Genomic DNA, 71,486 nt, shown 5'->3' on the forward strand with positions numbered 1-71,486 from the left:
AGGAAGGGATGCGTCCAGGATGAGTTGCTACAGGGCCAGACATCCTCAGAGAGGAACAGTGCCCTGGGGATGGAGGTGGCCCCTCTCTGCCAACACAAGAGCATGGCTGCAGATCGTTGACAGAGAAGGTCAGTGGATGGGCCCTCTGCTTCTCGAAGGATCTGCTGTTTCAAGCACTGCTTTTCCCTTTCTGCAAGGGGACCCACAACCCTTTCAGACCTGCCCAAGGGACCTCAGCACAGCCTCCCTAGACAAGCACTTTCTGCCTTCTACCTTTCATGGATACAAACTTTTGCTGAGAATTGGGTCTTTAACACCTCTTGATTTGTCCTTGCCTCATTTCCTACCTGTACAAATAAAACCTCACCCTCATCCATTTCAAGCATAACCTACTCAGAGCCCAAATTATCTCTCCCTGTCCATCTACAAGGCCAGAAAGAAAAACAAAATAATAATAATAAGAAGCTTGTTATAGGGCTTTTCTACACTACTGGAAAACAAACCAAAAAAAAAAAAATTAACAAAAGTGACCCCTGGGAGAGGAGAGCTGCACTTAAGATAAGCTTCCCAGGTGTCTGGAGGAGTGCAGGGAATGATGATGAAATAGCTATATCATATATACACACATTTGTTAGAGCACATACTGACACAGCTGGGAGACACTGACAGCTCTGCAGAGTAAGACTAATTTCCAAGCACTGAAAATCATCTCGGTGGAAGGCTTAGGAGTAAAAATTATCCAGCCAATCTGACAGAGTGGTCATAATTTCAGCGTCTAACATCTCAGTAAAGCCTGAGCCACAAATTATCGTTCTGCATCAGCAGAAAGCAGAGATCTTAATGTTTTTTTTGTTGACACGGCAGACTTGATCACTGGCTATAGTGATTTGGAAAATAAGACAGGTGCTTTTTGCACCATGATTACTGCCAATGAAGATACAGTCACAGGGCAAAAAGGGGAAAGATCCTGGCCTGTTCTCCAGTTTGTTGAAGTTTCTTCCAAGCTCTGAACTACCCTTTCTGGGGCTCTACAAGGCAAAAAAAAATTGCAATTCCATGCTCTAAAGTGAAGCTAAACCTTCCAGCAGTGTAAATAAAAGTGAGTGAAATAAAAGCCAGCATTCCTCTTAAACTAAACGCAGAGCAGATCTCAGGTTGGCTCTCAAATTTCATCAGAAGATGGTACCACAAAGACAGTAAAAAACTTTCTACCCAGCTCCTCCCTGCTGGCTGGTTACTTTTATCAATGAACTGCATGAAAAACATGAGCCAGAACCACAGTGACTCCGATCTGATGTTTCTGCTTCACAGCTGGTAATGCAAGTATTTTATAGCATTTACTTAATGAAAGCTATGTGCCGCTAAGCAAAATGGGAGCATTAAGATGCAGTCCACACCCGAGCTCCAGAAGGCAAAATTCAGTTCCCAAATTTTACTGTGCAGACAGGGTGGGTAAGACACACCTCATTTCCCACTGGACGGGCTCCCACTCCTTCCCCCCATAACAGCCCCGTCTGTGCACAGGAGAACTGCAGCGGCACTAGGAGGGCACCCAAAAATGCAGTTATTTTTAAAAATCACGGTCACCCCTCCCTCCTTACGCTGAATTTAATGGCAAAAGCAAGACCGGATTCTCAAGCATCTACTGGGGTGACGTACATTTAAATACTTCACGGAGTATCCCTGCTGATTTAAGACACCTGTCAGTCATATAAGCCACCCGTTACCTGCTTAAGAAAGGCAGATCAGCTGCAGTCACCAGGATCGAGTGAATCAGCTTCACCGGCTCAACTGTGCATCGGAAGAGACAGCTGAGTTATTGCAGAGCACGTGGCCATGCAGGCCTCAAGGGTGGGCTCAAGCCTGCAGCACCACCACAGTATCTATATTTATTTACTTGCTGGGCATTCATTGTAACCTGCTGATCAATAGCTGGTTCCTGGAGAGAAACCCTCTCTCTGCTGAGTGATGCTGCTGCTAGTGCAGAGGTGGTTTTCTGATCCTGTTGACTTGCGTCCTTGCTGCCACAGTAGGCACTACCACATCTCCCAGTTGCACTGGAACTGTTGGTCCTTTTTACTAACACAACTTGCTTGACCCAGGAATAGGAGTTTGGGGAGAAAAAAAAAAAAAAAAATCTCACTCTTCTTCTGTCCTTGGCCACTGGGTCTGTCCCTGTTCCAGCTCCACTTCAACCAACTGTTCCTTCTTCGTGTAATTTGCAGGCAGTTTGTCCAAAGTCATAGCCATTACATTGACTGAGGAGAGGAAAGCACCAGTACCTGAACTCTCCTGAGCCTTAGGATATGTCAGAGGTAGATTCCCCAATATACTCTTGCATTGGAAGCCCTCCCATTCCATGAACAAACATTGTCTCCCCAGCACGAGGCACGCTCCTGCTCCTCACCTTCCCTTTGTGTGACCAGCCTGAGGACCAAGTTCTCACAAAGGCGCTCAGAGGACCCTCATGGTTCAGAGCAGTCCTACGAGACATATTCTTTCCAGAAAAAAGTCATGTCTCTTTCCCAACAAAATCCTCCTTCCCAGCACTACAACACTGCCACCAGCATCTTGACTCTTCACGCTGCCAGAGGCAGACAGCAGCAGCACCTGGTGAAAGTTATTTTGCCACAGGACATCAGCTCTGAGAGAACAACGCAGGGCAGCTGGAGCCACCAAGCAGCGTCCCCCAGGAGTTCACAGCACCAGTGATTTTTCACTTTAGGTCAGAAACAACGACCTCCCTTTCTCCTTCCTCCCCGCTGGCTTCAACACTTTGCAAGGTCATAAACCCAGCCTACACCGAGTAGCAATTGCCAAGACCAGTTCACGGTACTGCTCGGACAACCTTCAAGAGCATCTCAGAGGGATGTAAGCAGAGGTTCTAAGAGCTGAGGCAAACCATCACAAGTAACAGGTCCCTCCATTTGAGCCCAAAGTCCCTCAAAGATACAGCTGTCGCAGGAGGAAGCGGAGGCGGCTGGAATTAAACACAGCTCTGTTTTGCTGTAGCACATCAGCAAACCTCCAGCCCAGGCTGTGAATCAACGACAGTTTATAAGTATTTCATCTCTCCCCTCCTTGCCAGGCCTGCTGCAGGAACTCTTTATCCTCAGACTTTGAAACGAGCTGCTACGTTATTTAATTTCTTACCCCCAACAGGGTGAGGCGCAGTGGCATTTTGCTTTCTTAAGGTTGCTGCGTACACAGTTTTCCCATTAATTTCTATCCTGCTTCGAACAAACAGTGCAGACAGCATGGTCCAGTGGTCGTTCCCACTAATAGCAAGAACAAGCAAAGCAGATGAATTCAGTTTGTAAGAAGCAGTACAAACTCATTAGGCTGGGGAGAAATAGAGGTGGTAATATAAATAAGAGAGTAACCTCATCAAAAGAGCATGTTTAATGCTAACAAGGTAAAAAAAATAAAAATCAGCACTCCACCTGGCATGAATTTCACACACCAATTTCTGCCATCAGATTCTGCACAAAAAAAAAAAAAACCCACAAAACTTGCCAATGTATCTCCAGCAGGTCCCCCCATGCCACGCTCCATGCCTGGATATCACCTCTGGGCTTCCAGCAGTGTAATACACTTCACTCCAGCTTCTGGGAAGGCTGGAGATGAAGCCGAGCACCCGAACAGACTCCCACAGATAAGCTGCAAGGGACAAGAACAGCCAGCAGCCAGCAGGGAACCACTTATCACAAAAAAAGAAAAAAAGAAACCAAAAAAAAACCCAAACAAAAACCAAAAACCACATTCCTCGGCGCTCTCAGCCCTGCTCTGACAAAAAAATAAAATAAAATACTACGAAACATCTCCCAAGGGCAGCGCTGGGAAGTAAAATTCACAACTGTACTGCAGAGCAAGGCTCCCAGAGTTGGCCACTGTGCCCTCTACCAGCCTCATCACGTGCCGTGGCCCAAAAGCTACCTGTCTCTTGTCTTCAAGGAAATCATTGGCTTAGCACATTCTTTTTCTCCACCCACTGTCCTGGTTCTGGCGGGGACAGGGTTAATTCTCCTAATTAAGACACAGATATTCCATGCCACTTCAGCCATGCCCAGGGGGTAGCGGGGAGCCGGCAGGGGCAGGGGGGGCAGGAATTCCGAGCTTGGGAGCAGGCTGGGGGAATCCCAGCTGCAGTCGGTTAGTTACTCCTGTGCGTTACAGCCACTGTCTCCTTCTAAAGCAACCACACCTGTTAAATATCTCACTAACCTCTAGCAGCTGTTTTCAACTCATTTGGGTTTGAAGCCTGCCATTTCCAACTTTTCACAGAATCATAGAATTGTCTAGGTTGGAAGGGACCTTTCAGATCATCTAGTCCAACCATCAACCTAACTCTGATAAAACCCATCACTAAACCATGTCTCTAAGCACTAGGTCAACCCGGCTTTTAAATACCTCCAGGGATGGTGCCTCAACCACTTCCCTGGGCATTCCAAGGGTTAAGAACCCTTTCCGTGTTCTCCTAATATCCAATCTGAACCTCCCCTGCTGCAACTTGAGGCCATTTCCTCTTGTCCCGCCTGGGACTTGGGAGAAGAGACTGACCCCCCCCCAGCTACACCCTCCTTTCAGGGAGTTGGAGAGAGCGAGAAGGTCTCCCCTCGGCCTCCTTTTCTCCAGGCTGAACACCCCCAGCTCCCTCAGCCTCTCCTCACAAGACTTGTTCTCCAGACCCCTCCACAGCTCCATTGCCCTTCTCTGGACCCGCTCCAGCAGAGAACAGGAACAGGTTTCCCAGAGAAGATGTGGATGCCCCATCCCTGGAGGTGTTCAAGGCCAGGCTGGATGGGGCTTTGAGCAACCTGGTCTAGTGGGAGGTGTCCCTGCCCAGGGCAGGGGGGTTGGAACTCGATGATCTTTAAGGTCCCTTCCAACCCAAACCATTCTATGATTCTGTGATTTCTTGTTCGATCAGAATAAGCACTTGTACGCCCAAAAGCTTGTCTACCTTCTCTAATCCTACCTTCTAATCCTGCCCAATAAAAGGTCTGTGCAGACAGACCTTGCCTTTATATCCAAATCCAGAGCCCCTCTCCTGCCCTACCGCAGGGCAGTTTACTGCAAGACTGGAAACTGGGAAGCTGGAAATAAAACCCAAGGACTTCCAGGATTTTCAAACAGCGTTGGTAACCAAAAAAAACCTCTAGAAGTCTGGCTGGGGAGACATTCTCACTGCACGTGTCTACGGGAGAGCATGCCCCAGGAGGGACACTGATGCTTTGGTGCACCAAAGGGTCTGGAGGTGCTTCTCACGAGAAACAATTTGGCCACGAAGATTCAGTGGCTGAGCGCAGCCACTCCTTAGCAGAACTGATGGAGTCAGCCATCACTCCTGGGTTTGGGGCTCAGATGGGTTTCTGAGAGCCTCAACCCTGTGGCCTCCAGCCAAGGGCTGCGGTTTCAGGGAGCTCTCCCGTTTCTCAGCATTTCCCTGACCCCTAGTGACAAGACACGGCTGTACAGCAGCCGCTTAACATGCAGCACCCAACCCTCCCTGCATAAACAAGGAGCAAAACTCGCTCTTTAAGATGGGAAAAAGGCTCCCAGATTTGTCAAGATACTCACCCTCCACAACCCTTGCAGATTTGCCAGAAAATCCAACCCGTTTAGCAAAGAAACTCAAATTTGGACTGAAAGTCAGGAAACAAGCTGAATACAAGAAGTTTCCCTTGCACCGGGCTCCAGCTGTGCCCAGGGAAGCCGTGTTATGTGATTAATCCATCACCAGACTGGACAAAGCAAGGGGTAGGGAAAAGGCAGGTCTGATGTATTACCTTCCCGCAGGGCAAATGCATCCTGTTGTAGGGAACAGAGCGACCTTGGCAGGGTAGGAAACTGCATGATCTCACCGCCGTCCACCACGGACCATGGAGCAAGCTCCTGAGGACCTGGAGGACAAGACTTGTGACACAGCAGTACATTAGCTGCCAGGGCCCGTGGCCCTTGTTTTTGTCATGCCACTTGGTTACAAGGACAAACACAGAGTCAAAGCAGGATTATTTTGGCCCAGCTCTTGAGTTTTCAAATCTAAATCACACCAGGCTTCTCCGTGCACTGGCTGGTAATGGGCTGTCTCTTCCAGCACCAGTTTGACACAGGAGGAGGCATCCGTGGCAATGTGCACACAGGTACTTTGGATTCAGGTTTGCATCACAGAGTCACGGAATTGTCAGAGTTGGAAGGGACCTCTAGAGATCATCCAGTCCAACTCCCCTGCCAAAGCAGGGTTGCCCAGAGCACATCACTCAGGACTGCATCAAGGCGGGTCTTGAAAATCTCCAGGGAAGGGGACTCCACCACCTCCCTGGGCAGCCTGTTCCAGGGCTCTGGCACCCTCACCGGAAAGAAGTTTCTCCTCATATTTAAATGGAACTTCCCATGTTCCAGCTTGTGCCCATTGCCCCTTGTCCTATCGCTGGAAACCACTGAAAAGAGTCCGGCTCCATCTTCCTTCAACCCATCCTTTAGATACTTGTAAGCGTTGATAAGGTCTCCCCTCAGCCTTCTCTTCTCCAGAGCAAAGAGCGAGCACGGGGCATTTTAAGATACCCTGTGACGTGTGAGAACTTTTCAGGTACTTTGTCCCACAGGTACTTTGCAGGACAGTCTGATACAGGAATTCAGGAGTGGGAAGTGCACGATGCAACACAGGGAGCTTAGAAGAGCCTTTTTAGCATCTCATGAGTTTTTCTGATCAAGCCTACCATCCTAGGATACAAAGTTTTTATAGCTTTGGCAACAAAGACACATTTTTCAAGAAGAGAAGAGAGCCCACCACAATGCAGTATTTCTTCACTCCCAGATGCTATAATATTCCACCATCTTGCACACAATTGTCTCCCACTTGGGTATTCATGGTTTCTACACCTGAGAAGTGGTTGTGCCACTTCTACTGCCATTTTTTTTTTTTTCAAGGCTAGAGCCTTCTCCAGGGGTACCTGTGCACTGCCTGACATCAAGGCCCTCTACCTAAAACATGGTGCGAGCAGACCAGAGAAGCCACAATTTGCACCAGCCTCCAATTTGTTTTGCTCATTGTGCTGAGGCTAATTCCCAGCCCTCGCTGACTTTGATAAAACGACGCTACGAGAGGAAGTCTCACACAGGAATAATTAACGATTCATCTCTATTTATTGGGCCCTTTTGTCAACTTAAACTTGTCTCAACTGCCATAAATCCCCTCCGGTGCTGAACAAACTCTTTAATTAAATCTATTGTGCCACAAGAGCAATGCTTCAGATATCAGCGGAGTTGTCGATGATGAAAGACTTTGGCCCACCCTGGCTTAAAGCACCCTTTCGGGGGCTGAGCTTCACCAGGGGATTGCGAGGCTGTCCCGAGCTACTTGTTCAAATTCCATTAGCATTTGCCATTAGCAAACTCTGAAAATGTATTCCCAGTGAATTCCTGAGGCGCTGCAGCTGGTTAATTGTTTCCCCGCTGACTAAGCAGTTGTTCCCCCTTGCCCACAACACATGAGTTTCAGTCTCGTCACAGAAGCATAAATAAAAAGCCATAAATACATAGACAATTCATTACCCACCAGGCAAAAATCTGTTCCCCCATCTCGTGGCTTGCTAACAGTCCTCCTGCCCTGGGTCTCCCCATTTAGGGAAAAGAGGTGAAGCATAGCACATCCTTCTCCCTCCCAACCAATGGGAAGAAGGATCAGCAGATGGTGCCGGACCTGAAGAAGAGCCAAGCGCATCGGTTAAAGGTGAAGCAAACTAAGAGCACACCTAGAATTTTCTAAAGGCCTTCTCTAAGGAGCAGGGACTTCCTGACACAGGATCTAGTTCCCACCCTGTCTCCAGCTGCAGCCAGAAGTGGACCTGGGAAACGCAAGAACAGAGCAAGCACAAACGAAGCTTCTCCCTGTTTCTGCCTTCACCTACTTTCAGCCCCTCCTCGCTCGATGTGTGATTTCTGTTCAGTGCAAGACCCTCACTGGGTCCTTCCTGGCCGTGATAGATAAACCTCTCCCATCCAGCGCTGGAGAACACCCACTCTTCTTCCAGAATACAATATAAAACCAACAGCCAGCCCTGTAAGACTCCTTCTGCCAGCGTCCCCAGCAAACACCCCAACCGCTGAGTCAGGAGTTCTGCTAACAGCCCCTCCAATGCAAACTTGGGTTGCAGCAAACAAGGTGGTAAAAGCCACCACTTGCTTTGCTGGTTAATCCCGTCTGCCTCATGAGAGGGCCCAAGATGCAAAGGCAGAGTGAATTTACCGTGATTTGAGCCAGGCTAATGCTAACCCCGTGGGTCAGAGGTTCCCCAGGGAGGCCTGGAAAAGCACACCTGCAGGGAGATGACCCTGAGCACATTTTTAATACTGTGAAATGAGGTGCCAGCACGGACTACGGGGAAGGAAAAAAAAAAAAGGGGGAAAGGAAGAACAAGAGGGAAAGAAAAAAAAAAAAAATCAAACCGCATGAAGAGAAAAAACCCAGCAAAACAAACAAGCCAAAAAAACAACCCAAATAACACTTGTTGCTGTGTTGGAGAGTCCTGTGCTCCTGCAGAGAGCCTCCCTCCCCTGCAAGCAGCAAGGATCATGCCCTCCACATCTCTTATGTGACTGCAAGCACTCTCAGAGAAGGAAGCCAGGATCCCTTTTCCCTCAAAGGGACCGTGAAAATATTTCAGGGAAGGGGAAATGGGAAAGGGTGGGAATTCAAAAAGGCAAATCTTGAGACAGGAGACAGCACGGGGCTCTCAACCAAAGCAGCTTTCAGGGTCTGATTTTGTTAAAGAGGTATTGACAAAATACAAGTAATAGTTGGTGAGTGATACGAGAGCTCCCTCCAGGTACGCAGAAGCCCCTGTGTGTATGTCACAGCAATATAGGCAGGTGGGTTTAGCTGCCATCGACCTAGCCAAAAGAAGCACAGCTCTAAACCAGACAAAAAAGGCAGAAAAAAAAGAGCAAAAATCTGTTCCCAGTAAACAGGCACACCCCTCGCACGGGGCTGCAAACTGCTCTGAGCAAACACCTTGCCCAACATCACTCAATTAATCATTAAACGCAAATCTAAAGGGTCACAGCTCAAAAAGATGTACTGAAGTCGTGCAGAGGGGCAGTTTTATGCACCTAGGGGTTCGGGAGTTGGGAGTCAGCCAAAGGTCCCCCCTGGCCACAATTTCACACCGTAGACCGAGGAAAATCACAACTACCCCGTTGTCACTTTTCAGCAAAAGCACATCCCTCTGCAAGAGATCTCTCACACGTAAGGCTGGCACTTATGGCTTGATTTATAACCTAGGAGAGAAAATGCCATTACAAAGGAGCTGGCTAATCAGTAGACACGGTATAATTAATCGGTTTTCTCTTGGCGTTCTCCAGCCACAGAAATTCTCACCTCTAATGAGCTGAGGTGTTTGTCAGTTGCCCTGTACTGGCAGCATGCATATTGGCAAGGTAAATCGGATCAGCTCCCAGCTGCGCTGGAACAAAATCCAACAGAGGGAAAGCGGGGTATCATGAGAGATGGGGTATTTGTGGGTATCGTGAGAGATGGAGTATTTGCTTCCTCCCCCATCTCCAAATCAATAGGGAGGCCCAGAGAGGCACTGTCACCTAGCCAAGGTACATTCAGGTCACCATCATCAGAACAGCCACTGCATTTTCATGAGAAAACTGCAGCTGAGACCACCTGAACATAGTTGTTATCATCTGCAGCACCGGTATCTCCACCTGCAACTTCATGACAATGTTATTGCTTCTTTTACCTCCTGCCTGTGCCACCGTTTACGGAGACGCCTCTGCTGGGCTGTGCTGATGAAAACTGCCAAGTCCTGCAATTCAGGCTTATGCCAAGAAAATGTTCTGCTGGCCTTTCCCAACCTTACAAACAGTCCCACCTCCTGATTTCATTGCTGAAAACCGTACAGCACCCCTCCTCTTCTCATCCGTATCAAAGCTTCCAGCTTCGTACCTGCACACAATTATTTTCTTCTTAGGCGCCGTGTTGCTCCCCAAGTATTTTCTCCCTGGAAAAAACACTCAGGGTCTCCCAGGACACAAAAGATGTTCGGTTTGCCTTTTCATTAACCTGGCAAGCAAATCTATAGAGGGGAAAAACAAAAAAAAAAAGCAAGGAAGAATTTGCTTCCCTCTAACTTGGCTGCTGGAGAAACAAATCATCTCTGTGGCACCCACAAACCCAAACAGTAGAAAACAAAATGTGCACAAGAGTATGTACAAGGGATGGATGTCACACTATATTAAAAAAAAATCCAGGATCTGTTGCTTCAAGGGTAAAGAAAGCCACAAGGGTATAGCGGGGTGCTGAATTTCTGTCTACCACGTACATCAGCATGGTACAAAATCGTTGTCGGCGCTGGAAAATTGCCTATCACGTGAGGGGGGGCTTAACAGACAAGGAGCTGCAGGACATGGGCACAAATACGGCAGAGCCTGGAGAGTGATAACATGCTGGGGAGCAGCACGCGGCACCAGTGCAGACACGGTTCCCTCGGCAACGGGAGAAAACACCTCAAAAAACGCTCAGAAGTGGTGTGATGCACACACTCCCCCCACTACCCCGGCTCTGGGTCCACGTGCTGTGATATAATCCGGGCCGTTCCCAAGACAATGTAGCCCGCGGCTCCTGATGATCACTGCAGAGAGCACAGGGGGCTGGGGAGGCGCACATATGCTCAGGCCAGAAGGACTGTCACATTCATCACACGTGTTGCCAGCGTGTGATGCCAAGCCGGTGATGAGTCTAGAGAACAAGTCATACGAGGAGAGGCTGAGGGAACTGGGCATGTTTAAGTTGGAGAAGAGGAGGCTGAAGTGGGACCTCGTTGCCCTCTACAACTCCCTGAAAGGAGGGTGTAGAGAGGTGGGTGTTGGTCTCTTCTCCCAAGGGAATAATGACAGGAGCAGATGAAATGGTCTGAAGTTGGGGCAGGGGAGGTTTAGATTAGATATTGGGAAGAATGACTTTCCTGAGAGAGTGGTCAGGCACTGGAACAGCCTGCCCAGGGAGGTGGTGGAGTCACCGTCCCTGGAGGTATTTAAGAAACGCGTAGACACGGCACTTCAGGGCATGCTCTAGTGCCCGGGATTGTTGGGTTGTGTCTGTTTGTGGGTGGGGTGGGGTGTGGTTGTGGGTGTTTGTTTTGGGGGTTTTGTTTTGTTTAGTTTTTGTTGTGGTTGGACTGGATGATCTCAAAGGTCCCTTCCAACCATGAAGATTCTGTGATTCTTCCATCCCAGTTTTTGGCCTTTTCCTTGTGCAACAGGTTAAAAAGAAGCGACCCTACGAGAGAGGGGCGGGTGGTTCAGGGGTGGACACATCACCCAGGGGTTCAAAGAGACCCCGTTTCAGCAAACCCCGTGGATGAAGGGGGGGGGGGGGGGGCGAGACCGCTGCCGGGCAGCAGCTCCCCGTGGGTGGACCCGGCCCCCTCGCCACGCCTCCCCCCGCCCCGGACGAGCCACGGCTCCACCGGGCTACGGTACGGTACGGTACGGCGAGCAGCAGCGGGGAGGGAGGCCAGGGAGACCCGGCGGCCATGGTAAGTCGCTGCCGGGGAGATCCGGCCGTCGCTTGCTTGCAGGTTGAGGGTAAAGGACGGGACGGGGACAGGAAGGTTCCGGCGGCAGGTCCGCTCTCCGAGATGAAGCGGGAGGCTAAGGGAGAAAGGAGCAGAGCTCTCTGCTGTGGTTAATAAGTAACCGGCTGCCTTAGCAAAGCCAGGGCTCTCCCAGCTCGGTTCCTCTGGCAGGGGGGAGGGAAAGGGTCCATCAAGCAAGGCTGCGCTGCAAGTGTGATACCCCCCCCCCCCCCCCCGCTCAAATTCGGCACCCCCCCACCCCAACCCGTACTCCCACCTGCAACCCACCCTGGCCAGCTGGAAATCAGCCTTTTCATGGCAGCAAAATCAACCTTTTCACGGCACACCTCGCTCCAGCCCTGCCTGCAGGTCCTGCTCATGCCAGGGCTGGTCCCTTTTACCTTCTTCCCAGGTGATAAGTCACCCCGAAAAAGGGAAGATGTTAGTTTGAGCAGAGAGGGTTGGATTCATCTCCAGAAAGCCCAAAGCTCTCCCAATTTCCCATGCTGGTTTGTTGGTTTTTTTTTTTTCCCCCCACTCGGTTGCACAATGCATATATTTGGGTTCCTGCTGGCAAAACAAAATAAAAAATAAAAATCCCACTGCCTTGGCAGTTGAGAGCCAGCAAAAGAAAACAAAATAATTAAATTTCCCTAATGAGAAGAGTGTGTTTTAAAGGAGTAAGTAGACATGAAAGCATTAACATGCCACACTGACAAAAACAGCAAGCTGGGGTGGAGGAGGAGGGAAGGGGAAGGGAGCGGGGTGGAGGGCACGGAGGGTCCTCTGGACAGGGGGTTTTGCCACCACAAGACACAGCCAGAAGAGCTGGCTTTTGTGTGGTCCCTTGGCCAAACCTCAGTCTGGCCATGCCCCCCCCAGCACAGGGCTCTTGGAGAGGAGCTGGGCCTGGAAAAAGCCCTCAGGGCCTATCTTCCCTGTGTAGTTGTGATGAAGAAAAGGGTTCAGAGAACAATTAAGCCACGTCCCTCCTCTTGCAGCCTGTTTCTTGCTCTGCCTGGGGCAGGCTGGCTCAGCATCCAGCCCCCTGTGTCCATACCCTTCTGCTCCAGCCAAGCAGCAGCTCCGGCTTTCCGCAGCCTTTCCACTCTTTAGCGCAAGCAGGAGCTCTCAGGCCTTGGTCCCAAAACCTGGTGCAGCCCCTAGCCCATCCCTATCAGAGTCCCCCATGGCAGACCCCTCCCCGGGTGCCCCCCTGCCAGCGGCCCCGTGCAGTGCAGAGCCAGCCTCCGTCCCCACGTTATCCAGTTGCTAAGCTACCCACACCCGGCTTATCACGCCATCAGCGTGGAAGGGCAACGGCTGAGGGTTTATTGCGCTGAGCCGTGTTTACTCACTACCTTCCCTCCAAACCCAGCGCTCGGGAAGGAACAGGGGTTGACATCAGCAGGGTGGTGGAGCTGGGGCCATCCAAACTGAAGGGTGGCAGGGGTGGTTTGCACGCTAGCAGCAAGGCCGGAGCATGCACAGGTGAGGAAGGCTTTCCCCAAATATCCTGCAAGAGGGAGAGCATGCTGCTGCGATGGCAGGGGGACAGGAGCCATCCCACACCAGCAAGCCACCCCTGAGCTATGGGGTTCAGCACACACCTTGGCACTCTCCATTTCATGAAGCGGTCTGCAGCTGACAGCCTTCTCTAGGGTCACGGCTACGCAGACGGGCAGGCACCCACACAGCCTGATGGCTTAGCAGGTACTTATTCCCACTAATCTTTGCAATCTTCCTCAAAACATGCAAAACCAAAGAAGAACCCACAAAAACATCAGCTCCATGGCTGGAGTTGATGGTGTTGTACAGCCTGTGACTAGGTAAAGTATAGGAAAGGATGATTTGCCTTAGTTGCTTAGCTGTTTTAAGGTGCTACTTCTGAGCATTGATGGCCAAACAAAGTGTCTCAAGGGGCTGCTGACCAAACACCCACAAGAAACATTGGGCAGTAGTTGTTGGGACTCTCACGTAACTCGCCACACTGCTCTACAGCATGTAAAGGAAACCAAATGGCAAAGAGATGTTGGTCTTTGTCACTGAGAAACAACCAATCCTCACCAACTCGAAAGATCAGATCACCTACTAGGAAGGAATTTTAATTGCCAGGACATAATTTTCAGACAGAGCAATACCCCTCCACACTCACTCCTGCCTTCCCCACTGAGCCAGAAGATACGCTGGCTTGGGTAGCCCCCATCCCCAAGAACTCCATTTTAGTTTCATCTTGGCCCATATTCACTCCCCAAAGCCAAGACAAACTGCTGCTTTCCCCACCCACCCTTGAAAAAACAAACAGCAGCTCTGCCCAAGAGGAGAAGGCAATGCTAAATCACAATCCCTCCCTCTGCCCTTTGTTACTCAGACAAAACCAGCCTCTTTAACTCCATCCTAACATAAGGGAGACTGAAAAGGAAAAGGAGCTGAACTCCGGTTTAGCGTGACTCATCTCTGATTCACACCACTTCTTTCTCCTCTAAAGCAGGCTGCCAGTGCAGATGACCTGCAAATAAAGCCCTCCCGCTTCAGGAAGGTACTTTGCAAACCTCAAAAGCAAGCAATTCTCAGTTCTAGAGAGAGCCATCACAGAGTTTCAGAGGTTTGCTTTTTTTTCCAGAAAATTATACATAATGCATTTGGGAGGTTAACCTCACACAGCCATCGTTTCTTATTACCTCGGGTTATAATGAATACACCATTCAAAGTAGTAAGCATCGCAGGTCAGAGGACAAAAGTGACAAGCTGGACTTCACTTGACCTAGGTACATGCAGGATGTACCCCTGACAGGGAGCAGAGGACAGCATCGGTATGCCTTATCATCAGCAACCCCAATTCAGGTCTGCACATACCCCCTAAGCCTCCCACCCAGTGTAAAGCTGCCTCCATGAACCCGTAACTCCACGACTCATGGCACGGCTTGACTGCTTTGAACACCTACTTCATCCTACCTCTGCCACACTGATCTCCTCTTCCCTTTCCTTTCTGCGGTGCCAGGCAGGAAAAGCCCACAGGCTGAGTGCGGAGGAGAGAGAGCAGCTGCTGCCAAACCTGAGAGCCGTGGGGTGGAACGAGGTGGAAGGCAGAGACGCCATCTTCAAAGAGTTCCACTTCAAGGACTTCAACCGGGTACGAGCATCCGCAGTACAGTTTTACAACCCAGGAGACCTGGTTTGCAAAGCAGGGGGTCCCATCTGAAAGGCTCAGCCAAAGAAACCCCTCCATCTTTCTCCTGAAATGTAATGGCTGAGCAAGATAATCTGCCCAAGACACCAAAGTGCTCAATTCAGCACATGGTTTGTTTGGGAAAAGAGGAAAACCCATGGAAAACCCTAGCAAAGATACAAAACATCCTAGGCCTTACATGTGCTTGGGTTAGAAACACATGGTGTAAAATTAATAGCGATGGAGTGAAAAACAATATATTGCAGGGTTCAGAGCTAACTTTTCTTCTTACTCCACTGGGCAGGCCTTTGGCTTCATGACCAGAGTGGCTTTACAGGCAGAAAAACTGGATCACCACCCTGAATGGTTTAATGTGTACAATAAGGTAAGAAAGAGGGATGGGGGGGGGGCAAGCGGAGCTCCTCAGAGAACACATCCCTTCCATGAGGTATAAAACAGCAGCAGCAAGCGCTGTTCAGATCAGTGGGGCCTCTTTCCTCAGATGGTATTCCCTTGGAATAGCACAGACAGCCTTTTTTTTTTCACCTGTCCAGCTGAGCAGTAGCTGCCTGTAGGCTGGCACCAGGGTTGCTTTTTAAAAATCAGTATCAGAAGTAGCAGCAAGGGTAAAAGCATCAGGAGGAAGAGTTGAAAAGCGGGGACAGCCAGCTGCTGTGACCAAGGCAGGGGTGGCAGCGACAGCTTGTGGCCAGGACAAGCTGTAGGAAGGATTATGCTTAGAAGTATCTAAAGGGTGGGTCAAAGGAGGATGGAGCCAGACTCTTCTCAGTGGTTCCCAGTGACAGGATGAGGGGCAACGGGCACAAGCTGGAACATGGGAAGTTCCATTCAAATATGAGGAGAAACTTCTTTCCGGTGAGGGTGCCAGAGCCCTGGAACAGGCTGCCCAGGGAGGTCGTGGAGTCCCCTTCTCTGGAGATTTTCAAGACCCACCTGGATGCAGTCCTGAGTGATGTGCTCTGGGCAACCCTGCTTTAGCAGGGGAGTTGGACTAGATGATCTCTAGAGGTCCCTTCCAACTCTGACAATTCCATGATTCCATGAAGGAGAAAACCAGGCAAAAACGCCAGACCACCTCCCCCACCTTGGGTAATTTTGCTAACAAGTCTAGGGAAAATAACGGTGCTACCTGCCTCATCAGATGCAAACTGTCTGCAGCGCTGGGGGAAAACCGGTCCTGCTCTTTCTGCCAGCAACACTTGGTTGGTCTGTCTGTCTGGTTTAGGTTCACATCACCTTGAGCACCCATGAGTGTGGAGGCTTATCAGAGCGAGACATCAACTTGGCCAGCTTCATCGAGCAGGTTGCAGCTTCTCTCTCCTGACTAGAGAGACACACATGAAGCCAAAAATCAACTCTGCTGCTGCCACAACCCGTATCTCACCTAGACGGCTGCACCTTTGAGCCTCTTCCCACTTCCAAGCTAGTTCCTGAATCCAGACTGCCTAAACGCCATGCCAAACCCCACCGCCGCAGCCCAGAGATGCATGGAGGCGCTTCTTGGGCACCGTGCATATATCCTGCTCTGATCTTGCTGCTTCCATTCTTAAACCCTTTTGTTAGCTGTGTGTTACCAGCCCGCAAACTGCTGAGCCTCTGGGGCTTTCAGCAGAGATGCCCTTTTACCAGGAGTCATGTTACACAATTGTACCAGTAAATCTTTCCAGAGCCTGACCCCATCCAGGCACTGCGTTACTGCTTCTTACCTACTGGAACGTGTTTTCTACCCAAAACATGGCACGTGAACCCTTTGGTTTCTCTATACCATACCAGCAAACTGTGATGTGCAATTTGGTTATGACTGTAACCTCTTCCTAGCAGTATTATAAGCAGACATGTGATCTCACCCCTATCGTAACTGGCCTTTAGTAGGATACCAACTGAAAATGTTTACAATAAAGATCTTGGTTAACCTGATGTCAGTTTGGAAGGAAGCCTCACTGTCAAAATTACGCCGGCAGGTTTTCCCAACACGGCTACCGGCCTGACTGCTCTCAAGAAGGTGCTTCTGCCATGGAAAAAGCTTCTTGACGAAGCATCGCCGAGAAATGGCACGTGCTTTCGTAGGCCTGCACCTCAAATCGAACGGGGTCTGAAAGAGAATGAGATTATCAGAAAAAAAAAAGCCTGCTTGTGCTAAAATCAGAAGCGTACCATAACCAAGGCACAACCACAGGGGAGGCACAACCGAAAGGCACAAAAGCAGCAATGGGCCAGGGACTGCTTAGGGTGGAATATCTCCCAAAAGAGGTTGTAAGTGGATCTGGTGGGGTAAGATCTTCATTCCCGTAACACAAAGAGCTCTGCATTCAGTGAGTCTGCAGCCAAATTGTTGTGTTTTCAATACAACTGGAGCAATTTGCTGTGAAACCAACAATAGCTGCTTTCAGAAAAACAGTCTGGGATAAACACTACTACAAACACCCAATTCATGTCCCTTTTTTTGTTGTTGTTGTTTTGGTTTTTTTAACCCTTTAAAGTTATAGAAAGTATTAAGAAGAAATCCATAGCTCTTCAATGACTATTTTCAGCATCCTTGAACATCGCACACAAGACACAGGAAACCACCTTTATCTTGACAGGACAAAACAGCAGTCCTCGGGCAGAGTCAGTTAGATTCATACTCCATTCTCCCTGCCACATACTAGGCTGTGCACGAGTAAAGACCAGAAGCAATAGGTCCCCATTCCTTCAAATAAGTATTGAAATAGAAAAAATAAAGAGTTCAATGAGCCTAGATAGCTAAATGCACCATTTTAATACAAACTAGGCCCATTTTCACCATCTCTTCAGCTATTTCAGCCTACAGTTTTGCAGCGTCAAATTACAGCAATACAGAATACTGCCATCGGATGAACTTGTCCAACTTCTTCATTAAAAAGTCAAAAGTGTGTATTTATTGGGCAAGATATTATTGTATTGTACGCAACCCTTTCGCTCCCCCCTCCCCCAAGTCATCAGAAAAGTGCAGGTGAAATCCATGGCATGAAGACACGCATCTCTTCTTGGTCCATCCCATTGGATATTCTTCAGTCTAGTACCTAAGAGCAGGCAAATCCCTTGGGAGTGCTTTGTACAAGCAACAGCTGTAGTGTCTCACTTGGAAAACCTGACAGTCAGAAATCTCACAGGAATTAATAGTCGCGAAGCTCCATCCAGGTCTAAAGTACCATCCAGTTTCAGATCATAATCCAGTCCATAAAATTCTTCTTTTTTTTTTTTTTTGTCTTTTAAAAAATTATACAGCCTGTTAATTGCACTGTTTTCCTAAGACCATTTGGCATGATAAAGGAGATGCAGATTACATGTTAGATAACAAGGATGAATAAAGACTACACACTGGTAAATTACAGTGGCCTATTCCTGACCAGAAGGTTACATTTACAGTATAGAACAAATACACATAAAATAATTAAACCCACAAATATTACTAGTAAGTAAAGCCCAGAATGGAATACATTGACTCACAAATAACATCTTCAAATACATCCAAAAATGTGAAATGGAGCACTGATCCGTTAAGATCCATCTAACTTCCTCGGAGGAGAATGGAACCAGGGAGGAGGAGGGAGTTTTTCTCTCCTTAACCCCAATCCATCCTCTCTTCCTTTTAAAGCAGAAACAAAAAGAATATCTCCCTTTTTTGTTTTTGTTTTTTTTTTAAATCTTGGTTCAAAAGAGAACCGTCACAGTAGCCAGACACTTAAGACTGTCTCCAAAGTACAGCAAAGTCAGAGATGCAGTAATGGTCACATTGGCAAGACGTTAACAGAATAAATAGGTCCAACATAAATGCTGACTGCCAGAGCTGGTAACACCATCAAGAGACTATCGGGCAATATGTTTTCAAAAGGGCTCAGAGACATGCATGAAGTTATCGATTTAAGGGCAGATCGCCAAAATACTTTTGTCTCCTCGCACTGAGAATAAACCTGCTAAAAAGCAAGCATTCTTCCCGCAATCACTGGGCCCGAGGCTGCTGCACTGGTTTGTGCAGTGGCTGGTAATTTCATTGGGTGTAATTATTGTGCAAGTGTGTGCTTCAGCTGTTGTTAAGCCAGTGAGGGTCAGCTTCGGGCTAGCAAGCCCACTACAGCAGAGAGACATGATGCCTTCAGATGCCCTGCACAATACTCTGCAGATGTGGCACAAAGTCTTCACGCAAGTGTTGAACGTGCCCAGGAAAACTCTCGGTAGCATGCAAAAAGCTGAGAGGAAACACGCAGGAAAACCCTGCAGGAGTGACTCCACCACTGCTTAATAACTCAAGAGGTTCTAGCTTGTCCTTAAGGCCACAAGCTGCACTAGGAAAACTCTCTCACCGTAAAAACAGCAGAGAAAAATAGGAAGGGTGAGCCATATGCCTAAGGCTTGAATACTTCCAACTTGCTGCAGCCTATCATCTACCTCTCAGAGATACACCAGCATCTTTGTAATACTGTGAAGGGACTTGGCTCAATACAATTCTATTCTACCTTACAGGCAAGTGTACTTTCTCTGAGGCCAGTCTGCCTTTGAGGTTTTGGGTTTTTTTCAGTATAGTACCGTAAGGAAACGACCGTAGCAAACGCTGCAGTCAACAGCTGAACCCTCAAACCCTCCCTGGCATCCCACAAAAAAAAAAAAAAGCCAGAGAAGCATCAAGGCACAATGGTGAATGCCCTTTCGAGAATGTGCCTTAAAAAGAATCAGTGCAAAGAGCAGAGATTACAACTATTACAAAAGTCACCTTTTTATACTAAAAGATCATGGTAAAAAAAGGTCAGCTTTGGCGCCATCCATTTGCACGTGAAGTCCCTAGCCATGGCACGTGCCAGGGCCTGACTGACTCTACTACAGCATTGTGAGATAGTGCAAAACCTTCAAGTCATGAACAGTGAAATCACTTGTTTTGCACATCCCTCCAGAATTGTGCAAGCTACAATAAGCACTCTAGGTGGTAAATGCACATCTTCTAGAAGAGGCAGGGAAGTAAAACAGTTACTAAGTACCTAAGGTTTTCAGTACCATCCAGTTCCTCTCCTTACACCACCTGCTTGGGTTCTATTTCTGCTGTTATTCAAACAAAGAGATTCCGGAAACAGATTTTGTGTTGGGTTTTCTTCCCCTCAGCAGATACCGACTGCGGTCTCGCTGAGATCTCCAGAGGGGATTTCAAAAAGGAGTACACGACCATCTTTCCTTTGCCAATTTATCAGCTCTGCATTACATAGATACAAGGCTCCCAGCACAGTCTGTTAAATGCAGTAGCTCAGAGGAATACTCAAAAGAAAACAAAATATTCCATTTATTTTCTGCCTTCAACTTCTGGGAAGATTGAAGCTTTGGAACACGAAAATTCAAATCTAACACTTGGCTGGACACCAGCTCAATACCAGGTGTGAGGAGAAGAAACAGCAAGGAATGAAGTGACACACAGAATACCTGAGGAATTTGGAGTTGTGGAATGGACATTCAATTCACCATCAATAGTCATGATGAAAACAGGCAGGGGAAAGGGAAGAAAAGCCCTAAAACTAAAGTTGGGCATGAAAATAATGCAGATTTCAGAACAGACTAAGACGGGGAAGGAAGTTTTCAAGACCAAGCCGCCATCAGACCTGCAATTGTAGGAACAAAGGCTTATTGCAATCTCTTCCCCTAGGAAACCTTCAGAACCACCCCAGTGCTAGTTGGCAAGGCACCGATTGTTGCACTACAGTCAGTGGTGGCCGGGAGAGCCGTTCATGTGCTTTTCACTACAAGGAACATCCGTGCTGTAGAGGCCGTCCAAGTATGCCTGAGAAATCTCTGCTACCAAGCTCCTGTCTGGGACGGACTGGGCCATTCCATAGATGGCTCCCTAAGCAGAGAAGAGGAGGTCGTTACATAGGATCATTAATACCATCAGAGAAACACACTCACCCCAAACACACCCTCACCATAATGCTGGCTTCCTTACCATGCCTGTGGTCTTGGCATTGAGGTCCTTCATGATATCCTCAATGCTGTCTTTGACATCTTTCAGGAACTGTTCAGCAACACCAGGCTTCGTGTGCAACTGCGTAATGCAGAGATGGATGCTGGGCAGGCAGGGGAGAGGGGAGAGATTAATCATCTCAGGTAGGTACAGCTCCACGTTTTCTGAGCAAATCGACAGCAATTTAGTCCTTCCCTAGCCGGTGACAACCATATATCTCCTTAAAATAGCATTTCAGCAGCATAATGGGAGAAGATGATCCACTCCCAATTAAAGTAATCCCTGCAAAATATTGGCTGTATTTTGAGTAGAGAGTACAGCTCTACTTTTGCAAGACGGCAACTCCTCCTTCCTTCCCGACTTCACCACACATGCTTAAAGGCCTGTAATTATCATTTCCTCACCTCATTCCAGGTACCTCTGGTGAGAAGAACGCAGCTACCTGCAAGCACAGTGATCCTTGCCATCATTTTCCTCCCTTTCCTTCTCCAGCTTAGGTAAGCCATCAGCCACCCACAGCACGGAAGTTCGCATCCACCAGAAGGAACAGGGCTACTCGCACCTCTGAGCTATCACTTCAGGCTCACTAGACTTTGCTTCGCAGTAACTGCAAGTCAGTATTTTTTTTTCAGTGCAGCTACATCTGAGAGCATTTGCCCCTTTTACACACAGGAAAACAACAGCTACCCGCTCAAGGAAACTCTCTGACAAAGATTAATTTTCCACCAGGCTGGAAAGTTCACTGAAAACGATCAGCCCCTCACTGCTCTTTCAATTACCTTCATCTTGGGCAGCAAGAAGACACTCTAAATAAATAAATAAATCCACAAACACTTAGTTAACTAACGTGAGATAAAGCCCTGGCTATTTATATTATTCTGCTTGTATTAGGCAGAGGTAAACAGAAAGGGAGTCTCAGATATATCCTCTGCAAGGCTCATTAAAATTACTATTGCCTTATCCTCACTGCGGTAAATGCTATGTATCAGCAATTACAAAAGTAATTCCTTCTCTGCAGAAGAAAAGTCTAAACACAATTTATCAATTTGTGCAGGGTCCTGCACCTGGGTTGGGGCAACCCCCAGTATCAATACAGGCTGGGGGATGCAGGGATTGAAAGCAGCCCTGCCAAGATGGACCTGGGGGTACTGATGGATGAAAAGCTGGACATGAGCTGACAACACGCACTGGCAGCCCAGAAAGCCAACCACATCCTGGGCTGCATCGCCAGCAGCGTGGCCAGCAGGGCAAGGTGGGGGATTCTGCCCCACTACTGCACTCTGGTGAGACCCCAACAAGGAATACTGTGTCCAGCTCTGGAGCCCCCAACATAAGAAGGACGTGGACCTGTTGGAGCGAGTCCAGAGGAGGCCACAAAGATGATCAGAGGGATGGAGCACCTCTGCTGTGAGGACAGGCTGAGAGAGTTGGGATTGTTCAGCCTGGAGAAGAGAAGGCTCTGGGAAGACCTTACTGTAGTCTTTCAATACTTAGAGGGGGCTTATAGGATAGATGGGGACAAACTTTTTAGCAGGGTCTGTTGCGACAGGACAAGGGGTAATGGTTTTAAACTAAAAGGGGGTAGATTTACACTAGATATAGAGAAGAAATTTTTTACCATGAGGATAGTTAAACACTGGCACAGGTTGCCTGGAAAGGTGGTAGATGCCCCACCACTGGAAACATTCAAGGTCAGGTTGGATGGGGATCTGAGCGACCTGATCTAGTTGAAGATGTCCCTGCTCATTGCAGGAGGGTTCAACTAGATGACCTTTAAAGGTCCCTTCCAATCCAAACTATTCAATGATTCTATGATCAGATATGGACAACACCACTCAGCAAACCGAGAGAGCTACGTGTGGCCTGAAGATGATCATCTCACATACCCTGGCTACATACATCAGTCCACCAGTCTCCACAAACTTACCTTGATGGGAACTGTAGGACATTTAAGTTCCATCCTTTTGCAGCTAAGAAATTAGATAATCGGTATATGTCGAAAGTGTCCGAACCAATGGAGAGGACAGACACCTCAGGTTTCCCAAAAATGAAGATGCTGTCAATTTTTCTCAACCTTAAAAAAAAAAAAAAAAAAAGGAGAAAAGAAGTGACTGCTAGGATTACAGGGGCCAGACATTCTGTCCATCTATCTGGAGCCTTAAAGGAAAAGCTACAGAAGGGAACAAACGAGAGCACATCCCTACCACAAATATCATGCAACCAGTCCAGGCTGTTGGGACACCCAAGAGGACTCAGGTCATTATTGGTCCTGAAGTCAAATACACTCGCACAGAAACGGAAGAGAGGGAGGACAGAGAGGCAAGGAAAGACAGAGTAGCAGAGATCACCTTATCAGCTCACACAGCACCACAAGCACCCCAACAAGAGCAAGTATGACCCTTCTTTCATCATCTTCAGTAAGTCCTTCCAGATTCTCCCTCAGCCATGACTGAGGCAGAAAAAACTCTCAAAATAAAGTCAGCTAAACAAAGATGCCTGCACCCCTCCTCTCTCTGCCTCTCATTTATGTAGCACAGGGCAGCAACCTGTGCATAAACAAAGCATTTCCCCCATAACTGCCCAGTGGGTCCCCACCCAGCAGGCAACACACTATAGCTTTCTCCAGTGAGAAAAAAAACAAAGTAGAGAAACAAAAGCGGTTTGGGAGAAGGGAGTCCAGAACAGGGTTAAAAAGCGTAACCAAAACGCTGAGGCACGCACGTACTCTGATTCAAGGAAACGAGCCGTTTTAATGATCCTCTTCGTAGCTTCAACATAGCCCGATTCCCCTATGTGCATCAGAGTTGCCCAGCACGCAGCTATGATTCCACCAGGCCTGGAGCCTGCCACAGAGGGGGAGGCGTATATACCCCCTTGCCAGTCAGGTGCTATAAAGAACTGGTAGCTCCTGTACTTCTTGTCGCTGTACAGCACCACTGAGGAGCCCTTGGGAGCGTAGCCATACTGCAAGGGGACACAGAAAGCATTAAAAAGCAGCAGAAGGGTGCAGGAACACATTCAAGCACTCAGTGCACACAGTCACCAAGATCCCACTTGCCTGTACTTTGGTGCACTGCACAAAGCATCTGAATAGGGCAGCCCTTACCCCGGCACTGTAGCACCACTCTGCATAGCAGAGCAGAAACGTCTGAAGACACGGATGGCATTCGGAATTGCTCCCCAGGAAGGAAAGCACTGAAAGACCTTTCTTCCCTCCTTCTCACCTTGTGGGTATCAGCAGAAATGCTGGTCACACCTTTTACGCGGAAGTCAAATGGACGCTTTAGAGGGAACCCTGCCTTGTCCATGAAAGCAATGAGAAAACCACCCAGGCAGGCGTCAACGTGGAAGGGGATTTTGAACTTCACTGCAAGCTGTGTGTGAACAAGAGATGCTGGTGAGTAACAGACAATCAGGCAAGAAAACGATGTTGTCAGGGCACCCAAACTCCAGTCACCAAACGGTACTCTGCATTTCACAATTCAGTGTTTCCTGAAGCCTTTCAGAGCATCATGCCACTCTCAAGCCGCTGAGGACAGGAGATCCGGAAAGGCTGGCTGCTTGTGGGATGCCTTCTCCTGTCTTCCACATATATGAAGATTGCCAGCAGGAGGAAAAACAACATCGCATTTTGACTGTTTGCTGTATTTGCCAGAGAGATGTGACAACTTGGTCTGAAAGGTGCATCCGCAATAAAGTGTACAGGCGTGACCCAAATGAAAAGAATGTCAGAGGCCCTGGCTGGTTACATACAAAATAAATAACTGGAGCACTAAGATGAAAATCAAGAGGCATGTTTGAAAAATAAGACCCCAGCCCTTTGACTCCTCCCTCCAGGCAGTCCTCTGAGTTCTGCGCCAAGTTTGCTACAATCAGTAGGCCCTAAATTAAAGCCTTTGTACAAGGTGGGCTATTTTGCTGTTATTTCCTCTCGGGTATCAAAGAATGAGCCCGTCTGGTTGGTCTCGCAGTGGCTACAGCCAAGCTCTAAGGCATGTAGACAATACGTATCTTCAGCTACAGCAGAATTTTATGCCGCAGACTTGAGACTTCAGAGACAAAGCATGAGGAAAAGGCTGGCTGCTTTGCCTTGCTACAAGAGCCCGCGTGCACCAGCTCAAGTCTGAAATCCAGCTCCATGACAATGCCCAGAGGTAACCTGTGGCATTTACAGCCCACCTTAAAGCAGCTACAGAGTGCGAAAAACCAGTCCCATATTCCTCCTCACTTCCAAATTGCATCCCACATACCTCGCTATTGGTGAACACCTGCTTCGAGGACAGCAATACCCTCCCACCAGATTCCCTGGTTGGCATCCTGGAACCCCTCTGCTCTTCTTGTACAGGACATGCTGGTTTGATTACTACAGCACCCAGGAGTCCCAGGGGCACCCTACCTCTGCCACCTCTTCAATTGGGTCCATAATGCCATGCGGGAACTGGGGAGCGGAACAGACCAGCATGGCTGTGTTCTTCGAGATAGCTCTCCTCATTGCCTGAAGATTTAAAGAGAGAAGAAGCTCACATTCCATTTATCAAGTGCCACCCTGCCAAAAAAGATAAAAAGTGAAAACATGCAGTGTCTGGTCTTCAAAACCAACACATAGAAGCCTATAGAAAAGCAAAGCAATGAGCTACAAGCACCAGTAGACATGAACTGAGTCATTTAACTCATCCACTTGGAAGTACAAGAACACTTTTGTTGGCCCTCATCTGAAATCTGGGGCTATTTCTGAAATTCATAAATTACTTGATTCTAAATGGAGAACAAGTTGATTCTGAATGGAGAATAAGTCCAGATAATAAGTCTTATGAGGACTGAGGGTGTTCAGCCTGGAGAAAAGGAGGCTGAGGGGAGACCTTCTCGCTCTCTACAACTCCCTGAAAGGAGGGTGTAGCCAGGGGGGTCGGTCTCTTCTCCCAAGTCACAGGCGATGGGACAAGAGGAAATGGCCTCAAGTTGCGCCAGGGGAGGTTCAGATTGGACAGCAGGAAAAAATGTTGACACGGAAAGGGTTCTTAAGCCTTGGAATGGGCTGCCCAGGGAAGGGGTTGAGGCACCATCCCTGGAGGTATTCAAAAGCCGGGTTGACATAGTGCTTAGAGACAAGGTTTAGTGATGGTTTTTTATCAGAGTTAGGTTGACGGTTCGACTAGATGATTTTAAAGGTCCCTCCCAACCTAGACAATTCTAAATGAATCACACAGAGGGATGCTTTACATCCAATTATTTCAAACAAAACCTTATCTGCAATGACTTACTCCTGCCGTTTTGCCTTATTTCCAGGAAGCCTTCATCCCTCCCTATACGTAGATTTCTTGCTCTTTGCTGTACAATGCCAATTTCCCCACAGAAAGAGTGCGGTGCTAAAAGTGATACCTGAACATCCACTTCCATAGCCTTGGTCAGCGGTATGTGAATCAACTTCAGGCCAAAGTAGTGTGCTGCCTTATCAAACGCTGCATGAGCACTCACTGGGACCAGCCTAGAAAAGTAACAGATTCCATACGTCAACCCAGGCAGCACATACGCCTTATCGCAAACAGGAGGGGAAAGAGCAAAAGAAATTCAACTTGTAGGTATTTCCGTGTGACAGACAGGTCACAAACAGGCCTGTTGCCATGTTTCAACTTCCCAAAAATCAAACAGACCGAAAAAATATAAAATTTGAGGAAAATGCTGTTCTGACCTGAAATGATGGACACCTGATCTTGAACAACCTAATAAAGTAACTCTATTCCACTGCATGGTCTTCTGTGAACCACAAAAGTTAATTTCTTGTCATATCAGGAAATATAGTATCATCCATGGCACGGTTAGGGCCACAAAAATGATCAGAGGGCTGGAGCACCTCTCCTATGAAGACAGGCTGAGAGAGCTGGGGTTGTTCAGCCTGGAGAAGAAAAGGCTCCAGGGAAACCTCATTACAGCCCTTCCAGTACCTAAAGGGGCTACAGGAGAGATGGGGAGGGACTCTTCATCAGGGAGCGTAGCGATAGGACATGGGGTAATGGTTTTAAATTGAAAGAGGGGAGATTTAGATTAGATACTAGAAAGAAATTCTTTACTGTGAGGGTGGTGAGACACTGGAACAGGTTGCCCAGAGAAGCTGTGGATGGCCCATCCCTGGAAGTGTCCAAGGCCAAGCTGGATGGGGCTTTGAGCAACCCCTGGTCTAGTGGAGGTGTCCCTGCCCATGGCAGGGGGGTTGGAACTGGATGATCTTTAAGGTCCCTTCCAACTCTAACCGTTCTATGATTCTATGATCTCCAACCAGCAACTCCTCCCTGAGAGGGGCATATGACAATATTAAATGGAAGGAGCAGCATAAATATGCGAAATGAAACTTAATATTTGCTGTCACCCATCTCGAACAGCAGTGGCTGAACAGCCTTAATTAATCTTTTTTTCTGAGGCATTATACCTTTATCAGGGCCTTTAATAGCACGCAAAAAAGTTAAAAAGGAAAGAGAAGAACGGCGGGAATTCAGCAGAAGATGAACACCACAGTGTTTCATCTCTCTTTATGTTTTCCCCCTGTAAGCAGTAACCCAGAGAAACATTTTTGATGCACTGTCTAGAAAAAAAAACGAGCACATTAGAGAGAGCAAATCCTCTATTAGCAGTGCAATGATTAGCACAATTCCTCATTTCAGCTCCAACCAGCCCTGACTTCAGTCCCAGAGTTTTCAGGCTAAACCCTCTTTGATCTGAATAAATCAAACCCCTTAAACACTTCAAAGGGCCTGACAATCTCTGCTCAAGAGAGGCCTAAAGCAGAAATGAGCAGACTCTGCCTAGAGCAGCACGCAGGTATTGCCAAAATACATCTGCACGGCGTAGCTACCACAGCCCCCCAGCAACATTCACGCCTCCCAGGCAGCTTAAAAGCTCCTGTGCTTTTGCACCTCTCCTTTTGACCCAGGTTTCTCCCCTCCAGACACAGACGGACAAGGAGGAGGTAGCAAAGAGCTATGAAATGAAGGAATATTGGGGTCTAGCAGCCACCTCCGCTCAGAGAAACAGAAAGTCCCACAAGCTCCCAAAGCGAAAAACCAAGGAGCAGAGGTATTGCTCACATTTCTGGCTGTTTGATGCCTCTCTCGTAAGCCAGGTCCCGGTACGCCTTGCAGGCCATCAGAATGCTCTCAGTGCCCCCAGATGTCATCTGTTGTGAAAAGAAGCAAAGAAGAAAAACAACTGCTTAGACGGATGTTGCAGGAGACAGAAGCAAAAAAAAAAGGGATGCTGCCACAGCATCTCTGCCCAGAGATGTTTCAGAGGCAAGAGATGCACAGGACCAGCTCAGGTCTTCAAGGGGCAGCAGAAGCCACTGAACAGCTCAAGGTAGCTTTCTGACATTTAGCTTGAAGTACATTTATTTAAATGTTGACTCCTCTATTTAAAGGAGGAGGAGGGAAAGGGAAAACACAAAAAAATAACACAACTCAAAAGCCTGACAAGAGGGGACCATATTGCACTGTCACTAGCTGGCAAACATGACTGCACCTCATGAAACTACTAGTACATACTTAGGTCTTGATTACCCAGGGATTGTTTGTCTGGTTTACAGATTAATTATGCCACGTATACGGAAACAAAGCTGATTCTGTATTAAGTTAACTGAAGTCCAGCAGGATTTACTATGTCTGGAGCAGTGCCACACTGAGGCACAGAGCCAGCTCAGGGTTGGCACTGCTCCTGAACTACAAAACCTTCCCAGAACCTGCAGCACTGCAAAGCACAGAACCCTCTCCAACCTTCTCTTTGCAGAGACCAGCCCAGGTCTGGTCAACAGCAGGCCAGAGCTTGTAAGTCCTCAAAGACCCAAGAAAGGTACGCACACAAGGTGTTCAGTCAAGCTCACTACGGCATACTAGAACTCAAGAGCTGTTGCAAGTAAATAAATGAAACTCTTTACAAGATGAAATTCCTCAAGTGGGAGGACTGTCTCTTGTCTGCCAGCCTTTATGAGTTCTGACACGCAGAGGACACAAAAGCGTGTGGGCACAAACCTTTCAAAGTAAAATTTCAACCTAGTCACATGTGAGGTTACTTTTTTTTTTTCTTTTTTTTTTTAATCACCTGATAAAATATCAGAACTGACTTACTGCTGTGCTGGGTGAGTCGTAACTGGAGGATGGCTGGTACCTGGGATGGGTATACAGAAGTGCAGGTGAAAGAGAGGAATCAAAAGCTACCTAAAGTGCTTATGGAGGGCTGATTTTGAACCCCAGATTTGCTGAACCAACTGTAACTTCCCCTTTTAACCTCTTCCCCCCCCAAAAAAAACCAACATAAAAAGGATGCAATCACATTTGCATGCCTTATGACATCTGCTAGTCTGGGTTTTCCTTTGTTTTTTTCCCAGCTGACATAGCTGCAAAGTCCCAAAACGCAAAGAAGAAGTGTGACTGCGTGACAATGACTAAACATTAAGTACAGAGATAAGGAACAAAGTTCACAGGCACATAAAACAGCCTGTCACATTTGTTCCTAACATGATCCAAGCTAGCAGCAGCTGCCACCACAGGCGGCATGGAAGTGACTGTCACACCACAGACAATTTCTGCTTTTTGGTAGTTTAAAAGCAACAGCTGCTGCAGATAAACTCTAACAGAGCCTCACACTGGATAAAGAAATCATTGCATTTATTGTGAAGCAAATAGACGACAGCAAGAACACCATGTCCTAAGCATTTTATGGGCTGTGTCATTCACTTCTCAACTCTTCTTATGCAAAGATCTGTGAAGTTGTCAGCTATTACCTTTGGGAAAAAAAAAAAAACAACCAGCTGGTATAACAGGGATTGCCTTCCTAGGGCCGGGTGGGAGAAGAGGAATGGGATTATTGCATATTTGTAACACTGCTTGCAACATTGCTTACAATATTGCAACGATTGTGAAAACTTTGCTAGGCATGATTTGGGGATCTTGGGATTCACGTTACTGAACGCCAGACACTTTGTGCCACCGGACCTCCTCCTTGTTGGGCAAGCAGTCCCTACCTCTACTCTCATCTAGATAATCTGCTCTTCAAAGAGATGCCTCTGTACAGTCTTCTTCCCCTTTCAATCTGTCCACCAAAGCACCAGCATCTCGCCCTTAAATATGACAAACTTTTCTTCAAAGTCTGGCTTATGACCTGCCTGGAAATGCTGAGCCACACACAGTTTTTGGGAGGTCAGAGTCAACACTTTTCAGCAGGTGGTCAGATGCAGGTTAAGGAACAGCATCCAGGATGGATCCTCCTCCCAGGCACCAACACTGGCATGCAGATAACCATATAGAAAGCTTGTTCAGGCAGCTGAAATTCCACCCAAAAAGCTGAATTTCAGCCAGATCAGCTTCCTAAGTTGTCCCACAGCCCCACAGAACAGTACCAACATGAGTGCACGCCACAGAGATGCGCCAGACCAGCTTGATCTACAGCAGCACCTTCAGCGTGGCACAGCTACAACGGCAAAAAACCCTTTTTGGTCCACGCCGTTTATACCTGCAGAGGGAGTCTGCTGCTTTACAGGAGAGGCTTTGTCAGCTTAGCTACCAACAGCAAACTCATTCTGCTGTAGCCACGGCTTGAATCACTGTCACAGGATACAACTTCCCCACTGCCCGCGGCAGGCCGGCAGCTGGCCAACATGTAGTGATTCAGCACCCGCCAACGGCTTACACAAATTTATTTTTTTTTTATCCCTAAATGAAAAGTCCACAGGTTCAAGCAATGCCACGGGGGAAAGGGGCTGGAAACAGGCATTGTTTTAAGCAGCTTTCCAACCTTGCGCTATCTTCAAAAAGCCAGGCAAAGCATGTGGGGAAAAGGCAAGCAAACAAGACTTTTTTGTTCTTGATTTATTTATTGTTTTCCAAAAGGGAGGGGAGAGAAGAAAGCACAGCGAAAAAATACCCCTCCTGCTTTCTAAACTCAGTATATCCCTTCTGGTGCTGCCTCCCTCCAAATCCCAGGGGCTCTGAAACCTCAAAATTAAAATCAGCAATAAGAGGTACGGTCCCTATTCTAGGATTTCATTGGCCATGCCACCATCAAACAGAAAAGAACCACTTCGGTTCATGATCTCTAAAGTTTTGCTTGCATTTTCACCTCCGTTCAGACCCAGGAGACAAAGCTGACCAGACATTTCACTGAGCTGAACTGCCCCATGAATAAGAAAGCAAACTACAATTTATTTCTGAGTAAAAATACACCACAATCCACTGCATGGTCGTAACGTAGTGGCAGGCTCACATAAAACCCCTGTAAACCTGCAGGTTGTAAATTCCACTAGTTGTCTCTCTCAAGGTGACCTGCTCATCGCTACAGATAAAACCTGAAAGATCTGTAGAGTTTAAGCCCCACCAAGACACATCACTCACATTTCACTGTTCAAGTCCTACTTCAAACGTGAGGCTAGCTCTACAAGAAAGTTTGGAAGCCCCAGAATATGGAAGGAAGAGACAAGCCAGCTTCTACAGGAGGCTTAGTTTTGCATCTGCTGATTTTGCTTCTCTCTCCTGTCCTCAGATGCAATGTAAGTGCAAAGAAAAATTCATAAAGAGATTGACATCAAATACACATGTGCAACCCCCCTCCATGCAATTTTCCCCTGCACTTCAAAGCTGCCCTTTCTGTTTAAAGTTCAAAAAACTACTAGAAAAAAAAATAATCATTGAAGCTTGCATGAAAGTGGTGATTTCTCCCCAAATCAGAAGGGAAATACATAGTGCCAGCACTGCAAAACAAAGCACCTTGTGAACAGGAGCATACGCACACATCAGACAAGAACAAACTCCCCCCATTCCTCCTCTCTGTGCTGAGCTTAATTAGTCCTTCCAAGTCATTGCAAGAATGAGATTAGAATCTCCCGGGAGCCAAAAATCACCAATTCCTGTCTCTCTGCTCTTGCACAACATGATTAAAAGTAAGAACAAAAGTAGTAATTAGTGAGAAATAGGAAGCATCCATCCGCTGCTGAAAATGATTACTTTTAAAAACTGCTTAAAAACCTGGAACATCTCTTGGAGCAATTTAAGGCAAAAGGCACACCCCCCAGCACAAGGGCATTGGTGGTGGTTTTATGCCCGTGTTTAAACTAAGCAGAATTACAGCCCCCACGTCTCAGATAAAGGCAACTCCTGTAAATAATGCAAGCTGCTCATCTGATTTAAAATTCAGAAATCTGAAAAGACATGTTTCATTTTAGTATTTATTAAACACATTGAAAGCCTTCAAAGAGGAAGCGGGGAGCTGCTCTCCAGATATCCCTTTTAGGAAGATGTCCACATGTAAAAATTCAGTGAAATGGCACAAGGCAGGACTGCACGGGGATCCCCAAGATGCTGAAAGCCCCGGGAACAGCAGAAATGTGTCGCTGCGCTGCTTCCCCCAGACCGAGCAGCAGAGGGTCTGCCCCATAAAGCACTGTTCCACACCATGTCACGGAAATCAGAGCACAAAGGAAATTAAATTGCCTCGCTGAGAAGCACAGACAGAAACTTCTGGGTTTTTTTTTTTTTCCCCACGTAACTTAGCCACAGATACACTCTTCAGAAACACCAACAAGCTGCTTCTGCCTTCAGGGACCATTCACCAAGCACCAACAAAAATTAAGCAGCCCCAGCTGCTTAAATCAGGTTAATAAATCCAGTGGACAGAGAGCTGGCACTAAGACACACTACTCAGAAAGGGCAGGGATAAAATTCAGGAAAAAAAAGCATTTGTTTTTTAGTTTTCAACACCGCAAAAGTTGAGTCGAGTAAATCAGTAGCCTTCTCGGTAGAAAAAGCCAGCAGCACCTTCTGAACAGATCAATTTAAAGATAAAGATAACTCAGGGCATCGCACCCTCCCTAACTGCAGCAGCCTGAGCAACCAGCTACAGCAGGGCCTTCCAGAGACAAAAAAGCACAGCATCAGTTTGAAAAAACGCTCTTTTTACATGGCTTTGTGACTGTCCAAGCCTCCAGAAATAATTCTGAAATGTTAATTCTGTTCTGAGGAGAAGAAAACAAGAGAAGTCTTTGAGCCCGACTACTTAAAGAGCATGTGTTCTCCATATATCCACCCACATCACTCCATCAATGATTAGCAACTCTGGACATTCTTCACAGTCAGGGAGGACAACGTGGGAGGGAAGACAAAAAGTCCACTCAAGAGACTCGTTTGGACAAGATAATTACAGGGATGCAATTAATCTTCTGTTTCCGGCCAATCAACTTGTCAACCCTCCCTCTCATCCTGCAAATTTGACTGTTCAACCAGCTAGAAAGTAACTCCTCGGCAGGTTGTGCGCTTCCCCATTTGCTTTGCTTCTGCTTGAATCCCAGAGGCAGCTTTGCAGCACAATCCTTGGAAGGGAGGGGAAGAACGGAGCAGAGGGAAAAGTAGGATTCCCCAGAGAGCATATGTGGAAGTCTCGCGTTGGCCGTGATTACTGTCTGATTGTTTTGGAGCAGTTTTTTCACCTGTTCTGAACCTCTCTTCTCTTAGGCAATTCTACTTTTAAATTTCAGTGAAAGACCACGCAGGGCCAAGGCTGACGCTTTTACAACACACATTTTACTTAACAAAAACTGAACTCACGCATTGCAGGCTTCAGCAAGCAAAATTCTCCAAGCATACGATAAGTGTCGCAGAGCTATCTGACTGTTGTATCAATTGACATCTCAACTGTTGACAAAGATGTGTTTCAACAGCTTTAAATCCAACCTCTTGCCCACTCCAGGGATAATCTCAGCAGCTTTCTCAGCACCACAAACCCGGCAGGAGATGAAGTGAGGTTAAATGCTTTTTATAAGCAAAGAGGCATGTTCCTTCTCTAAATTTCAAAGTGGCACAAGGAAAACAGATCCAAAAAAAGAGAAGTCAGGTCACAGGGTCCAACCTCCTGCTACCAAAAGCAATCACATTTTATACTCCCAGGCATTGCACAGCCAAGTTTTGTCTTCAACGCAGTCAGAGTTTGATCCCAACTACACCTACTATAAGGCTAATCCAATATTTACCTCCTTAACGCAACCAACCATCAGACTAAGCCCATTGAAGGCCAGTTCACCTCATAAACTCTTGTGTCAACACTGCCTTGCCGCGTTGATCTTCAGCTGTTGCTGGCCTTCTCCCTCCCCAGCATATTTACAGAGAGCAATCACCCCAAGCCCAATCTCCAAAAAACTTCATCTGGATTCTTCTCACAAATGGAACTACTTCTTCGCAAGTTATTAAGCAGTCTGTTTGTATCACAGCTGTGCCTGACCACCATGCTAGGTCCCGTGCACCGCTTAAACAGAGAGAGAATTTGTCCTGAGGAATTCAAGATCCTTGCCAAAAAGGTAAAGCAAGAGGGAAGAGCGTAAAAAAACCATGGATCATTTTTATAACAATAATTCACCATGCAAGTTCACAACTTTTGCTCTTTGACCAACTTTGAAATCATCAATATACAGACACACAGCTGACTCTTGCTAGGAACTCTATCAGGATTTAAAACTGGTTTCCACCCTAGCACACTGGAAGGCCATGTAAGTCTGGAAAGACAGCTTTCCAGCCAGACAGATGACAGCACGTGCTATGCCTGCTTGATCACCAATACTTCAAGATGCTTGTTGGTGACCAGCCAGGCAGCCTTGTCCTTAATCTTAGCATTCTGGCAAACTCACAGATTCCCAATTCAGAGATTAAAAGTGAGGCGAGCTACTCAAAGCGACACTGCTGTTCACCACCCCCCACTGACAACCAGCCAGGCTGCATTACACTGGTTCTCTTTTCCAACTGCCATTTAAGAGTGTGAAAAAAAGCTGAAGTAAATGATCTTATCTAAAGAACTACATCCCTAAATTAAACTGTCTCTCATAAAGCTCCACCAAGAAAAGCAACTAGCAACTGTCTTCTGTACAGCTAGATTGGCATGCCATATACCAGGATGAGCTCAACTTCAGCCTCAGCTGGATAGCAGAAGGTGCGTTTACACTTAAATCAAAGTCAGAAATATCAAAAATGTTGATGAGACACTTGAAGACAGGCTACTTACAGCACCACAAGAGTTGGGGCCCCCGTTGAAGAGAGTACAGGCCATCCTCACTACTTCCGCTTCCATCTTTCTCAAACCAGGGAATATATCCGGATGGAGAGGATTACTCCAGGCAAACTCTTCATACACCTTCAGAAAACAAAGACAGAAAGTTAGTTGGCCTTGCAGATGAAGCACTGAATTATCAGTGCAGATTTGAGAACTCACCATACACACTGTATAAGCAAACTAGCTGCATTTAGCCACAGACAATACTGCAGATCTCCTTGGACTTAACTCCTGCTGCCAGTAAATATCACAAGCTAGGAAGCTACAGCTGAGGTGGGGGGGGGGGGGGAATCACTTGTTTTTCTAGGGCATTCCGGCCTCTGGAGTGATTCTATAACATCACAATATTTCTTTTTGCAAAGACAGGTCGAATCATTTAGCTATTTTTAAGGCAGAGCACGATTTGCACCCTATGATTGCTTTACACAAAGCAGGCCAAAAAACTTACTTTGCAGAACTAGTTTTCAAGTTTACGATTAAAGGAGAATTCTGAAGCAGCTAGAAAAGCACGACTGCCCACCCACACTGCAACAAAAGTGGCCGTGGAAACCAGTATTTCATGCTTGTTCTGCAACTGCAGGCTCACAGGATAAGGCTGGAACAGGCCAGTTCCGACCTCCTGCAGTCGAGATCAAAAGGCAACTGCAGGGATGTTAAAAGAAACACAGCAGAAAAATCAGTGAATAATCAGCACAAACAGAGGGAATGTTTCCACAATGCTCAATCCAGGCTGAGGCCCCTCCAGAAAGGCTGCTCTGAGCTTTATGCTTCCCCAGAAGTGGCAAAGAAAATGTCAACGAGCGGAAATAAAAAAAATACCAATAGCAACCACCAAACAGAGCTTATTACAGCTGTTATAAAAGCTGTTCCCAGAAGCAAGAAGGCTAGACTTCCCTTTCTAGCAAAAAAACCCTCTTGAAGTAGACATATTTGAAAACAAACCTTTGGGCTGTTTAGGTTATTTTCCAGCCTTCTCAAAGGGAAAAGTTCCTGAGTAGGTAAACAGTCCTAACAAAGACACCACTGAAGCATGCCAATGCTCCATTGTTATAAGATTTGAACCACCAAAAAACATTTTACAAACTTTTTTGCTTAAACCAAGAGGAATTCTATTTTGCTCAGTGAAGCTGTTCCAGTCCAAAGTCCCACAGCTTCCCAGTAACAAGACAGCCAAGGATGCTTTCACTCCAGCCTGCAGCAAAGGCACATCTGTCCAGGGGGCTTGCTGAAGATGATCTATGGCAATTTTATGTCTCCTACCACTGCCTCAATTAGAAGGTCAGTATAAGTTTCCAGTTCACTTGTAACCAGTTTCTTACTTTCTTAATCAAAACAACATTTCACTTGATTTGATCCTAGTTATCTCTACATGGTGTTTTCACAGGGACAGTCACCTGGCCAGCTTTACACTGCCAATACACTGCGTATTATTTATACGCTTTGCTAATAAACCGTCTTCCACCTACATTTACCCTAGGCTCTGCCTTCACAGTCAGGTAGTCTTAGTTTCAGATCTTCCCTATTGATTTTGAAAGATGCTGGAACAGTGTGGAGGGGGTTCTGGTCACCCTGAAGATGCCAAGGGTATCTGCAAAGATGCAAAGTTAGACAGCTTGCACTTTACCTTCACTAGCAGACGGGTGAGTTTCTCTTCACCACTGTACACAGTCCCAGAGACTTTCCCATCCTGCCAACGTACATCTCCTGAAAGAGAAGGAAAAGCACACAGCTTGCAAACACAGGCATTCTCAGAAAGAACATAGAAGTGCACAGAGAAGTCCTCCCACCAGTTCTGCAGATGAGGATTCAGCTCTTGAGATTGCACCGAGGAGGAACAAGTACGATTTTTGTGCCACAGAGATAGCTGCATGCAACGCTAAGCCTCTAGCATCACGTACTCCATGAACTTAGCAAACTGCAAGTAAATGATGACTAAAGAGTCAGCAGATAAACAATTCTAGCTGTAGCAAGCAATTATATTAATATATAATCCACTTAATCCCCACTCACGTCTCCCCAAACTGCTGTCCAATCAACTGAACTCTAAAGTGGCTAAAATTAAAGCCACTTTCAAAGAGCATCCCATCCCCACTGTAAACTGAGAAGAGATGGAAAGGCAAAACTTGTATTGCTAAAACCTACAGTGCTGGGTGCCTCAATTAAATTTCACCTAAAAGGATATGCTGCCAAACCTTTAACAAACAAGAGCAGGTGGATGGAACGGCATGAGCAGCAGACCCTCTTGAAAAGTGTTTCAACCCAGCACACAACAGGATGATACTTAAACAAGTAACTTTCTGCCTCCAAATACCCCAGCAGTGTGTTGCCACTTGTTTGATTATTTGCTCCCTCTCCTAACTGTTAGCATCCTTCATAAAACTCAACAGCATCAATTTCACAAGCACGTAAGCTGAACGCGGTCACAATCCAACCCTCATTTCCAAGCCATTTTCAAAGGGGAGTGCATGTATATGGGAAGGAGGGGGCCATAGGAAGGAAAAAGGGAAAGAAGAACCTGGTGGAAGAAGGAAATAATCATTTGAGGGAAAACACTGAGAGAAGCTACATAAGCAAAACATAAAAGCAGGAAAGAAGGAATTTGTTATAGAATACTCAACTGCAAAACTGTTTCTGAATTGCACCGATCTACCAGAAAATTCAATGCATTTCTCAAATTTGGAATAGGCGCAGGGCAGTCATATCTTCTCCTCCAGACAGCAAGTCACCCCAATTTGCTCATTACAAGTAATAGGTAGATGAACCAGGGTGGAGATATTTACATGAGTGAGGCAACTCAAATTAACTTTCAGACACTGCTTCTGCGGACTCAGGCCAGAAGAACTTCATGACTTTGCCTTCCTTAATTGGTATTTTGAGAGACTGAGAGACAGGCTTGGAAATTCCCTAAAAATCCTGCTTAGAAGTTGTTTTTTTTTTTTGGGGGGGGGGGTTTATGAGTATTCACTGGGGCTTCACAGAAAACACATTTCCAGTAAAAGTGGAACATCAAGGCAACTGCTCAGGAACGTAATCAAAAATGCATTCAAATAATTTCCTCCATATTTCTCTTATCCTCAGCTCTCCCATCATCAGTCTAGAACTCTTGGGGAAGGAAAAGAATTTCATTGTTAATACCCAAATACAGTATTAGAAGTCATGAATACCGACCTTAGTCACTTCCACAAGGAAAACAGACAGAAATTTGCAAGCAAAGAACATCAGGGAAGAAATACTTAAGATGAAACCATGAGCAGGAGTCATCAGATGTCATTTAAGAGAGTAAGTTTAATGTTAGGTCTATGAAACAGACCCATCTCTGCTGCAGTACGGACTCACATTCGTACCTTTTGAGCTGTACTCTTTCATCTTCTCTAGTACTTCAGGCTGGCTCATGCCTTGTTCCGGCAGCGCTTTGATATAATCCTTTTCATCTTTCAGGAAGGATAAACTGGAAGTGACATCATTCAAGGCTTCATCAATCTTCTTTTGAATCTAAAAAGAAAGGAAAACCCTATCAACAATGGCGTTGCCCATATTATAAATGAGTGTTGAGTGCGTGCAAGATTGAACTCACTACCAACATCCGTACTATTGAGCAGGATAGATAGGAACTGTTTCAGTTCTATGACGAAAAAGCATGGCAGAGTTGACAGCCCCACAGTTCAACTCTTCCTTCCTACCAACCTCTCCTTCCAAAAAACAAGCTGTCTGGAACGGTGAATCAGCGCACAACTAGACTCTAAACCACACCGGGAATTGCGTATGAGAATGCCAGCTGGCATAGCCCAGAACTGTGCCAAGTAACTGCTATGGGTGATTGCAGAGTGGCACTTGGACCACTGCTTGGCTGCATTTTGTTTAACAGCACAGACACCACCACCACCTTCAGACAGAGTATGTCCTTTACTAGGTAGCGATGAGCAGTGGAAGCTTTGAGCCCCTTCTTTAACGTTTGAGAAAACAAAGCTCAAGGCAAAAATGCTACCTTCTTATCCAGCAAACCTTTTTAAGTCATAGATTTTAATTTGTGGAAATCTTTAGATGCATTCTAACTTGTACCTTGTCTCCTCTGCCATCATACACATAGTCTAGAAAGTCACAAAAATAGAGAGAAACAATAAAGAAATCGCCACTAGAGGCACAGTTAGGAGATTTCTTTCCTCCCACCCACACCTTAACATTGAGGAGGCCCAGACTTCTTCTCACAACACATTCCAAAGTACAGGCTCTTCTTCCAAGCAACACAGGTGTTGTGATATCATCAGCTTTAAAGAGTTTTGGACATTGGAATGCCTCAAAGTCAAGGCCTCCTGTAAGCAACTGATAGGTTATCAGGTATCAGCCTACCAAAGAGCAGCAACAGTACACAGATAGGACACACCAGGAGTCCTCTGGCACAGGAGTGCCAGCCCCAAGAAGGTAAGCCTGGACAAAATTGGAATTCCATACAAGGGGCCCAGGAGGTGTCCTTTTCTAACAGGCAGATAAAAAATATAAACAGAAGAGACCAAGTCATTAATGCATCTCACCAAAGGCTACTCAAGTTAAAAGGTGAAAGTTGGGGCACTTAACGTGATATGAGGCGGGGATGCTAGTCCCTTCCAGAGGGCTGAGGGAGAAGCTTGAGAACTACTTCCACATCCATGGCAAAATGAGAAAGTTCCTATTTGATACTTTCATTTGATAAAATTGCCTGTAACAGAACTGACCCCCCAAATAAATATGTAAATCCGTCAACACATCAAGCAGAAAGAAGGGCAATCATCAAGTGGGATACCATCATTTACTATGTAAAATAAACCAAACTGTGCATTTCTCGATCATTAATTCATTAACGTGCTGAAACATGCTGACATTCATAATTTCAAGTTTTTATGCAAAGAAAAAAACCATCTCTCAAACACTAAAGCTTTAATGATTACACAAACTTCTGACATCTTTGTGCTATAATGCTAACTATTGCTAATAGGTATCTGAGCTCTAAACTAATCACAGTGAGTCATCTGACTAAAGAAATATCTGTGTTGCACAACAAACACCTGGCTGTCTCACAAAACAGGTTCAATCCTGTCCCCTTCTTCCATAAATAAAAATATTTTCTTAAAAATCTAACTACAGGGAAGTGTTATTGAAGGATTCTGTAACTAGTGGAGAATTCTGTAACTGCACTTACTGATTCTTGGTTAAAAAAACAAAAAAAGGTGGCACCCCTGCGTTATGAGAGTGATACCATGACAAAAAGAGTAGGTAGAAATTATAACTTGCATTAAACCAGGTGGCAGCAGAAGACTTTCCAGACCTATATTCTCAGATCATTATGATCACAGTAACACGACAGAAGAGATGCACAGACCTGTAAGGTCTCAGAGAGCATCATGCCGGCTGAAACAAGGACCTAGGATAATATTAAGCAAAGTTGTCCAAATACTTACTATAGCCCCAACAAACGGCATTTTTCTCAGTAGTTTAAAGAACTGTTTTTTAGTTCGGGACGTTAAACCTGAAAGACAAAAGTCAGAAATTAACCTAATATGATTCAAGAAACAAAAAAAAAAAAAAAAAAAAAAAAAAAAAAGGACTCTGAGCTCAATGCTTCCGATACAGCCTACGGTACAGGCTCGTATTAGACAGATTAGCATATCAAAGAGCAAAGTTCAGAAATGGAGCAGGCTACAGAAACACCAAGAGCTTGCAGAACAGTAGCCAGCTATGGCAATCAATAATTTGACTCATTTTTTTACTTACACAGGAATTTGCACCCACACGTGGAATTTTCCAGAGAAGAAAGGGACTCTAAGATTTGCCAAAGGCAAGGTCTCCAGCAAAAAAGGGAAAGCACTTCTTGAAATTATTTTCTGCATCTTCAAACCAGAATATTACTGTAACATCAAAAAACTCAGCAACATGAAACAGGCTCCCAGACCAAAGGAGGAAATGGCAGTTCAGCCGTAACGTGACAAGGATTCACCCAGTGGCTGGCCATCCAATATAGGAAAAACATGATGCAATGGGAGGCAACTGAGGAGAAGGGGAAGGACAGAAGGAAGAGCAGGAATTCCACCACAGTCCAAATACTGAAATGAGAGAAGCCACTGATGACAAACACCGGAAAACTCCCAGGGTAGCTCTAAAGGCAGGAATGAAAGCAGGATGACAAAGATGCTTTATAGCCACCAAAAATGCCTTTTGAGTCCTACAGGCATTTCAGTTGAGCACCAGCAGTTACAGGACACTTACACCAAGAAATAACTAAACAAACTTTAAAAATCAACCATTGCAGGACTTTGCCATTTTATCTACATTTTCCCTGCCACTTCATATATATTTCAAAAAGCTACAGAAGGAAAATAACTGCAGTTTGGCACATTCTGTAGCAAGCGCTCATTAACAGTCTGACAATAACATTTCTATTGCACATTTCGGTGCGCACGCTGTCTCATTAATAACTTCCATCCACAGTGAGAAAAGACTGCAAACTCCTGAAAAATTCAGACAATCCAGTCAGATCTTTAAAAAGTTACTCAATACTTTAAAAAAAGAAAAAAAAATACTGTGCAACAGTACAAATACTAGCCAAGAAGCTAACGTAACCCTGTACTGAGCAAAAGATTCATACCATTTTGTTCCTTCCACAGATGTTCCCATTATTCAGCTACACCCGTCTTTAAAAAGAAAAAAGGCTGGTTGAGGAACAGAGAGGCACAGAAGTAAACATGAAGTTAAAAACTTGGCCATTTTTAACAAACTGTGTACCCTAAGGCCTGTGGGAACTACAAAGCACTGTGTTCTCCTCTGAGAGCAAGGTAGTTATCTCTGGCCATCACACAGGCAGAGAAAACTGCAGGTTCATCAAAAGAGATCTCACCAAAGAGCTGTCAATATATGAAAGTGCTCAAAACAGGAAGATACTCTGGAAAAAAAAAAAATGAAAAAAAAAATAAATCCGCACAACAATACCACAAGCAATTACCATGAACATCCTGAGGATGAACCATGCCTCCAACACCAAATCAAAACTACGTCTCCTCCCCCACCAGGAACGGAAACAATCAAGAGCACGAGTTACCCAGACACTTTTCTCCAATGACTAAGTTCACAAGAACCCAGCTCTCGAATAAATTTCCCCAGGTTTTCCCAGAGAGTGTTGCGACAAGTAAATGGTTTAGCCAAAAGCAAACAGGAGACAAGAAGAAGGGAAGATGCAGGCGCATTCCAGGCTGGCCTACCACACCTTCTGAAGGAATGGAGGCGTTTCATTGATCAGACAGGCCTTGACCTTAATTTGGAAGAGGGTTTTGTTAATACTAGTCGACTGCAGAAGGCCTTTTTTAACCAGATTTTGGCCTTGCTTCATCCTCTTTCCCTCCACTACTTAGGAACAACTCTTTCCCCCTCTCCCTTCCCCCCAAACATAAGAAACCCCCCCATTTCAAATACTTACTCTCAGACTGGAAAAGGAAGCCATGCAGCCATACACTTATAAGTGTAGAAGAAAACGTCAACCCAACAAGTTGCCAGGGTTCAAGTCCATCACACTGGGCATTCACAAAGCCGGTTACTTTCTCCCAATACAGCTGGAGGATTTCCTTGTAGGGCATAATGGCATCCTGGCACAAAAGAAAATGACACTGATATTGAGAGAAGTTCAAATGTGCACACAAATAGAGCATCAAAATGTCTATGGGTGTTGTCTACAAAAAAGGTGCTTTTCAGTAAGACGACCCCATGCTCTCCTTAATTCCTGTAATCAGAACAGATAGGAGATAGTTGTCATTCATTTCTAGTCAAGAGCTACTGACAAAAATATACACATCTTGAGAGATTTCAAATATTCAGAGAGAAGGGCCAAGGGCAGGCAAGTAAGATGTGCAAGCTTCACAGTCCCGAGACTCATCACCAGATCTTACCATGGCCCAGGAGAACCAATTGTGTTGATCTCAATATTTTATCCAAGGAATTACTGGGTCGCGGAGTGAACACTGAACTACTACCCTTCAGAAGAGACACCATTCATCAGGTACCACCAAAACAGGTCTATTAAGTACCCAGGGCTGGATTTTTAAAGAAGATGTAAGCACTCAGCAGCTCCTTAAGTTTAAGATGTAATTAGTACTTTCCATACAAAGGGAGGACAGAAGAGACAAACACTGCTGCTGCCAAAAGCAACCCAGAAAACTGTGATGCAACAACAATTACAATGTCAAACTAGCAATTACTGTCAGGACAGAGCCCAAGTACCTAATCAATATTTTCAAAGCACACTCTCTTGAAGAGTCTCAGAAGAACAGGGCGGGGAAAAAAGGACGTATACAAGGGAAAAAAAGCCATTTTCTCCCCAAAACAGGGGTCTTCAGTACATTAATGTTGGAAAAAAGTTTCTAGAGATAAGAAGAATCCAGGTAACCACACCTTGTTTGGAGCTATGACCAAAAGTAAGTATTTGGGGGGATTGTTGCACATTAAAAAAAAAAAGTAAAGTAAAATACACAAGCTTTTGTCCGTAAAGCTTCTTCAGCTGCCTCCAGAACACTCTTCCCAGCCCTTCTCCCCCTTTAACCTACCTTCAAGCCTAGTTTTCCCCAGTTTTGCTGCAGAGTTTTCAGGGGGCATGTTCAGCACTACAAAGCTTCACCCTCCAAACAACAGAGAAAGTAGCTGTGGCTTTTCAAAAGATTGGTTAATCAACCTTGGAAGGAATACATCCTTGATACCTATGCTGTCATACTCTTGGTGGGTTTAGAGCAGCTTGCAAAGATGGATATAAATAAATCGCTAAATTAAAAGCTGCTAAAACTTCCCTTCTCAGAACCCTTTACACTTCTGGGTCAAGTCAACAAAAGAAGCAGCATTTAATTTTGTTTAGGTCACATTTAGGGCTAACGTGACATTTCAATACAACTGGAGAGGCTACAAACAGCCTAAAAAAAGCCAAGCTCTTCCAAATAATCAATGGAAAAAGGCAAGAGCCCCTACCAAAAAAAAAAAAAAAAACACTAATGAATATTCACTACTTTGGAAAAGCAGTAAAATGCATACAATGCAAGAAAGTTTAAAAATATTTAAGCAACCCAAACATAAAGTTAAAAAATTCCAGTAAAACAACAATGTCAACCCATCAGAGAGTTCTAGTATCACCCACATACCAGCACAGGCTGAAGGACACAGACTGAAGTGGGCAAAACCAGGTCTCCTCATAAGGAGCAGCACTCAGCTATGAGAAGTCAAATTAGCACCCATCCGATTGGCAAAGGGCAATTTAAAAATACACCAGCTACTTCAGCCTTGAAAACAAGACAGCCACATAAACCATTGCAATTAAGTAATGTCCTAGCTAACGCCCAGTCCCCCATTCCAGTCACCACAAAGCTGATTTAACCCTAGAATTTAAGGGAAGAGCTACATTTTTCGGCTAACCGGAGGTGGTACTTAAGTTTCATCGAGTTTGCACAATCTTCTATGAAAAATCCCTGGAAAGGCGTGTTTACCCAACAATAGCAACTTCGGTTCATTGCCTAGGAGCTAATGCTGAGATATCATCCAGTTTTGAAACTCCTGCACTTAAAGGATGGAAACGGAGCCACTAACGTGCCGGTGTCTCAAGAGCTATTCTCAACTGATGGCAAGAAAATGCCACAGTATCAAATATAAAGTGGGTTGTGCTTTTTTTGCTGAAGATGGAGGATAAAAATATCATAGAGTTGGAAGGGACATTAAAGACCATCTAGTTCCAACCCCCCTGCCATGAGCAGGGACACCTCCCACCAGACCAGGTTGCTCAAAGTCCCATCCAGCCTCGTCTTGAACACCTCCAGGGATGGGGCAGCCACAGCTTCTCTGGGCAACCTGTTCCAGTGTCTCACCACCCTCACAGCAAAGAGATCTAATCTACGTCTCCTATCTTCAGTTTAAAACCATTACCCCTTGCCCTACTGCTACACCCCCTGATCAAGAGTCCCTCCCCACCTCTCCAGTAGCGCCTTTAGGTACTGGAAGGGGCTATAAGGTCTCCTCGGAGCCTTCTCTTCTCCAGGCTGAACAACCCCAACTCTCTCAGCCTGTCTTCACAGCAGAGGTGCTCCATGCTTCTGATCATCTTTGTGGCCTCTTCCAGACTCGCTCCAACAGGTCCTTGTCCTTCTTATGATGGAAGCCCCAGAGCTGGACACAGTACTCCAGGTGGGGTCTCACCAGGGCAGAGCAGAGGGGCCACCTCCCTCAACCTGCTGGCCACACTTCTTGAGATGCAGCCCAGGATACTGTAAGCTATAAGCCCAAAAGCAAAACAGAACACAACCTTCTAGACAGCAGTCCCTTAAGTCAATGGCCAAGCCAAAATAAATGAATCTGGAAAGAGAGTGATCTCACTCTCGGAAAAAGCTCTGGACAGAAGATCCTAGCCAACTGCACACTCCCCACTGAAACCACTGCGTTCTGCAGCACATTGGCCCTCCACTGGGATGGGAGAAAACAAAAAAGCCAGTTTTTCTAGACAAAATTAATACCAAACTGTGCACCCTATCACAGGGATAAGCAAACACTCGGAAAAGCCCTTCTTGTTCTCTTGTTTTCTGAGAGCCCATCAAACCAGCCCTCTGGTCTGTACATTCAGGCTGCTCAATTCTCAACTTTGGGTAATCCCAAGCAAAGTGCAGACGGGAGGTCTGCAACACGCGTCACTAGAGCAACCCCAGAGTCCTACTGCACAAAAGTATATCCTCAGCCACATCACCAGCAAAAAAAGCTCAGGTACATAACAAAGACATCATGGATGAATGAGCAACATTCACTTTTCTGCTCTTAGCCTACCGCATCTACAAGGGACCATGCCTCTGCCTCGGCTCACTTTTCCATTACCGAGATGCAAGACAAAATATCTCACTTTAAGTTTACCCCAAGCATGCACGGCAGCACTCATATATGGTAACGCAATGGTATGTCCAAGTTTTGAAAAACTAAAAGAAGATTTTCATTATGTTAATTCTAAGCCATTGAAGAATTTCTTTCCCTCTCTTCCTTTAAAAGAGAATATCTATGATCACTCCACAAAGAATACAGTTTGACAAGGTAAAGTTTTCTCTGTATTTCTCACTTTCCCTTCTTCAGTCATTTCATACTTACAAGAGAGTTTGAAGGATGAGATTGATCAATTTAGGAGGATAATAAAAAGAGGGATTAAAAAAAAAAAGAACAGTGAAAATTGGCACGGAAGACAAGCTAGCAATGAAATACAATATCTCAGCTCCCCGGCTAACGATGCACTCAGCGTTTTTAAAGAGCCTCTTTGCCCCATAGTATTCAGCAAGATATGAGAGACCTCTACTTTCCGAATTATTAACTTAATCCTAGAGAAACCAGAGGGCATTTAGAAGGTTGCATTTGGATGTACTCTGCTTTTATTACACCCAACAACGTGTGATTGCAGTCTTACTGCTGCAGCCCTACGCTGCTTCCTTATTTTAGGGGGAGCAGGCAGGGTAATAAATATATTGCCTACGTTCAAGCCAAGCCATTTGAATCCCTTCTCCTGCAGCCCTGAAGGAGCTGCTCATAACAGAGTAAAAAACAGTTGTTTTTTTTTTTCCCAGTCAACTTCAGCCAAAAGAAATGTTCATCATATGCAATATGTAATAAGCGCACTTCCAGCTCTGCAGGATTATAATATCCATTCACCCCTGCTGCTACCGCTTCCCCAGCTGGGCTAAAGACAACAAGCTGGCCTGATTTTAAGCCTATCTACAGGACAGAATTTAATGTAAGACAATAACCTGCTTATTTGTGAAGGCATCAAAAAAATAAAAGTCTCCTTTGCCATTACAGGAAAGTAGGTAAGCTGGTTTTATTTCCTTAAGAGAACCTTCCCCCAACAAAAGCTTCACAAGACACAGGATTATTTCAGAAGCAGTTTAAAAGCCCTGACTTATGAGCACACTGAAAAGCATGGGGGAAAAATCTCCACTGGAGGATTTGGTTTTAATTCTCAGAGCATTAAGACAGACACAGGTATCCGATAAAATACTAATTGCTATCATTAGGAACTGCAGTGTTCATTTGCACTGATATTAATGCACTCAGCAGCCCAAGCAGTTTACATATTGAATTTTTAGCTCCACAGATTAGGGATACATCCTTAGTACTTTATTTCTAAAAGCCATTAGCTAGCTGAGCTGGTTCCAGGGATAGCACTTATGCCACTACAAAAGAGGACAAATTAACTGCAGTAATGCTCTTCTGTCCCAGATGATAGAAAAGAAAGAGGGGGGTGGGGGGGTGGAAATGCCAAGCTAACGAGAGCAGACTTTGCAGTTTTGCCAGAACAGCATTTCCTTGGCTGTGAGTTTTAGGACTCAAATAAGCCTTAAAAAAAAAAAGAGAGAGAGAGAGAAACAGAAAGGCAATAAACTGAAGGACCTCATACTTTTGCAGCAAGTGCCTCCTGTTTCTGACACTGTAAAGCAGAACCACCATTAAAGTTTACCTGTGGGAAGAGTAGAAAAAGAGGTTTTATCAGCAGAATCTTCCTTCCCCCAGGAGAGCATTTAAAGTGGGCCACAGAATAAAAGTAGCTTTTAAAGATAAGTTTATTTTAAGCGACAGCATGAGTCTTAGGCTGACTCTGCAATTAGAAATTGCTGAGATCAAACCACATCCTCAGCTTTCACCTGAATCCACACATTTCCCCAAACCAGGGATCCTCTGACCACCTCCCTGTGCCTGAACTTTAACATCTGCATTTGTCATTTGTCTTTCCTCAGTTCAACAGAGCCGATGAAGGAGGTGGCATGTCGCACAACTCGGCACGTAGTAAATCAAGGCAGAGGGAGATTGCTCATAGCGACTGCACGAGCTCGGCCAACTCCGATTAGGGTAACGCGCAGAATACAGGTATTGCCACTGTAATTAAGGCCTGGGCTCCTATGCAACAAGTTTTTCCCAGGAGAAGGCTTCCTGACTGAAAATACACCGCACAAAACCAGCAACGACGCAGCAGCTTCGTTTATTTATTCTGCTCTTAAGAAGAAGGAAGACTTCAATTAGCAGTGCCTTAGCTAACACCTTGTTGCCATGCCAGCACAGGCTCTGGCCACGAAAGGCACATCTGACCAGCGTAACTACACAGCATAACTGGCCTAGCCGCAGGTAAGTACTGGACTTGCTCCCTTCAGCCAGCCAGCTTCCTACCGGAGAGCCAGGGAATGGGATTGAGCAATGCTGTCTCAGCCTCGGAGGGTGCTAGTTGCTGCATGTGCCTACGGTGTTTTGATTCGTACCCTGGTAATGAATCTCCTCCTCCGTCCCTCCCTGCCACCCCCAGTGTGACAAACAGCTTTACATAAGTGTGGGGCAGAGAATATTTGTTAGTCAGTTCCTAATTATAACTCGAGGTTTGCGTGCTGCCCCCCTCACCAAAGGATGTGGGCACACAGAGAGACACCAGACACAGGATCTCTCAAAAAATCAAGAGCCTTTAGATGTACGGGCTGAACTAAGAAAAGCACATTCAGGTCATGCTCATCTTACCACAGCTCCTTGGTACCACCAGCTTCTGCGTTGCATTTATTTCCACCACTGCCATACTGAGTTATTATTTTGTTCCCAGAGGGATGGCAAATTATTCTTTTTTTGCCATATACAGTGTATGCAAAGTGAATGTATATGTACTATCCCACCAGCCCTGAGAGTTCAAGGGGAATGGCTAGACGAGGGCTAATTATAGCTTCAGCACAAAAACAAACAAGGCAGCAACTCAGAGTAAGACCAGCAGCATCCCAGCTTCCACTGCGGAGAAGGAACGTAAAACTATCAAAAACAAGACGGAAAAAGACTGATTTGAGGCTCAAAAAAATGTGTAGTTTTACAACAGCCCAAAGGACTCCAAAATTAGGTGCAACTTTAAATTTGATTTAACCCAAAACACGCACAAGATGTTGTTACCTACTGCTCACTTTGCTCACTAGAAACCAACCAGTTTATACAAGCAAAGTTTCTGCAGACATCTAGACACGCTCCAGGTGGCACAGATCTCAAATGTCGGAAGAGACAGGATGCACTCAATAGATACCCTACACGAACCCATTATGGATCTCCTTGTGGGTCACCAGCTGCAAGAAGGTGCAGTTTCTGCAAGGAAACGTCCTCTCCCAGAATCCACAATAATTAGGATAAAAGAAGTGCTCGGTTCCCTGTGTGCTGGGATTCATCTGGACACATTTGCTCATCCCTCCACTCAGCATCCTCTCAGATCACACAGTACTTTCTGCAGAACAAAACTGGTATTTATTGGAAACATTTTGCGAGTAGCTCAGTACCATGCAGAGGTACACGCAGCAATAAAAGATAAAAGGTCTTGGGGGGAGCTGCCTGAAAGCAGACGAGATAGCACAGCAATTGTTCTGGAAAGGGCTGTCTGAGAACAGAGGCAGCACCAAGACCTGGCACAGCTTCCTAACAGGGTTATGCAAGCCTCTGACAAAACCCCTAGTATCAGCACAAACTGAATGTCGCTATTATACATTTAAGGGCCTTGTTCTTGGGCAACTTCTGACCACGGCATAGAAATCCTCAACGACTATCTTATCAACACCAACGCGCAAAACCCTTCGGCCCCCCGTAATACCTGGTCACATGCCCTTGCTGATATGTGGCACGGATGGATCTCAATGAGCTAGGAGCAGGTAAAGGAAATGGAAACACTCAGAACACAAGGACTCCCAAAAAAGTTGTAGCTGCAAATTTCTAAGAAACACAAATCTTTCCAAAATAGAAGAAAGTCATATCACAGTCACCACAGTCCCATGCAAAGAGACCAACACACCCACTACTACAACATCATTCAAAAAAAAAAAAACCAAACAAATCTCAGTTACACATCACGCTCTAAAGACAGTTCTAAAATGTACTTCAAAGCCCCTATCACTTCACTAACCAGCAAAGGGCCATAGCCACTTAACCAGTACACAAAGAGATTTCAGTACTAAACACTCCAGAAGGAAGACCTGCTAATAACTTGAAAGGAAATGTCTTTGATCGCCTGGGACACAGCGAACAAGAGCAATAGTTGTAGGTCAAAACTTCACTCCGTTTCCAAAAACCAGAGTGTGAACGGATCAGGCCTTCTAAAACAACCCTCACCGCACACAAGGGTCTGTGGTGGGAGACAGCTGGTGCAAGAGGAGATCAGATAGAAACTACGCCTTTTTATTGCCAGAACTGTGTGTTTGGCAAAAGAGACAAGCAGCACCTCAAAATCCTTACGCATGGAAATGGGCTCTACTCAATCCCTTTTGCCAAGACAGTCACAGCAAGGTTTCAATCACTGCCACACCAGTCAAACCACACGCACGCAATAAATGCTGTGATTAGGTTTATCTTACCACCACCATACAGTGGAAATATGCGCTGGAGAAATCAAAGGCAAGGAGCCGTCTCAGCAGACCATCCCCTGCTCAGGTTAGCAATTCACCTACAACTTTTAAGGATAGTGAGAGGGTGGAAAACTCTTAGTAGGCTGGAAGTGTGAGGTACATGGGAGAAGCAAGATTTTTCTTCATCTAGGTAAAATATGCAGTGCCTCGCAATCCTTTTTTTGCTAAAGTCATGGGAAAGATCGCAGAGTAAAACCACAATTTAGGAAAAATACTATGTATCAGTGTTTCTCCAGGGAAAGCTTCAGCCCCTGAGTACATAGCCAACTTCATTAGCTTTCCAGAAGCCAGGAACCCTGTACAATAGCTGCTGTTTACACTAACAAACACAGTAGCAAACCTTGCATTGGTCTTCCAGATGCAGTAAGTAACCGTATTCTCTGCAAAGCCTTGGCACAGAGCGACCAAGGTGAGAACAGCCTGACCACACAGCAAGCTTCCAGAAACTCCAGGCCAGTCTAGACCACACTGTGCACAAGATGCGCAGTATTTCCTCGGTTCCAAAAGACCTAACTTTTGGAAAAAGACCTGAAAGCAACCGAAACACAAGCCATGCGAGCTCTCCATGCTGTCCCAAGCTGTGTGCACTCACGGATGAAAGGCATGCCACGGGCCTTGCCTTTGACCCCCCCTACTCAGAGGTGGTGACAAACTGGCTGGGCAAAGCTCCACACCAGAGTGGGAAGAGGAAGCGGCACTTGAGTGTTTGGGCATGGACAGCCACTCCCCGTGACTGAATAGGAAAAGGCAGTCAGCCAGAGATGATGCCCTTTCATCAATCATGGTAGCAGCCATGATTTCCCCCCTTCCAGGGGGTAAGGCAGGGGGAAGCTAGCACCCCTTCCAGGTTTGAGGGCTCAGAAAACGAGGACCGTGTGCCAGTGCCAGCTGTACCTCAAGCAACCCCCGGTCGCAACTGAAGGGCTGGCTTCTCTACTACTTCCAGCCGAGACAAAAATAACAAGCAAATAAATAAGCAAGCGGGGTCTACTATTAGCCAGACAACTTCGAGCAGAGAGCTCAGGCACCCAGAGCGAGAAAGAAAACCCAATTTCTCGGCCCCTGCCCGCCCACACACACACACACACACACACACACACACACACACTTTTGACCCTCCCTGCCCTGAAACGAGACACCTGTGGGGGACAGGCCTGCAAGGGTGACTCGCCATCTCCTTTAGGGGCAAAGCACCGGCCTCGCCCGGCCGCCGGCGGGAGCCCGGGGTGGGGGGGGGTCCGGCGGGAGGGGGCCTATGGGCCCATGGGCCCATAGGCCCCCTCCCGCCGGACCCCCCCCCCCCACCCCGGGCTCCCGCCGGCGGCTAGGAGGCTCCTGAGAGGGCGACCGAAAGCCCCCTGCCCACACACCCCCCAGGCCGGACAAGGCCCCGGCCTCGCCGCCTGAGGGCCGAGCCGGGCCGGCGCAGGCCGCACGCCAGGGACACCCCTATCTCTCTCCCCCCTCCTCCTCCGTCCCCCAACCGAACCGGGGACCCATCACCTCAAAACTCCCCGCTCACCATCGCTGCTGCTGCCTCCTCCTCCTTCTTCTTCTTCTTCTTCTGCTGCCGCCGCCTCCTCCTCGGCCTCACAGGGTCGCGGCGCCTCCCGCCCTCACCACAGCGCCCCCTGCCGGGCCCGAACGGGAGGAGCGGGGCGGGACGCGACGGGAGGGGAAGGCCGGAGCCTTTGGGGAGGGCCCGATTGGAGGCCGGTGCCTGGATAGAAGGGGTTCAATGTCTGCCCCGCAGCAAGGGGAAAAGGCGGTCTTTCGGTGAAAAGCCTGAAAAAACCCCAAAATGGGTTCTTCTAAGGCTGCCCGCATCCCTGCCCCGGTGTTGACGCCCCGGGTGTGAGGAGCTGGGAAACCTCCGCGGGCTGGGGAGCTCCTAATAATGGCAATTTGGAGAATTAAGGTGGAAGCTGCAGTTCATAGAATGGTTAGAGTTGGAAGGGACCTTAAAGATACGGACTGGATAAAGGTAGGGACTGGGTTGGAACTCGATGATCTTTAAGGTCCCTCCTAACCCAAACCATTCCATGATAATCCAGTTCCAATCCCCCCTGCCCTGGGCAGGGACACCTCCCACCAGACCAGCTTGCTCCAAGTCCCGTCCAACCTGGCCTTGAACACCTCCAGGGATGGGGCAGCCACAGCTTCTCTAGGCAACCTGTTCCAGTGTCTCACCACCCTCACAGTAACGAGTTTCTTCCTAATATCTCATCTAAATCTACCCTCTTTCACTTTTAAGCCACCTTGCGTCATCTTATTGCTCCACTCCCTGCTAAAGAGTCCCTCCCCATCTCTCCTGTAGTCCCTTCAGGTATTGGAAGGCCATTATAAGGTCTCCCCAGAGCCTTCTCTTCTCCAGGCTGAACAACCCCAACTGTCTCAGCCTGTCCTCACAGCAGAGGTGTTCCAGCCCTTGAGCTTCAGTTCTCAGAGCTTGAGTCTTAATTAGCTGCTGCGAAGAACAAGGAGGCCCCCTTGCTTCAAGAGCTCTGTATTAACAGAGTTGTCCCTGCGCATGAAGAATACTTGGTTAGCACAAGATCAGCTGAAAACAACGAGACGTTTTATTCAGAGGTTATTCCAGCATCCGCTAAGAGCAACATTAAGTTGCTCTTAACCAATATCACTGTTTTTAACCACACATTTGTTAGATGCAGTCTTCCTGCATTTTTCAGTAGGAGGTTTTTTGTTCTGGGCAAAACGTAAGGCAGGAGCTACCGGTCAATATATAGCATTAAACTCTTCTGGGTGAATCAAGTGTGACCCCATGAGGTCGAGTGCTGGCTTTCAGACACCAAGCAGCAGAATATAGTTTAGGACCAGCCTCCCGTAAAGCGCGGCAGCCACCACCTGGCAAACATCCAAAAGATGGGAGGTTTATAAGTGGTGGGAGGCAAGTTCAGACAAAAACAAAACAAAAAAAAAACCCACCAAAAACAAACAAACAAAAAAAAAACCCACCAAACACATTATAGAGTAGTTCCAGTCAGAAGGGACCTACAATGATCACTTAATCCAACTGCCTGACCACCACAGGGCTGACCAAAAGGTAAAGCATGTTATTTAGGGCATTGTCCAAATACCTCTTAAACACTGGGCTTCTTGGGCACTGACCACCTCTCTAGGAAGCCTTTTCCAGTGTTTGACCACCATCTCCCTGTAGAAATGCTTCCTCATGTCTAGTCTAAACCTCCCCTGGAGCAGCTTTGAACCATTACCACGTGTCCTATCACTGGATCCCAGGGAGAAAAGATCAGCACCTCCCTCTCTGCTTCCCTTCCCCTGGACAAATACCACAGTAGCATTTGGCCAAAAATTGACGCACAGATCAGCTGGGGTTCAGCATGTCACAGGGGGCTGCCTCTGCCACAGGCACCTTGAGCAACTGCCCTACCTCCTCTGTGATCGCTCTCCTCAGAAATAGCAGCAAGAGCAAGGTGCCCATCTTCACCTGGGTTTACACAGGAGCTCTTGGAGGGCAGAGTCTGAAGCCCACACTCAAACCAGTTATCAAATAGTCATTGGTGTCTTTGCCAGAGTTGAACCAAAATCTGCAATTATTCGATATCCACTGTATCCATAATAAAATGTGCTTGAGGTGTACCTTTTGGCGCAAGGTTCCAAGTCTATTAAGACATTCAGGCTCAATAACGTGGAAGGTCCCGCACATGGATTAGGGCAACCACAAATACAGGCGGGGCAGAGAATAGATTGAGAAAGGCCCTGAGGAGAAGGGCTTGGGAGTGTTGGTGGCTGAGAAGCTCAACATGAACTGGCAATGTGCGCTCACAGCCCAGCCAGCCAACTGCATCCTGGCTGCATCACAAGAAGTGTGGCCAGCAGATCAAGTGAGGTGATTCTGTCCCTCTACTCTGCCCTGCTGAGACCCTACCTGGAGTACTGTGTCCAGCTTCGGAGTCCTCAACACAGGAAGGACATGGACCTGTTGGAGCAGGTCCAGCAGAGGGCCACAAAGATGATCAGAGGGATGGAGCACCTCTGCTGTGAAGACAGGCTGAGAGAGCTGGGGTTGTTCAGCCTGGAGAAGAGAAGGCTCCAGGGAGACCTTATAGCCTCTTCCAGTACCTGAAGGGGGGCTACAGGAGAGATGGGGAGGAACTCCTTATCAGGTAATGTAGCAAAAGGACAAGGGGTAATGGTTTTAAATGGAAAGAGGGGAGATTTAGATGAGATCTCAGGAAGAAATTCTTTGCTGTGAAGGTGGTGAAGCACTGGAACAGGTTGCCCAGAGAAGCTGTGGATCCTCCATCCCTGGAGGGGTTCAAGGCCAGGCTGGATGGGGCTTTGAGCAACCTGGTCTGGTGGGAGGTGTCCCTGCCCAGGGCAGGGGGGTTGGAACTTGTTGATCTTTAAGGTCCCTTTCAACCCGAACCATTCTATATTAAAACTAACTGAAGATTTCTGGTTAGTCGCTCCAAGAACATCTTGGTTTTAGATTCAGGTGTGGCTTCTTAAATTATTAAATTATTGCATTTAACCTCCTGTGCTTTTGTTTTTTATATTTTGAAATGGGTATACAAGTATCAGCTCTTGGCATCTGTAGTTAGTACAAATATTTAACTCTGTCCCCCGTTACATGCAGTAACTGTTTTGGTCAGCTGTCACCACGCCATCCAAGCTGTCTCCTCGCGGAAGATGGCATCTTACATAAGTCACCAGACAGTCTTTTTATCTCAAGATAACTGCCCTCGTGGGATTGTTTTTAGAAGTATTCCTAGATATCAGATGTTCTTTCTTAGCAGAAAAGGGAACAAACAGATCTGTTAGTAACCCACTATCAGTCTCACGAAGTAGGTCGTCTTCCCGTGCGCTTGCCAAGCAAGAAAGCATCTATTTGAGACAATGCCAAAGAGCTGTGTTTTCTGATTGAATTAAAAAAATACCCCACAACCTCTGCAATAAACACCGAGGCCCCCAAATTTCCAGAAAAGCGTTGCTATTTGTGAAATATCCTTTAAAAAAAAAAAAAATTATGTCTAAGTAATATTTTGCTTTCACGGGGGTGAGAGGAAATATTATTTGTTCCTTCAACCCTGAAAAAAAAAACCTCTTGGGATGCATCACTGCAAGCCTTGCTAATCTTCACACACACCTTCACATAATGTCAGGAAACTGAGAGCTTGGTTTGTTTAATTTGGCTAAAAGCACAGGTAGAGAGGAATACTCTATCTCACTATAAACGCTAGAATCTGGGAGGAAAAGACACACCGGGGAGGGAGTGGAGCCATTTGAGTGAGAGGACAATGGTGGCACAAGAACAAATGGCCCTGAACCCATTTAGGCCGAGAACTGGAAGAAAGTTTGTAGCCATGAGAGAGCTGAGGTTCTGCAGCAGTCTTTCCTTTAGAGGAATAACAATTTACAAGCCTCAAAAGCTGGAGCAACTTCTCCAAAGCATGTCACAACAGAGGACCACGGCTTCTTCACAGCTTTACATCTGAGCTTAAGAACCTATCCTGAAACTGGGAGACTTACTCCATGAAGATTAGGCTTTCCGTATTCATTTCAATCAGGGTTTCCATCTTTCTCTGGCCCATCACACACCTCCTCTGTAGCGCAGGCAGAAATTCCTTTTGCCACTATTCAGATGAAGAAAAAAAAAGATGAAAGTAGCTCAGATTCTCCTTGCAGGTGGCAAGACTAGTGTTGTGGCTGTGCCAAAGCAGCTTCTCTTGCAGAGAAGGGAGTTGCCTTTCCCAGGAGCAGCTGGCCACCACCTGAGCTCCTGGTCCTGCTCTCCATCCATCTCTGCTGCTCCTGGCCCCAAGAAGAGCTGCAAAGGGGAGTCTGGGGCTGAGGAGCAGGACAGACAGGCTGCTTCTGTGGCCTGAGCCGATCTAGAGCCTGGTGAAGAATAGGGCCAAGAGGTTTGCTGGAAGTTGATCACTCTTAGCACTTGCAGCCTCTCAGCAATGCCAAGAGGTCCTCTCCCACAGAGCTGCAGTCTGGACAACTCTACTCTGCCAACCAAGATGCCCGCCAGCATCACTTGGGCTAAAACAGAGCTGTCTCACCCTCCTTTAAAGGCTGTCTTGGAAAAGGGGCTGGAGAGAGAAGAAAACCAAGTAAGTCCTGGTTTTGCAATGCTCTGAGACCCTCTCTGCCAGCAGGGCTGTGCTGCGGTATTGCAGGTTACATATTTATCAGGGGGAAATAACATCATTGGGACCAACCCAGCGGGACTAATCCATTAAAGGGCTGATGCAAAAAGTCAAGTCTGAAAACAGTGGGGTATTAAAAAAAAAAAAAAAAAGAAGAAGAAAAAGGAGTGCTTTTTTCCTTTTTCCACAAAGTGGTGAAAAAGAGGGGATTATAATAACTTCCTGAGCAGAGCAAACCCCTCTTTCTTCCCTTGGCCCCAACGCTGCCCGCCCACTCCTGCGAGCAAGCGGCAACCAGTTGGCCAAGGGGAATGAAAGAAGCTGGGCTCAAGCAGCATGAGCCAGTGCCTCTCAGTTCAGGTGTCAGCAGCACTCTGACTTCAACATGCATTGGGGAGACAACCTCACAAGAGTAGATTTAAATCTTCTTTGGTGAGGCTTTTAAAGCAGTATTGCGTTCTTGATGTAGTCTAAGATAATAACAGCTCCACCTGTCCGACCCCTTTTTGCTTAGGTCTGGCAGTCCTGAAGAGAAGGTAGGGGCTAACCTTTGGAAGACAGGGGGAAGTGGCAGGATTTAATGTAGATTTAAGTTTCTTGATCTACATCAGCTCAGAGGGCTTCTCTTAGAGACTGAATTACTTTCTCTGATTCCATACAACTTACGATCATTCGTATTTGCCATTCGCACGCAGTCTAATGTTGCCTACCTAAGCATATCGCCAACACCACATTAAGAAACAAGTCAATAGATAAGCCATTAGCAAACCTCCAGCCGTAATTCTCAGGCATGAGGAAGGTGCAATAAGCTCCTGCAAGAAACATCATTGCTCCTCGCTTCAGCAACAGGCAGGAATTACAATCCCTGCTCCAGCCAGCCGTGGCTTGTCGGAGATGGAAATGAGAAACACATCGGCTTCCTAGAATAGATCACGATGCACATGTTTGTGTCTCACCCCAGACTCATTTCCTTTCCATGCATTCCCTGACGCTTGATTAAAGACCACAGTAGGCATGGCTGGGAAGTTGCTAGCAGCTGCTAGCCACACCAAGTAGCTGTCGAGTCAGCAGATCTGGACCTCCAAGGGTTCCTCCACCCCACTGCACTAGTTAAGCCCTCTGTGCTGCACTGCCAGGAATCCAGAGCATGCAACCCAGGAACCCACGCAGTCCCAGGACCCAACCCTGCCCGAAAGGGTCACAAGCAAGTTCACGTGAGGATCTGAAGTTCACAGCTGCGTAGCAGGAGTGTGGAGCTGCTGTTTTGTTTGATTCCGAGACAACATGCTTCTGAAGTATAAGAGGAGGGTCGATAAAATTAAAGTCACATGCGTTGCCTGCTAATGTTGTTTTAGCTGAGGCTTGAGTTGGGGTAGAAACAGTCCACTGACTGGTTTCACATGCTTATTCGGAGGGTGTGAAAGGCCCAAGGAGGAGATGCCATCCAGGCTTCCCCTGTCCTTTCCCCTGCCTAATCAAAGAATAGGGGCAACACCACACTGAACACCCACAAAAGTCTCCATAACTGGTCCAGAGCAGATGCAGTCTGTAAGCAATTCATCAGCGAAGCAGGTAACCTCATAAAAACCTGGCAATAAAGTTAGCTGAGTCATTTTAAGAAAAGAATCTCACCCCTATTTAGGAACAGAAAGTAGAAACAGCAAAATTAAGTTAACGGAGTGTTCCCCACAAGCGGTTTGTGTGGATAAAGGCCCATATTTCCACCCAAACGTCCATGATAATATCACAGGATAATAATAACACAGCCCAAATCACACTTCTCCTGTCATTTAGCCAGTTTTGTTAGTGTGGTTCTGTCCAAGTCTCAGTAGAGCAAAGGATAAGAGAGGAATATTTTCCTCCTCTTTTTCCTTCCAATGCTTCGTGGCTCACATCAGGCAGGTGGCCACAGCACATGCAAGCCCATAGAGATCAGCTAAGTGGCTGCTGGGGTGCAACCCATCACATGGGATCCCAATTCATGCTCTTACAAACAAACACAATCCTGATTTTGCCAAGACCCAGTGTGATTTATTTCAGCACAACGTGCTCTGAGCCAACTGCTCACATACAAATGACACAGGACACTTGGAACTCAGCTGCAAGGTGCTGCTGTAAGGACAGCCCAGATTTAGGATGATTACAACCCCAGATTGCCTCAGGGAGAACTGCATCAGTGCCTTTGCAAGATTTGTTTGCCATGTTTGCCACAAAAAAGACATTGAGGTGCTGGAGCGGGTCCAGAGAAGGGCAACGGAGCTGGTGAGGGGTCTGGAGAACAAGTCTTGTGAGGAGAGGCTGAGGGAGCTGGGGGTGTTCAGCCTGGAGAAAAGGAGGCTGAGGGGACACCTTCTCGCTCTCTCCAACTCCCTGAAAGGAGGGTGTAGCCGGGGGGGGTCGGTCTCTTCTCCCAAGTCACAGGCCATGGGACAAGAGGAAATGGCTTCAAGTTGCACCAGGGGAGGTTCAGATTGGATATTGGGAAAAATGTTGACACTGAAAGGGTTCTTAAGACTTGGAATGGGCTGCCCAAGGAAGTGGTTGAGGCACCATCCCTGGAGGTATTTAAAAGCCGGGTTGACCTAGTGCTTAGAGACATGGTTTAGTGATGGGTTTTATCAGAGTTAGGTTGATGGTTGGACTAGATGATCTGAAAGGTCCCTTCCAACCTAGACAATTCTGTGATTCTATGTTGCATGGGATGTCAATACACACATGGGTGCAGTGTGTTGCAGAGGCTGAGCCAGGTACGGTACATCCAGCCTGACCGCTCCATGAAAATTGGGTTATTTAGACCTTCATCAACAGGAGCTTTCTTCCCCCAGCTTACCCCAAATTGCTGCAGAGGCAAGTCTGGTCTTGAAGAGATGCTCTCAGCCTCATCTCAAAGTACAGCACAAATTTAATCAAAATTTACAGTGCATAAAACTAAACACATGAATACACCTTTGAGGGACGAGGACTAGAAGAAAACTCAAAGCAATCAGAGGAACAGACTTTTTTAAAAGCAATATAAAAATAAATGAGCTCAAAGGGCCCTCACAATTAAAGCCTAATATGGGTTTACATAAAAAGCATTGTCTGGTTAACCTAGAGTTTTCCAGTTGATTTGTCTGACTCATAGCTAAACAGATCAAGAACAGTAGCTGTTTTCTACACTAACTGTTTTCTACACTAACAAAGTTCCTGTAACCTTCACTGCTGCAACTTTATATTGTGTTCATATGGGCTCAGTTCCTGAAACAGCTGTACAGTATTCCTATTTGGCAGGCAGCATAGGTTCTCATCTTATAGGCGATTGCACTGATATTGGTGGAATTAAAAAGAAATCCTATTTCTTTTCTTGTTTCCAAGATGTTCAGGACAGAAGCTACTCAAAGTGCTGAAATATGAGCACTTGGAAATAAAATATTTATGTTATGCATTTTGTGTGCATATTAAGAAAGAAATACAAAGTTCTTGTTTTATATAAACTCTACAGAAGTTAAAGAACACAGCGTAATACATTTGCAGCGGTTTCCCCCTAGAAGTTTAGGAAATGACTTAGCTTAATGACTGCAGCACGAGATTGGGAAATGGCAAACCAGTCGAAGAGCAGCAGTTCTCTGGAAGAAAAACAGAAACAGGGGATTATTTTCCCCACCCCCCCCACCCCTTTCCTGTCAAGTTTTACAGTCCTTCTTGTAGCTCACCAAAGGAAATTTCTGTTGCCTTTCCAAAAAAAAAAAAGAAAAAAAAAAAGAAAAAGAAACTCTGTCAAGTACCAAGCTGTTCACATCAGCCACCATCTACCACAAGCTGAAAACAGGAAACATTCGGCTCCTTGAATAATCCAAGGAGCCGAGTAGCAGATTGCAACATCTATGTTTTCCGGCCAGCCTGAGGGTTTCTTGCAAGTGCTGAGCCCAGCAGCCCCACAACAGACATTTCTGACAAGGTTTAATGGAAGAACAGTTTAGGCTCTCCTTTCCAGGGGACGGAACCTGCCTGAACAACACTGAGACCCCTCCTGCCCCGGTCGGCACCCACAGAGGTGGTGTTTAAAGGTCAATTGGGAGGTGACACCTCATTACAGCACTCCAGACATGTCCTAGTGCCACCCTCCATCCCTCCCCAGCCCATTCCTCCTGCTACCACTATTGCTCTAGGACTCTGCCCTTGCTCCTGTCCTGGTTTCACATCTGCTTTCACAGCCCTTTGAACTCTATAGGTCTGACAATTGCCCTGTTCAAGACACACACTTCTTTCCAAAGGCACTGGAGTTATTACATATCAGTGGCATAAAAGGACAAAAATGGACCAAACAGCATCAGTGTAAGCATGGTCTTCCCAGTGCATTTGCATGTATGCGATTTTACCATCAAGCCCCATCTCTACTGCCCCAAGAAAGCCCCTAGACATGCACTGAGAGGTACCAAAAAACCTAAAGACCCTGTTTCTGTGAGGAAGTAGGCCCTGGCATTCTCAGATGCCCTTTGGAACCACATTGCTGCCCTCCTCTCTATTGAGGATGCTCTGGGTGTAGGAGGATGGAAAAGTCCTCACCAAAAGCTGGGGGGCGGGGGTTGTTTGCATGTCTGCTTTATTAGGGTCACCCTTTCAAGGCAGCAACAGGGTATGAAACATCCATGGAACAAGAAAGTCACCTGGGAATGTCACATAAATCCCCTCTTCTCCTCCCACAGCTCACTGCTGGTCCTCAGGTCTAGGTGTGGAGCAGGCAGAGCTGCAGAGCACCCTGGACCTGGCAGAGCTCAGGTTTTGACCCAGGACTTTCTCCCAGTTCAGAGGTCTGGGTTAAGTCATCTGCGAGATGCTTTCCGGTGCTATTCCCTTAAAACAGCTTCGGGAATCACCATATCACATCCTGGTTTAATTGCATAGCACAGGTTACATGCAAAGATGCATCAGACAAGGTCTGGATGAGATCCCTGCACTTTCAGCTGTCTTTTAACAGTTGATGCTTCCACAAGCAGTTTGACAGTGTTTCACCCACCCGGAGCACCAGGATCCAGCCCAGTCTGGATTCCTGTACTCCACTCTGGTGAGACTCCACCTGGAGTCCCGCATCCAGCTCTGGGGACTCCAACATAAGAAGGACAAGGGCCTGTTGGAGAGAGTCCAGAGGAGGGCCACAAAGATGATCAGAGGAATGGAGCACCTCTGCTATGAAGACATGCTGAGAGAGTTGGGGTTGTTCAGCCTGGAGAAGAGAAGGCTCCAGGGAGACCTTATAGCCCCTTCCACTACCTGAAGGGGGCTACAGGAGAGACGGGGAGGGACTCTTGATCAGGGAGTGGAGCCATAGGACGAGGGGGAATGGTTTTAAACTGAAAGAGAGATTTAGATTAGATACTAGAAAGAAATTCTTTCCTTCGAGGGTGATGAGACACTGGAACAGGTTGCCCAGAGAAGCTGTGGCTGCCCCATCCCTGGAGGGGTTCAAGGCCAGGAGGTGTCCCTGCCCATGGCAGGGGGGTTGGAACTCGATGATCTTGAAGGTCCCTTCCAACCCAAACCATTCTGTGAATCCCATGAATTACCACGTCCTGCTGCACACTGGCTTTGGTCAGCCATCCAAGCAGCATACTAGCATCACTCCGGAAAAATTTGGGGTTTGTTGCAGGGTTTTCGGTTTGGTTCCCACCCACCCCACCCCCACCCCCAGTATTACATAAGGTAATGTTCTTGCAAGTTCATAGGATCATAGAATAGTTCAGGTTGTAAGTGACCTAAAGATCGAGTTCCAACCCCCCTGCCCTGGGCAGGGACACCTCCCACCAGACCAGTTTGCTCAAAGCCCCGTCCAACCTGGCCTCGAACCCCTCCAGGGATGGGGCAGCCACAAGTTGCAAAATAAACTTTAAAAATAAGCCAAACTTGTAAAAGTCGGGAAGACAACAATTCCCAACGTAATGGCAATAGTTTTACTATTGGACTGAATCAGCCCAATAAATATTGCAATACTTGGACACGAGCTTCCTACCACTCCATTGGTAGAATAAGTTCAGGCCAGGCTGGAAAGTGATGTAAGCTGTTACCAGACAATAAGACCACAACTGTGGCAGCTTCTAACACTTTTCCAGCAGCAGCTGTTTGAACTCAGAGAAAATCCTGCTTGCCAAGGACTAGGTAGAGGCACTGCTCCCCGCCAGAGGCACCTTTCCAACCGGATTCGGAATACTCCAACAAGTACCTCGTGGTCCTGGCTTCAGAGCAGCTGTAGCAATATTCACGATTTCAGCTTGCAATTTCAGTGTTGCAAGTGGTTTCCCACCTGTTTCTTCAGAGCTTCTGGTCAGTGAAAAAACTTTGCTAGCTTCACTCTGGAGGCAGGGGAGAAAGAAGCAATAACCTCTCCCTTCAACACGGAAACCCCAGCATTTTGCAAGGCAAACAAGCAGAAATTAAAAGCTGTGCTTTTTACCAAACGGGACCAGAATTCTCTCAAATGTCATGTCCAGGCCAAAGAACTTCCATGTTTGTTTCTTTGCTCTCACATGCTGACACCAAACATATTCGGTAACAGGGAAATAAAATATTGACTATCCCATGTGGCGCAGCAAATTGAGCCTCAGCGTGGTGAAACCCCTCCAGAAAGCAAGATGTGTACCCATAAATCAGTTAACAGCCCCCTATTTATAACAGTAAGGCCCATCTTGGAAAACCGTATCCTATCGTCATCTGCCTGGGCTCACACATATCAGTTTATTATCTCCAAGCCTCACAAGGGACACGTTCCTATACAACAGCCACAGCTGCAACCACTATATTTGGTGCATAGACATGTTATAGCACTTACGGTCCCTTTCCAAAGCCTAATGGCAACAAACTACTCTCAACAGCCCTGCAGTGGGACTTAGCCTGAGAAGACTGTAGAATTGCTCCATGTTATCTGTGTGGCACAGAAACCCCTGCCTGGATTTATCCCTCTTCACTGAAGTGCCTGAGCAGCATTACCTGCAGCTGATGGAGAAGGTTCAGCCGTAGGATCTTCCCAACCATGAATGGGCTGCGGTACCTTCAGAGATGTGTGCCCCTTGCTCTCCTGCTCACAACAGAGCAGCTCAGAGGCAACCAAGCTACTAAAACGACCTTTATAAATTAAGCCCCTCAAAGGAACGGAGGAGGAACCGCTGCCCACATCATGCCTTACAGCTCTGCTAAGAGGCATCTGGAGACTCCGAACCCATGTGTGCTCAGCAGCCGCAGATGCAAACCTAAAATCCCACGTCTGCATCTCTTTGCCACGCTTTAAGGGGTTCCTCAAGTCTGATAAGCCGCAGCCTCGTAATTGCAGCAAATCCACACAGGCTCCTAGCTGAAAAAAAAAAACAAAAAAAACCAACCCAAACATGTACTTGCAGTTCCTCTGCATTAGCTTCATCTCACCTCCAGCAGCCACTGGGTAAGAGAGTCTCACACAGTAAATGTCTCTATTCCTTGCCAGCTTTTCAGTGCACTACAAAGGCATCTCAAGGTCTATATTGTCTTAATGCAGATCAGTGTTTTCATACCGGGTCCCGATTATTCTTTATTCATTTGCAAATGCTTTTTTCGTACCGTAGGAGATGTATTGGCCCAAGCCCATGGTTCGATTCACAGCTCATACGCTTGAGAGATTTACACCACAATTTGAGGAGGAGGGAAGACTTCAGCTACCAAACAGCGAATACCCAGCTCTAGAAGAGCACGATCTGGACGGAGAGAGACCCTCTAAAGGTGTCTCTCCCTCTTTTGACCGTAGAGGGAGCTGAGCCTCCAGTGTTAAACCCTTTTTTTTTTTTAAAAAAAAAATAAATAAATAAAAATCAAGCACTCAAGCTCCAAGTCCCTATATACAGCCCAGAAATTGTACTGGCCCCACTCCCCAGCACAATACTCAGACCTCACACGTAGAGGAAGAAGGCAATACGGATTAAGTAATTAATACCCCAGGATACTGTTTCCCCCCCAAACTACAGGGGATCACAGAGGAAAAAACACTCCCTTAAATATGATTGATTGCTCTTTGCTGGCACAACAAGAGAGAGAAATCAGGAATATTCCCCATCGTTCCGCTGGGGCTTTGTCAAACGCCACAGCTCCTGGATTTCAATGAATAATAAATTGCTTTTAAGAAGTGACTTTCATGTCAGTGAGCATGTTATTATTGATTACTCTAATTTCACACTGGAAAAGAGTCTTCATACCCTACTGTTCTTTAAATCACCCAGCAAGTTTAGAGGTTGCTGTCTAAGAAGTCCTATCTTCCTTGTCAATCTTATCAACCCCTTGTTTAATTGTAAAAATGTAAATAAAATGCAGCAAGCTTTGGCCTAGTGCCTCACGACTCGCCCATCTCTTCCAAAGAGAGGAAACGAGAGATTCTTCAGCTGCACTCGAGGCTTGTCAAGCGTCATTTTAATTCAAAGCAAGTTCTGGCTTTCCAAGAGCCACATCCAACACTGGAGCACAGCAGTGGTTTGATGGGTAACAAGATACACATGTCAGAGCCAGGGAAGGCTCACCGATTTCCTTATGTGTGGGGAATATCAGTTTAAATACCAGTTAAAGAGCGAGACACACACACACACACACACACACCCCCCCCCGGGATCACCCATGACTTTGTTCTCTACCCTCGCTACACAGCGAGGTGATGGTTTCGGTGGCAGCAGAGATTCAGAGCAACTGAAAAATGACCCCAAGCATCGACTTCTCTGGCCACTTTGGTGTTTGTTCCAGCCAGCTTCAATTACCCTGGCAAACAGAACATCTTGCTTTCAACATCAGGATGCTCAGCAAAGTAATCTAGTACTTACATCCCAGCGTGTAAACAAAGACATCGCTGATGATACTGTGTACGTTGAAAAATTAATGGTGAAGCAGGACTTGAATACGCGCTGACACCAGCCTTTCCATGTCCTCTGGATACTCTGACTTCGGCAAGCCCAGTGGCAGCATCTCGTTAAGTCTCGGAGACTCGATGCTATGAAATGACTCCCAGCATTAGCAGAAAGGCATCCATCGGGTAGAGGAGCTCCTGGCAGCTCTCACTCAAGAGCAATCTGCTTCCCTGGCATTAATCAGAGTGAAAAGTCACCAGAGCTGGGAAGGTGCGCAATGTTCTAAAGATTTTCTAAAACATATCGCTGTGTCATAAAAAAAAACAAAAAAAAAAAAACCCACACAATTTCTCTCAGACAGAACAAGGCTCTTGACTTTCTGAAAGCTTGACCTCTTCAAGGGACCTTAGTTCAGGAAACCATCTGATTACAAGAATAAAGCATGTGAATGAAGAAAACTGACCACTAAAATTGAACAGGGGAAGCAGCAGTAAGATTGTAAGGGTTTTTTTCCTATAGTGTTTCTCCCAAAACACTGTGTTAAAAAGTTAACGTGTGCATATTATTTTTTTTTTTTAAATAAACAGGAACAGTAAAATAGCAATTACTATGCCAATGATGTTCCAATCTATTTCTGGTCTCTTAAATTCTTGGCACATCTCTAAAAATCCTTTTGTTTATATTGAATTTGACTAGAACCAGAAGCTATCTGGCTGCAGGCTGGTGATACTCCGCCACTCCACCTGCAATAAGGCAGCTCACCCCTTTTGCAGCTATGCAGCCAGATCCCAAAGTACTGAGCATCAGCTATTAGCTTTTTTTAATTTATCTACAAGAAAAGCTGCTGGGAAGGACCGCGCTTCAGGCACATCCAGTAGATTTCACATGTACAGCACACGAAGCTCAGCCTGTGCCTTTTCCTCTACGTTGCTGGGCTTAGCTCAGACCAGACGCGTTTCATGAGGGTTCCTTGATCAAAGCACACATTGGCCACCCACACCACGTGGATGTCCGCACTTTCCAGTGTGGATACATCTTAAATAAACCATTTTCCAAAGTAACTCAAGTGCCTTAGTTTCACTTAGTGCAAGTTACACAAAATGGCTTTTAGAGAAACCTAGTTTAATACACTACATTTATAAACAGCTACCGGGCGACACCTCCTCCATCCCTGTAAACGTTATTCTTTGACTCTTGGAGAAAGGTATTAAAGAAGCAGAACAAAGATATCGTTAAGCAGCAGCTTACTAAATCAAGAATTCAAATCAATAGCATAGGCATAGCCTGACTTAAAAACCTATTTTAAAACTAAATTAAAAAGCAGTTGCACTGCCAATTGACAAGATCAGAAAGGTTTCCCCAGCAATTACTGAGATTACAAGCTAATGAACCATGCAGAGAGAAGATGGAGTTTGGGCGGCCAGAAGGGGGAAACGTACGTGCATTTGCACCGTTGGTTTTTAACAAATATGGTCGCATCTCAACAACTTGGAGAAAGCATCATAATCTTAAAAAAAGGAAGTTTCCAAGATATTTTTCATTTCAGCAAGTGCTTTGCACCAGCCTAAGGAAACCCTCATCAGGGCCAAAGTCCAAAACAAGAACGGCAGAGGGAGATTAAAATAACTGCAAGATTGGTTGCTTAAGCAAAGGGTGGGCTCCTCAAAGGCAGACCTTCATCCACAGCTCCCAGAAGGCAGAAGAGCAAGCAAATAGCAGAGCCTTAACAGAGGAACTGGACCCTTTAGTTCAGCCGATTACCAAGGGGTTTTAGGGAAAAGCAGGGTCTGGAAAACAGGACCTGCGAGGTGAGAGGGGAACAAAATAGGGTTGCAGCCAAGATACCTTCAAATTCCTCTCATAACGGAAAGTTGTTTCTTTTCTTGTCAACAGGAGCTAGGGCTAGAAGCAATAAGGTAAAATTGCAGCAAGATGAGACATCTGTACAGCAGTAAAGCGCTGGGATAAATTCACTATAGAAACCGAGAAATCTCCATCAGCAGAGACTCCTTACAAAATGGCCAGGCATGCGTTCATTCATTCATCCTGGTAGAGGTGGCCACAGGGAGATGGGCAGGCGACCTCTTGAAGCCAATCCCGGCCCTATTTTCCCTGCAATTGCACAAAATATCATCACCCATTAACACAGCAAAATCTTTTCTTCAGCTCATCAGACCTCAGATTGAGGTGTAAACCCAACTCCCGCCACTTTGCTGTGCCTGGGCTCTCCTCCCCCCACATCTGTCTGTAGCAACAGGACAAGGGGTAATGGTTTTAAATTGGAAGAGGGGAGATTTAGATTAGATATTAGGAGGAAATTCTTTCCTGTGAGGGTGGTGAGGCACTGGAACAGGTTGCCCAGAGAAGCTGTGGATGCCCCATCCCTGGAAGTGCTTAAGGCCAGGCTGGATGGGGCTTTGAGCAACCTGCTCTAGTGGAGGTGTCCCTGCCCATGGCAGGGGGGTTGGAACTGGATGATCTTTAAGGTCCCTTCCAACTCTAACCATTCTATGATTCTATGATCTCCTGAGCCCCCCCCACCCCGAGACGTAGCTATGGTGAGCAACCAACAACTCACAAGGAGCCAAGCCCAGGGATTATTTCACAGCCCGTTTCAGGAAGCGGGATGGAGACAAAAAGGAAGACAAAAAGGAGGCAGGCTTTGCTGAGAAATGCAGCCTAGCAACCTCCACACAATAAAGCATAAAGTGCACAGACAGTGCCCAGCAAGAGGGGAGTGGTTTACAAGCCTCTCCCCACAGGGTTGGTGATGAGCAGCTCTTTTTATAGGGCTCGTAACAAACTTATTGCTGGTGCTGATTGTTTTCCTCCACCCAGGTAGCACAATCTAAGTTGGTTTGGTTTTTTTTTTTTCTCCTGGGAAGCAATTGCCTGAAAAACTGGGCTGGGAGGAAAGCAGTTCTGGCTGCCAGACCCAACTTACCCTAACTATCTTAAAAAGGGCTGGTCCAAGACCAGAGCTGCATGAAAAAATAAGATAGAGTCACAAATAAAATAGCTCCAAGCCTCTCAAAGCCAAATATTTACTATTGCTCCCTGAGTGCACTCAAGTTTTTTCACCTCCCTTTGACTATTACTTACTTTTTTGAACCGGTAACACCAGCACCAGTCAGATACTTTCCTGCCCTTGCTCACAGGGCAGGCAATGGGCTGTTTTGCAGGAATATAAATCATGTCCTAAGCTGTTTGTCTTGTAGAAAAAAAAATAAGTCTGCACAGTATTGCTCTTGGTATCTCATTGCATTCATATGATGAGCTCTAGTGGAAGTGTCAGATCTCAGGTGCTCAATATACCTGGCCCAACAAAAAATTATTGCACCGCATGGAGTCCCAGGATTCATCCCACCTACCTCAGAGACCTGTGCAAGGGGGAGCAGAAGGAAGATATAGATGTTTGGGGAATGATAACAGCTCCTTGCAGAATCCATGGCCCCACACAACGCAGAGGGGATGAGCTAGGGTAACCCAGTACAGACAGTGCCCTCACCAACAAGGTCTGTTTGGAAGCATCTGAGGCTGGGTCTTCTCATAAAGGCTCCATCAGCACTTTGATGGAGCATGAAGCAGCTTTAATTCCATCCAGGAACAGCAAATATGGGACAGACAGAGCAGCTACCAAGGCTACAGCACAGTCTGGAGGCTGAGATTAAATAAGCTCCTGGGCCCATGGGAGTGAGTGGTAATGAGCCCCAGGCAGGGCTCATTAGGGCCATTAGTGCCCTCAGCTTTACAATGGACACCCTTGGCCCTGAGGGTCCTCATGGCCATTATGTCCCCATACAACTTCAGGGCACCTGAACCATACCTGCTCCTCCCCATCTAAGAGACACTGCAGGGAAAGCTCCCTCTGTGTTAAAACAGGAAGGAACAGAGTCTGTGCACGTTTATAAGCCCAAGAATTAGAAAAACTCTAAGGAAGCGCCCATGAGGTACACCTGGATGGGTGTTTAGAAACTGTTACATGGCTGTATTTACCTCTGATCACTCTAATAAAAAGTGCTGCGCACTGTTAGTGGAGACTATCATCTGCTCCCAGGGACCTCTGAGGTGCTGCAGAAGACATTTCTTCTGGGTTTATCTCTTATTTCCATGATTTCCCATGAAGGAGTCCCCTTCATCCTGTTATGTACTCTTCATTATCTCCTGCTTCCCCTTCTGAGGTATCTGCATATATTATCAGTGGTGCTTTTTCTACTTGCTTCCAGGTCTTTCCTAAAACCTCCTGAAAAATGAGGGGCTGGAGTGGGTGCATAACTAAAGGAACTAGGAAGTCTTCCCCTCCACCCTCCCATCCGCCCCAGGGGGATCAAATACTGGAAAGAGAGCTGGGAACTCCCCAGCCAGCCAAGAGCTGTGCTGGGAGATCCCCGAGATGGTGCAGTGATGTCCCCAGTTCAGACCCCAGTACAGTAGACTCCAAGCCTAGAGACTGGCTGCCAGTACTGGCATTCCCCTGGGTAAGGAGTGTTTGGGTGTCATTATTTCCACTAGACATTTTTGACGAGGATCTACAGCTGGAAATCCCCTGAAAACACCCTTTGGGGCTTGCAGTTGATGGGCTTTGATGCAACAGTCCCTGTTGCCTTCATCCTGTTGTCATCTAGGTGAGTTCAGCCTCTGGGCAGGTTGACAACCTTTTACCAAAGTCCACCTGGCAAGGTCCCCACGTGTCTCTCTGACCCTGGGGCACGGTGACCCGGTGACACTGACCCTTTCTTCTCCACTCTCCTGCCAACGGGCTTTGGATCTGCCACATCAGGTCAGATTCCCCTATGGCGATTCAACAGTGGGGGCTCACAGCTGGCCAGTAGGGTGAGGACCACCTGGAGCATGAGGGTTGGGGACCAGAGTGAAGGGTTCGGCATCCCAATTCTGCCCATAGAGCTTGCCACCAGGTCATTTCCAAGGGAATTAGACAGCAGCACAGCATCCAAATAAGGAAGTGAAATGATGGAGAGATATTCGTGACCACTTTACATTAATTTATTAGAAGAGGATTTGCACTGGCAGGTTGTGCCCAGATGGAAACGGGAGATCATGCTTCCCTTGGGTGATGTGTGAGGGTGTGGAGGAGCACCCAAGATCTCAGCAGGACCATTTTTAGGACCATGCATCAGTCCATAGGTTTGCAAAGCCTCATTAGGTATCTTTCCAAGAGCCCCTGTAGGGTTTGGGAAGAGCGTTTAGCAAATCCAAGGCCTTATAGAAGTTGAATTTGAAGTGAGTGAAAATTCAAAGTGAAGGTCCAGAAAAGAGAATCATAGAATCATCTAGGTTGGAAAAGACCCTTGGGATCATCGAGTCCAACCATCTACCCTACTCTACAAAGTTCTTCCCTATACCATATCCCCCAACACCACATCTAAGCGACTCTTAAACTCATCCAAGGATGGTGACTCAACCCCCTCCCTGGGCAGCCCGTTCCAGTGTCTGATCACTCTCACTGTGAAGAATTTCTTCCTAATGTCCAGTCTAAACCTACCCTGTTGCAGCTTGAAGCCATTCCCTCTGGTTCTATCACTGTTTACTTGTGAGAAGAGACCAGCACCAACCTCTCTACAACGTCCTTTCAAGTAGTTATAGAGAGTGTTAAGGTCACCCCTCAGTCTCCTCTTCCCCAAACTAAACAGTCCCAAAGAGGATCAGCTTGTGACACTACTGTCAAAGCTTTTAATGCAACAGTGGAAATGCACTTTCTTCTGTTTCCACTTTGCCCTTTTCTTACTGAAAAGAGCATTGTGCTGGGGCTGTTGGAGACTGCAGCTGCCAACCTCCAGACTGAGCTGCAGGCGATGAGGGCAGAGACCGGGCAGCACAGCAGGTCCAGCCTGTAGCATGGGGACACCAACCAGCCCAGCAAGTCCAGGGAGCAGAGGAGGAACCTGGGGAGACTGCACTCCAAGGCTCCCTCACGTAGGATGAAGGACCAGCCCATGGGAAAAGATGCATCAGGGGATGCTGGTGAAATCAATCTTGCACAAAGACTTTATTTCCCCTTCTTTTGGTCCAGCTGTGGGATGGATTCAAAGCTCACTGACGTTTATCCCATCACTTGAGCAGTACGTGGATGAAAGTAGAGGATACGGGTAACCGTGCAGTGATGCTGGGCAGCAGTGCCTTTGCCTAGACCCACAGCCACGGTGTCCAATAGTCAATATATATCCTATAGTGGACAAATACAGCAACACTGAGCAACAGGCGAAGCCATCTGCCCTTCATTTTCATGACCAGCAGCAGGAATATAAAACATCTGATTTCTTCTGCTTTACTCTTT

At 46.6% G+C, this 71,486-nt stretch overlaps 2 protein-coding genes across 2 annotated transcripts; one reads left to right on the forward strand and one right to left on the reverse strand.

Moving 5' to 3' along the window:
* The first annotated feature begins 11,494 nt into the window (after positions 1-11,494).
* PCBD1 (pterin-4 alpha-carbinolamine dehydratase 1) lies at positions 11,495-16,888 on the forward strand. The gene is made up of 4 exons (XM_074154848.1): positions 11,495-11,546; positions 14,587-14,718; positions 15,059-15,139; positions 16,001-16,888. The coding sequence occupies exons 1-4, from the start codon at positions 11,544-11,546 to the stop codon at positions 16,097-16,099; spliced, it is 315 nt and encodes a 104-aa protein (XP_074010949.1). The 5' UTR covers positions 11,495-11,543; the 3' UTR covers positions 16,100-16,888.
* Positions 16,889-18,007: 1,119 nt separating this feature from the next.
* On the reverse strand, positions 18,008-51,846 carry SGPL1 (sphingosine-1-phosphate lyase 1). Its single transcript, XM_074154924.1, has 14 exons — positions 51,749-51,846; positions 42,246-42,411; positions 40,237-40,304; positions 38,149-38,296; positions 36,429-36,508; positions 34,757-34,885; positions 27,814-27,902; positions 26,114-26,219; positions 25,131-25,229; positions 23,959-24,108; positions 23,460-23,698; positions 22,662-22,808; positions 20,717-20,837; positions 18,008-20,617 (listed from the first exon to the last, which is right to left on the reverse strand). Exons 1-14 carry the CDS (start codon positions 51,749-51,751, stop codon positions 20,477-20,479), a joined length of 1,686 nt encoding a protein of 561 aa, XP_074011025.1. The 5' UTR covers positions 51,752-51,846; the 3' UTR covers positions 18,008-20,476.
* Positions 51,847-71,486: the final 19,640 nt, after the last annotated feature.

Source organism: Numenius arquata, chromosome 10, assembly GCF_964106895.1.
Source record: "Numenius arquata chromosome 10, bNumArq3.hap1.1, whole genome shotgun sequence".
Taxonomy (NCBI): domain Eukaryota; kingdom Metazoa; phylum Chordata; class Aves; order Charadriiformes; family Scolopacidae; genus Numenius; species Numenius arquata.

Coding starts and splice junctions, on each gene's coding strand:
- PCBD1 (XM_074154848.1), top strand. Junction 14,719..15,058: donor ACTTCAAGGACTTCAACCGG/GTACGAGCATCC, acceptor TCCACTGGGCAG/GCCTTTGGCTTCATGACCAG. Junction 15,140..16,000: donor GGTTTAATGTGTACAATAAG/GTAAGAAAGAGG, acceptor TGTCTGGTTTAG/GTTCACATCACCTTGAGCAC.
- SGPL1 (XM_074154924.1), bottom strand. Junction 24,109..25,130: donor CAATTGAAGAGGTGGCAGAG/GTAGGGTGCCCC, acceptor GTTCACACACAG/CTTGCAGTGAAGTTCAAAAT. Junction 20,838..22,661: donor GTCCTACAGTTCCCATCAAG/GTAAGTTTGTGG, acceptor CTGCCTGCCCAG/CATCCATCTCTGCATTACGC.